The following is a 72089-nucleotide window of genomic DNA, read 5'->3' as shown; positions in this document are numbered from 1 at the left end:
GGGTGGAGACAGCACAAGCAGAGAGCGAGACCATTGAAATGCTAATAACCTCCACCTGGGGGCTCTGTCTTCTCTAGGAGGAAAGGGGTGAGACCCTTTCCATTCAGAACCAGACCCCAGAGCCTGGGGGAACACGGCCATACCTCCTCACACCAGTCAAGAATTATAGGCTAACAGGCGTCACCTGCTGGGCAGAAAAGCACAGTGACCCAAGGCATCAAAGGGTGGAGCAATTTTCTAAGACACACCCTCAGGGAAACCAGATACTGAATATTTCTTCCCTCTGGGACCTGAGCCTGTTCTGGTCTGGGAAAACCTGATTTGGATAACCAAGGAAACCATGCCTAGACAACAGAAAATTACAACCTACACTAAGAAAAACAAAGTTATGGCCCAGTCAAAGGAACAAACGTACACTTCAACTGAGATACAGGAATTTAAACAACTAATGCTAAATCAATTCAAAAAGTTTAGAGGAGATATTGCAAAAGAGATAGAGGCTGTAAAGGAAGCACTGGACATGTATACAGCAGAAATCAAAAGTTCAAAAAAACAACTAGTAGAATCTATGGAAATGAAAGGCACAACACAAGAGATGAAAGACACAATGGAAACATACAACAGCAGATCTCAAGGGGCAGAAGAAAACACTCAGGAACTGGAGAACAAAACACCTGAAAGCCTACACGCAAAGGAAATGATGGCCCAGCCAAAGAAAGAGAATAAAAATCCAGAAAACATCAACAAAGGAGACCAGACTGTGGAAATACCAGGCAAAGACTTTAAAAATTGATCTTCAGTATGCTTAAGGAAATAAAGGAAAATACAGAGGAAGAATTAAAGGATATCAGAAAAACATGCAATAACAATATGAAAATCTCAATAAAGACATAGAAATTTTAATAAGGGACCAAAGAGAACTACTGGAGTTAAAGACCACAATAACTGAAATGAAAAATTCCCAGAAGGCTTTCAAGAACAGATTGGAGCTGGCAGAAGAAGGAATCAGTGAACTTGAAGACTAAACAATTGAAATGAGTTAGGCTGGGGAGCAGAAAAGAGAAAAAAGAATATGAAAAGCAAAAATAGCCTAGGAGACCTCTGGGGCACAATCAAGCATAACAATATATGCATTAAGGGAGTCCCAGAAGGAGAAGAAAGAGAGAAAGGGGCAGAAGGAATACTCGAAAATTTAATATCAAAAAACTTCCCAAACAGCAAAAGATATGAATATATACATCCAAGAAACCCAGAGAACTTCAAACAGGATAAACATGAAGAAAAATATACACTGTCACCTACTGATCAAGCTGTTCAATATAAAAAACAAGGAGAGAGTTATGAAAGCTGCAAGAGAAAAGCAACAAGTTACATACAAGGGAGTCACAATTAGATTAAGTGAAGATTTATCATCAGAAACCACTGAGGCAAGAAGGCACTATGCAGAAATACTTAAACCACTGAAAGAAAACAATTTCCAACAAAGTGCTAGATATCTGGTGAGACAATCTTTCAAAAATGAAAGAGAGATTACAACTTACCCAGATGAACAAAAGCTGAGGGAGTTCATCACCACTAGACCTGCCCTACAAGCAATGCTAAAGGGCGTTTTTCAGATTGAATGGAAAGTACACTAGGCAGTGATTCAAAGCAGCATAAAGAAATAAAAATCTCCAGTAAATGTAATCATTTGGGTTAATTGTAAATTCCAGTACTATTGCATTATATTTTTTGGTATGTAACTCCAAATTCTTTTGTCCTACAAGTGCATGCTAAAACGCAAATGCATAAAAAATTATGATAAATTGATGGTTTTAGACATACAGTGTTTGAAGAAATAATTTGTAACAAGTACAAAAAAAGATGGAGGGGGACAAGAGGGTATAGGAACAATGTATGTGTATATTATTGAAATTGAGTTGCTATCAAATAAAATATGATTATTATATATTTAGTGTGTTAAATTAACCCCATGGTAACAAGGACAATATATGAAAAATATATCCAGATAGAAATGAGAAGGCACTCAATTAAGCAATCAAATAAATATGAAAGTAGGAATTAAGGGAAGAATTCAGGGACAAAAAAAAGTATATGATTTACAAAGACTAAATAGCAAAATGGCAGAAGAAAATCCTGCATTATCAGCAGTGACTTTAAATGTAAGTGGATTAAACCCTCCAGTCAAAGGCAGAGACTAGAAAAATAGATTAAAAAATCATGACCCAACTATATGCTGTTTACAAGAGAGCACTTAAATTCAAAGACATAAGTAGGTTGAAGGTGAAGGGATGGCAAAAAAACATACCATGCAAGAAGTAGCCAAATGATAGCTGGATAACTATACTAATATCAGATAAAATAGACTTTAAGTCAAAAACTGATATGAAGGCAATGGTGGTCATAATTTACTGATAGAGGGGTCAATTCAACAAGATGTAACACTTATAAATATATGGACACTTAACAGTAGAGCCCCAAAATATATGAAGAAAATACAGATTTGAAAGGAGAAATAAACAGTTCTACATTAATAGTAGGAGACTTTACTATACCACTTTCAATTATGGATACAACAGAAGATTAATAAGGGAATCAAAGACTTGAACAATACTCTAAAGCAACTAGACCTAACAGGCATAGATAGAACACTTCACCCAACAACGAAAGAATATACATTCTTCTCCAGTGTACATGAATCATTATCCAAGATACACCACAAGTTAGGACACAAAACAAGTCTCAATAAATTAAGAACTACTGAAATCATACAATGTATCTTCTCCAACCACAACGGAATAAAGCTAGAAATCAGTAACAGAGGGAGAAATTGAAAATTCACAAATACATGGAAATTAAACAACATAATATTAAACAACATACTATTAAACAACTAATGGGTTAAAGAGGAAACTACAAGCGAAATTAGAAAATATCTTGAGGCAAATGAAAATGAAAACACAACATATCAAAACTCATGGGATGCAGCAAAGGCAGTGCTGAGGGGGAAATTTATAGCTCTAAACACTTACATTAAAAAAGAAGAAAGATTTCAAATTAGAAACCTAACCTCAAAACTGGAAGAACTAGGAAAAAAAAAAAAAAAAAAAAAACTAAACCCAAAGCCAGGAGAAGGAAGGAAATAACAAAGATTAGAGTGGAGATAAATGAACTAGGGAATAAAAATCAGTAAGGGAGAATCAACAAAATCAAAAATTGTTTCTTTAAAAAGATCAATAAATTGATAAACTTTTAGCTAGACTGATGAAGTAAAAGAGAGAGAGGACACAGATAAAGATGATCATAAATGAAAACAGGGACATTACTTGACCACACTGAAATAGAAGGACTATAAGAGGATACTGTGAACTACTGTACACCAATTAATTAGATAACCTAGATGAAAAAGACAAATTCCTAGAAACACACAAACTACCTACACTGATTCAAGAAGAAACAGAAGGTCTCAACAAATGAATAATGAGTAAAGAGATTGACCCAGAAATCAAAAACCTCCCAACAAAGAAAATGTAGGACCAGATGACTTCACAGAGGAATTTTACCAAATATTCCAAGAAGACTCAACAACAATCCTGCTCAAACCCTTCCAAAAACATAGAACACTCCCTAATTCATTCTACAAGCCCAACATCATCCTTATATAAAAGTCAGATTAAGATAACACAAGAAAAGGAAATCATAGGCCAACATTCCTTATGAATATAGATGCAAAAATCCTCAGCAAAATACTAGCAAAAACTGAATCAAACAGCACATTAAACTATTATACACCATGATCAAGTAGGATTTATCCAAGGTGTGCAAGGGTGGTTGAACATAAGAAAATTAATTAATGAAATATACCACATTAACAGAATGAAAGAAAAAAGCCATATGTTTACGTCAATTGATGCAGAAAAGGCATTAGACAAAATCTAGCACCCTTCTTGATAAAAACACATATAACACTAGGAATAGAAGGAAACGTCCTCAACATGCTTAGGGGCATAAATGGAAAGTTCACAGCTAACATCCTCCTTAATGGTGAAACACTGAAAGTTTCTAAGATCAGGAACAAGACAAGGATGGCCACTGTCACCACTGTTATTCAACATTATACTGGAAGGTTTAGCCAGAGCAATCAAGAAAGAAAAAGAAATAAAAGGCATCCAAATTAGAAAGTAAGAAGTGAAACATTCCCTATTTCTGGATGGCATGATCCTATATGCAGAAAATCCTGAAAAATCAACAACAAAGCTCCTAGAGCTAATAAATGAATTCAACAGAGTGACAGGGTACAAGATCAACACCCCAAAATCAGTAGTGTTTCTATACAGTAGTAATGAACAATCAGAAGAAGAAATCGAGAAAAAATTTCCAGTTACAATAGCAACTAAACGAATCAAACATCTAAGAATAAATCCAACCAAGGATGTAAAGAACATGTACATGGAAAACCATAAAATATCACTAAAAGAAATCAAAGAACACGTAAATAAATGGAAGGACAATCCCTGTTCATGAATTAGAATACTAAATATTGTTAAGATGTCAATTCTATCCAAAGCAATTTATAGATTCAATGCAATCCCAATCAAAATTCCAACAATCTTGAAAAAGCCAATCACCAAATTCATATGGAATGTTAAGCAGCACTATATAGCCATAGCCATCTTGAAAAAGAAGAATGAAGTTTTAGAACTCACACTTTCTAATCTTAAAACTTATTACAAAGCCACAATAAGCAACATAACAGGGTACCTGCGTAAGTGCAGACATACAGACCAATGGGATCAAATTAAGAGCTCAGAAATCAACTCTCATATTTATGGTGAAATGATTTTTGACAAGGGGTAAAGACCACTCAACTGGGAGAGGACAGTCTCTTCACAAATCGTGCCAGGAAAACAGCATCTGAATTTGCAAAAGAATGAAGATGGATTCCTACCCACACCATATACAAAAAACAACTAAAAATGAATCAAAAACCTAAATATAAGAGCCAGATCTATAAAACTCCTAGAAGAAAACATAAGGAAGCATCTTGAGGACTTTATGTTAGGCAGTAGTTTCTTAGACTCTCTATCCAATGCACAAGCAACAAAAGAAAAAACAGATAAATGGGACTTCACCAAAATTTAACACTTTTGTGCATCAAAGGACTTTATCATGAAAGTAAAATGACAACCTACACAATGGAGAAAATATTTGGAAATCACATATCTGATCAGGTTTAATACCCAGAATATATAAAGAAACCCTTCACCTCAACAACAAAAAGACAAACAATCCAATTTAAAAATGGGCAAAAGACTTGAATGGCCAGAAAGCACATGAAAAGATGCTCAACATCATCAGCCATCATGGAAATGCAAGTCAAAACCACAATGAGATTCCATTTCACACCCTCTACAATGGCTGCTATTAAAAAAAAACAGATAGTAACAATGTTGGTGAGGAGGTAGACAAACAGAAACACTTGTTCATTGCTGGTGGGAATGTAAATTGGTGCAATCGCTGTTAAAGACAGTGTGTCAGTACCTCATAAAGTTAAATACAGAATTACTATGAGGCCCAGATATGTCACTTCAAGGTTATATACCCAAAAGAATTGAAAGCAAGGACTCAAACAGATATTTTCACATCAATGTTCAAAACAGTATTCACAATTGCTAAAAGATGAATGGATAAACAAAAATGTGGTATATACACACATTATTCTGCTGTAAAAATGAATGGATTTCTGATACATGTGACAACATGGATGAACTGTGAAGACATTATGTTGAGTGAAATAAGCCAGACACAAAAGGACAAATATTGTATTATCTCACTGGTATGAAATGATTAGAGTAGGCAAACTCATAGAGTCAGAATCTAGAATATAGGTTACAGGGGACAAGGTGAGGGTAAGGAATAGGGAGTTAAGGCTTAAAATGTACAGTGTTTTTATTTGAGATTATGAAAAAGTTTGGGTAATAGAAGGTGGTGATGGTAGGACAAGTTTGTGAACCTAACTCACAACACTGAAATATATATTTGAATGTGATTAAAAGGGGGAAATTTTAGGTTATATATATGTTACTAGAATAAATTTTTTAAAAATCCATGGAACTGCACTATACAAACAGAGAATCCTAAGATAAACTATGGACTATAGTTAATAGTATAATTATAAAAATGTGCTTTCATCAATTTTAACAAATGTACCACACCAATGTAAGTTGTTAATAATAGGGTGGTTTATGGGAACCCTGTATTTTATGCACAATTTTTCTGTAAACCCACCTTTTTAATTAAAAGCAAAAGTAAAGAGCTAGGAACAGGGGTCAAAGCCACATCACCCTTACAATCAACTGGGTAGATTGTGGCACTATCAATCAAGATAATGCATATAGAAAAAATAGACTTTGGGGGAGAAGCAGCATTGGCCATCATGAATTTCAGTTTGGGCAACGAGATTGAAGGCCTCTTTTATATTAAGATGGGTATGTTCAATAGGAAGTTGGTTAAATGGGTTGATAGCTCAGAACAGAGTTATGAGGTAAAGATTTTGGAGACATCTAAGAATTGATGGTAGCTGAAGCCACAAATTGGACCTGAAGTACACTTGCTATTTCTTAGTTGTATACAAGATTTAATCAAAGTCAAATTCTTCAAACAATATTCATCTAATCAATCAACAAAGAGTAACTGAACATCATCCAGTGCAAGGACCTGAGTGAGGAGTTTGCAATAGAACTGTGAATAAGACCATGTTAAATCCCAAGACATCTCTACCTGGAGAGTCAGATGTTAAACAACTGGATACACAATACATTATTTAATTATAGCTGAGATTAGGACCACCAAGAAGAGATGTAGAACTTTAATTGGAGAAACTAAGACTTAGTTCTGGGGCAGAACAGAGGTTTCATGGAAGATTCTCTGACAAACTACTCTGAGGTAAGTTTTGAAGGTGAATTAACTAGGCAAAGAGCAATTCAGGCAGAAGGAATACCATGTGCAAAGACCCTGAGGCAGAAAGGATGATGAAATACCCAAGAATTGAAAGAAAGTCAGTGGAAGTAGCAGAAATGTGTGCAAACATGCCAAGTTATTAAGCTGAAATAGAGCATAATTTCTTCAGACAAATAGTAAGTAAATATGATCACAGTAGAGATTTAGGACCCTTATCTAGAGATCCAAATCCAGTTTGGAGGCAGGAGTGGGCAATGGAAAAAGCACAAATATGGTTTGGAGACAGAGTAGATTTAAACAAGAATAACTATTGACAGACATTGAATTCCCCAAAGCTATGCAATGGCACATTCCTGACAGAATCAGAAATCAGCCTCTGAAATAGACTTCAAGGGTCATGGCAAGATGGTAAGATGAACACACTACAGAAGAATACATTTTTATTTTTATTTTCATAAGAATTTAACTGCAAAATTTCCTCAGAGCTCACAAGTTTCATAATTTAAAAAGATCAACAGTAGTTTCCTAGTCAAACCCAGAAAGAGGTTATGCATTTATTCTGGGCCCTAAATTTAGCCCCCTGGTTATACCCTCTGGTATTTTCAATACCTAATTTCTAATGGGAACTGGCTATGCAATCTTCAAGCCATTACCTATAGCAATCCTAAGAATTGCACCATGCCTACCAGAGTAATTGTAATAACAGAAACAAAAATTCCCACTTCTCTCAAGTCCAAGAGTATTTGGGGCTTTCTGAATAACTGCTCAAGTTTCAACTTGCCTATACACATTTAACCCATTAAGCGAAAGGTGAAAGCAGTTATATATCAGGAGTGTGCACATGGTTGAGGATGTTCAAAATTGTTTTATTGATAAGGTGATTTGGCTGGGATATTGTGTCATACCCTACAGTTTTTGGCAAGTTCCACAGCACCTTTTGTTGCCACTAGTGGTTGACAAAGGCTATCACTTTCGCAACTGCACCTCCTTACAAATTCACACTTAATGGCTACAGTTGATTCCTTTCTAATCAAAATCCAAATCTACAGCTTCTCCACAAGATCATAAAAGCAAAACCATCACATTTGTGGGAACAACAACAACAACAAAAAAGCGTGTTGTAATGGGATCATTAAGATCAACCCTAAAGTATATTCACAAATATCATGACAGCCTTATGGATACTAATTGCTATCTAAAAATACCACTTCAGTCTAAGTGCTAGTATTAGACAAGGGTGCATTCTGTCAAATGCTATTTGGCCCATAATTGAAAGAGTCATTAAAAATTTACTGAAAGGGATACTGGAAACACCATAGAGGACAAAAGGTATGTTTGAAGCTCCAGTCATTGTCAATGACATCAATCATAAACAGGGGTCCAGATGGGGGAGAAAAGACTTGAAGGCAAAGATGCAGAGGGCCTTTTTTACATGAATCCCAAACCCAGGGCCACCTGACTGAGATCTGTCAGCCACACTTGATGAAGCAATGGTGGTCCTACACACCGCCCACCTATGAAATGTACATACGGATCCACATCTTATGAATATTTGATCTGGCTACAAATTTGAAGGAAAAAAATCACCAGTCTCTGAATTATTTAATTGTTTTTTCCAAAGCCCTGAATTATTTTTCCTGTAATAAAATAAAATGTATTGGGTGGGAAACAAGAGTCCAAAGAGCGAATACCAACTTGAGCCCTAACAGCTGAGATTCCAGCCGAGCTGATTTTCTTTACGACATAAGTGGTCTACCTGGCTGACAGCAGCAGAGACTTGGGTCAATACTGTCATTCCCGCCTCCCAGCACTGCAGACTTCATGCATTCCTCCTTGAATTAACTTGACCACAGGCTATTTCTTATAGGGTATAATGAAGAAATTGGCCAAAGTTCCTGAAAGAGATATGATGCTGACATGAATTCTTTAAAACATATAAACAAGCCTTGAAGACTGGAAAGGTCATGGTGAAAGAAGCAAATTTCCTTCCTTTAATAATTACTGGAAGAAAAGAATTCAAATCTGGGAAGTGACTTATGAGGAGTAGTTAATAGGTCAGGGGCAAAATGTTGTATGTGACCATGGGGATCAGACAAGAGATGATTCTTTAAGAAAGACTGTGGGGACATGCTATAAGGTGCTATAGTGTGTATGTGTGTTTGTCTATGTGTATTAAAATAGTGATACTAAAGAATTATAACTAAGGAGTTATAACTAAGAGAATTTGTTATATGAAGCAAGTTGACTGAAGGATAGCAGATTAAATGGTAGAGAAAGATGGGAAAAAATAGGTTTTTTTTTTAAAGAACGGCAGATATTCCCATGGTATTTTAAAAGGACATTGACAAGGAAAATCCTCAGAGAACTGTAAAATTCATCTTTATATCCAAAAGAATGGTAGACTCTAAAGTGGCCCTCATTATCCCAACCTCCCGGTATTCAGGCCCGTGTGTAATGCCCTCCTATTGAGTGTAGATGGGATCTGTGACTTGCTTCTAATCACTAGAACATAGCAAAAGTGATGGCATGTATGTGATGACGTATATGCGGTTATGTTATACAAGACTGCAATGCCTGTGTTGCACAGAGTCTCTCCCTGGCTCTCTTTGAGGAAGGAAGTACTCACGTTGGGAAGGCCTGTGGACAGAGAACTGAGGGCAGCTTCCAGCCGACAGGCAGCAAGAAACTAAGGCCCTCAGTGGGGCAGTGTGCAAGGAAATGAATGCTTGATGTGAATTCGCCCCAGTCAAGCCTCAAATGAGTCTACAGCCCTGCCTGACATCTTGAGTGCAGCCATATGAGAGCCTAAGCAGAGGACCCAGCTAGGCTGCACTTAGACTCCTGACCTATAGAAACTGTGAGATGATAAATCTGTGTTGTTTTAAACAGTCAAGTTTGTGGCAATTTTGTTATGTTACAATAAATATCTTATATAGATGCCAAAAGCTTGACTAGGTTCTTTCATTCCTAAGAGCTTCTCCTTTTTATCAAAGGCTTCACATCAAGTGTACATTTATTAAGAGTAGCACAATCACACGTGCTACAAAAATGTAAAGAAGAAAAGATAAAGAAGGCACACAAACAAATCATATGGCATCGTGAGTAGAAAAATTTGATACACAGAAGAAACTATAGCACTGATGTTCATGGAACTCCATTTACCCTCCCTGGAGGATAAGTTCTGACTTTCTGAAGAACTGGTAACCATCCATATTGCATGGAACATCAAAGAGAATACATGGGTGCCAGCAAATGGGAGTAATTGGCCTATGGTACATTAGAAGGAGCTTTGAAGTCACACAGACTTGGGCTCAAATCCCAACTTCATTATTTACTGGCTATAGATCTTGGACAATATATTGATTCTTGATTTTATCATCCTGAACAATTGAAGTAATCAAACCAACCCCAAACTCTGTTGAGAGAATACATAACATTGGGCATGAAAGATAACAGGTATCCAATAAATACTAATACTCTTCCCCCTTTCTTTATGCCCCACCTAGATTTTAGACAAGAAGTTTTTCCAAAAAATCAGGGCAAGTACAACATTAAAAGGTAATGTGACTAAAGAAGTATTAGATGCACTGAAAATGTAAGTCTGATTATATATAATTATGAATAACAAAGGGGAAACATCTTAAGAAGTCAAGATCGATGCTTAGAGTGCCTGCCCAACAAAATCCAGATTTTTTAAAAAAACACATAAATGAAAAAGAAAGTTACATAACCAAGGGAAAGATGATGCAATATTACCAAGTGACTTAAAACAAACTGCTTTTATTTTGCAATTGTCTTCACCAAGGAGTGACCATCAAACAGAAAAAGGAAGATAAGCATAATGAAGACACAACCAAAGAGTAAGACTGCAAAAATGAGAGGAAAATTATCCCTTGGCTAAGATAATTACTCCCAGGAGAAAAAGTTTACATATTCAATTGGAGAACAACTGTCAATAATTTTTGAAAAATCTTGTAGAACAAGAGAGGCCAAAATCTACAAGTAGGAAAACATTTTTATTTTCAAATAGTAAACAGCTCACAATAAATCTTGATAATGATACTCAACTAAACAGATAATTAAATAATGATTTGTAAGCACTTTAAAAGGAGCCAAAAAGGTTTCACTAAGAAAACATCAGGCCAAGCAAATCTCCCTTATCTTTTCAACAAGTTACTGAATTGATAAACTAGATGATGCTGTAAGCATGTTTATGAGATCTGGAAATGAGAATTGAAAGAACTGTTTTATATCTAGCCTAGAGAAAATGAGGAAAATGAGATAAGGTAAATGTCTTCAAGTGATGAAAAGACTCCATAAGGGGTTCTACTCATTGTGCATTGCTGCATCTTTCAAATCTCAGCTTAGGTAACTCTTGAGGAAGCGTTCTGATTCTTTAGGTTCTGATTTGATACCCTCCTGTGTGTTGCTATGACATATCTATATTTCCACTAGCATAATGCTTTTCAGAGTGTACTATGGTTGCTTGTTCAATGGGCCTCTTCTCCAGTGGAAGGTAAGATTCACAAGGGGAAGGACCCAGTCTGCCTTACTCACTGCTCTATCCACATGGTCTAGCACAGCATCTGATACATGGAGAGTGTTCTATAAATACTCGCCAGTTGAATGAATGAGTAAATGGATGAATGAAAAAATACTTGTTATGTCACAGGGATATAGTTTCCATCTCAATATAAGGAATAACTTTCTTATAAGTAGCAATCTCCAACAGAGTGGACTGCTTTCAAAAGCCAAAAATTCCTCATTCTGGAAGTGTTCAAGAATAATCTGAAAAACCAACCACCCATGAGGTACTTTGTAGAGTACAGTGGAATTCAATTGAATGGCTCTAGACTAACTTTAGAGTCAAAGCATATTACATTTTATTACAAAATTGAGTCTGTCCTTAAGAAAAATCAAAACCCATAGCCCAAAACTTCCTGAGGCAAAACGACTGGGCTAAACAGTGAGCTCCTGAAGTCTGATTTTATTATTTCAGCATCTCCTTCTTGCCTAGAACAGGACTGTGTGCAAGCTGACAGTTAATAAATGTCTGATAAAAAGATGGCTACAATTAGTGTAAATTGTTTTTGTGTGAAAAGACCAAGATACTCACTCCAACCACCTCATTTCACAGAAAGGAAGCTCAGTCCTGAAGGGTTAAATGATTTCTCAAAAGTCACAAAGCCATTTGGGGGCAGAGCCAAGATTTGAACCAGTTACTACTATTTCCATCACTCTAGGATGACTTGAGAACTCTTTTTCAGAAACTATTAAAAGCAGGAACCTGGAGATCTCAGGACAACCAAGTCATTTGGAGACATAAAGGGATCATCACTGAAATCCCCCAAGAGGGCTACCGGACAAGACTAGAAGAGAAAAGACATAGCATCAGAGAACAACCCGAAATAAACTATGGGAAGACAAAATAATATAATGATGTCACATTTAAAGACTCTGTACCTGTATGTAAACTGAGAACATAGCCCCATGTGTACTTAAAGTTCTGAGCTAACTCATTAAACTTTAAATTTGTGATTTCACAACAAAAAAGAAAGGTGATGAGTACCCATTATATGGTTACTTTGGTCAAATAGGAACACAAATGTAGATGATAATAAAGGGGATTTTTTGGTCTGATTCTCTGCACTTATACACTCACACACACATACACACACACAGATATAAACATGGAAAATATGTTTTATCTCTCCCCATTGCCATCCAACACAACAATTAATTTGAGGGGCCTTTGTTATTTCTATTGGCAGTCTACATTGATCTAAATCACCACAAAATTATCAACTCATCATGCTACTTTGTACTTTATAGCTACAGTCCGCAGGTCCAGAATCAATAGAAAATGTTTACCCAGCAATCTCTCCTAAGATGACAGACATTCTGTTTTCTTTTGTTGAGCTACTTGATGAAGTGACAAACTGCTGCATTTGTTCATTCAAAGGATATTACAAAGTCCCTATTATGTTGATTATATTTGGGACAAGCCGTAGCCTTCAGCCTCAAGGAGACCATAAGCAAGTCTAGATACTGCAGTAACTCTGCATTAGAGCTATGCCAAGTTCTATGGGAGTCCAGACAAGGGGTGCCTCACTCAGCCTGGGGGAAACAGGGCTTGCCACGGGAGGTGTGCTGGTTTGAAGTTGTTATATATCCCAGAAAAGGCCGTGTTCTTTTAATCCACTCTTGTGTTCTTTTAATCCACTCTTGTGGGTGCAGACCTCTTCTGTGAGGGTCGTTTTGTTTAGGTTGTTTCAACTGAGATGTGACCCATCCTATTCGAGGTGGGTCTTTCTATATAACTTCCCCACCAGGGGGAGTAACCATATCTCAGTCATCTTTGATTGCCCATCACCCTTCAGAATTAGCCAGTACCTGGGAAACAGCAGGTATTCAATGTTTATTGAACAAATAAATGAGCCACTATTTCCTCACATTAAAATTAAAACCCTCATTAGTTTGATCTTTTATTTAGACTTATCATCACTGTCTGTTTGAACACAGAAAATAGATTTCATCTGTCCCCTTCAATTTGAACCTGGTGCTCACACAGCCTCACCTGTTGACTACACTTTTATTCCAAACCACTGTCTCCAAAAGGAACAGACAGGCCCCCAAACTCTCTGAGGACTCATAAACAGTCTTAAATGTGCCCTTCTAGTAAACTGTTACAGATATCTTCAGTAGATATAAAATTTGATGAAGTTTGAGTGCAAAAATGAAGGTTACTTAATTTAAAGCACACTACACAAAGTTACCAAAAACATAAAAAAAGAGAAAGGCCTAAAAGTAAGGTTTCTCCATCCTAGGATAAAATAATGTGTATAAACAAGAAAATCATAAGGAGTCTTTACACTGCTGTTCTGCAGAAGAAGAAGAAAGGGACACATATATTTTGTGGGGAGCAGCAGGCAGATCTTGCTGGAGCCTACTGTTCAGTCCTGTTCCTTCATATGAACTGGCCCATAATCCTTCTATTATCAAAAAGGAACATGTCAGGGAGGGAGAAACACTTCCATGCCATTCCTGTCATAAAATTTAATTCCAAAATTCAAATCTCAATCTCATGGCCCTTTCTCAGAATGTGGGGGAAAGCACTTGGAGCCATTGATGGTCCAAAAGACTGAACTGCTTCTGTAAAAGGGGAGTCAATATTGTATAAATTATACATATATAATTATATATATAAATTGGAAATTAATGTACTGTATGAAGGTAATGAACCTTTCACAATTATTTCCTGGTCACAGATTTAGTGTAGATGCTGGCTAATTAACCAAATATGAATTATATATGTAGATTTTAAATAAGTACATATGCATATAAAAGGTTTACTTTCCTTATTTCATTGTGAAGCAAGTCATTTGATGTGGCTCTGCAAAAAGCTCTAATACACATCAAAAAGCAATCAACAAACTCTGAGTACTTGAAGCAGGATAATTTAGATAGTTTTTAATCATGATTATGAAAATATAATTAGGTGGTTTCATGTTTGTTGAGTATATGTAGGGGAAAGTGATTCTTCAAATAGAAAATGTGGGCAATATTACACAGAAACCACAAGGGAACTGTATGCATGAGGCACATGCAGCGAAAGAGACAGAAAGAGACCACTAGCCCCTTTCTTCAACACATCAGCAGCTCTCGTATTTAAACAGAATATCATTCCTTTCAAGATGTCAAAAGAAATCTTATTTAATAAACTGATTACACAAAAGCAGGTCTGAAAAATACCTCTCTTTAATGTCATCATAAACTTTAGCTGTTGCCTGCAATTTAAAACAAATCCTCCCTGCCACAGCACTATAGAGAAAGATGGAGGAAGCTCATTCGTGCTCAAGCAGCTCATGTGTCATTAGTGATGGCTGGAAGTCCGTACAGTCAAGATCCACACGGGAAAATAATTGTGCACTTGTGGTCTTTTCTAATCCATTTGAAATAAACCTGATATTTCTCTAACTCCAATCGCCCAAGTTATAAGTTGAAAGGATCTTTAAGTTCTCATGCAGGAAGATGAATCACACACATGCAAACTGCTGTCTCATGCCAGGCTATCTAAGCATCCCCCACCATGGCCAGGAGAGATTACAAAAGTGACTCCACTCCCCCTGTCGTAGGCATGTCTCCCTTTCCCTGGAATTTCCTGATGGACCACCCCCACCCCCCATCCTCCAAGCCACAGTTTCCTTTTTCCCCTGTGCAGATAGAGTTGATTTCCAGCCTCATTAAAAAATATCCATTCTCCCTAATCCATCTCAGAAAACATGTGCAAGAGTACCAGGTTGCACTTGGAAGTATTTTGGTCCCCTTTTGTTGTGAAATTCAAAGAGTTCTAGCACCATGACTTTAACGAAGCCACAATTAGAGTGGCTTTCTTCCAGCTCCATGTGTAATCTGTTTTACCACGAAAATGCAAAGTTGCTGTCCTGCACACAATTTTAGCATTTCTGGTTTTTACGCCATCTTACTTACAAGAAACTCCCAGCTGTTATAATTTGTCTCACCCATTGCTCTCTTGTAGAACCAGCCTTTGTTCCTTTTTTACAGTGCCAGGGACTTGCTGGGTTTCACCTGATGTGATTTGTCCAGGCATTAATAATGCATCTTCAAGATGCAAGATGCATGAATTCCTTTAGTAACAGATCTGTTGGCAGAGAGCTGTATTGAATTGCATAGCTTTGCTGCAAAAAGGGAAGGCAAGGGGACAAAAGGAAGGTCATCAGCCTCAGGAGGGAAGGGTATTGGTTATTTCAGAAGGACAGTACAACCAGCACATGCTGAGGATAGTGATTATTAGACCAAGAATTCCAGAAGGAAGGAAGATAAGAAGGAAGAGAAGGGAAGGGGAGGGGAGTGGAGGGAAGGGAAGGGAAAGGAAGAGGAGGGGAGGGAAGGGAAGGGGAGGGAAGGGGAAGGAAGGGGATGAGAGAGGGAGGGAAAGAGGAAGGAAGGGAGGGAGGGAGGGAGGAAAGGAGGGACAGTCTTGCTAAATCTGCAACTTGTCCCTGCAGATGATAGTGAGCTGCATACACATAATGACCATGAGCTCAGGCAGTTCAGGGTTTATCTCTTCTCATATCTTACTGGGTACACATCAAGAGATATTTCCTATTCATGGGTCCTGGTTCTCTCTTTGGATATCAGGGACACACTCCAGCTACTCTCTCAGTGGCCATCACATGATTGTTGTTATTGTTCCGCATATGAATTTTTATCATCTTGCATTTGTGAAGAGCTTGTATTTTCAAGCTGCTTTATTATCCTTAATAAGTTATTTCTCACAATTATCCTGAAATGTAGGGCAGAGCTCTTCTCTCAATGTTAACAGTTAAGGTGAAAGTAGTATAGATAGATAACAAAGTGAGCAATTCACAGGTAATGTATATTCCAAAGCTGGAGTAAGGACACATTTAGAGAACCACCCTATCTCCTAGACTGAATAAGCTACCTTTTGAAAGGGTAATGTGAACAACTTAAGGCAGAATGTAGGACCCAATTAGAAATAATCAGGTTGCTTAGAGGATGCAGTCATAACTCTGCAGGAAAATAATCCTGCTTCAGATGATCAGGTTTTTTGTTTTGTTTTGTTTTTTTTCTTTTTAGTGGTTGGTTTGATTGGAATTTTTTTGTTGTTGTTGTTTTATCTTCATTTTATTGAGATATATTCACATACCACGCAGTCATACAAAACAACTCATACTTTCGATTGTTCACAGTACCATTACATAGTTGTACATTCATCACCTAAATCAATCCCTGACACCTTCATTAGCACACACACAAAAATAACAAGAATAATAATTAGAGTGAAAAAGAGCAATTGAAGTAAAAAAGAACACTGGGTACCTTTGTCTGTTTGTTTCCTTCCCCTATTTTTCTACTCATCCATCCATATACTAGACAAAGTGGAGTGTGGTCCTTATGGCTTTCCCAATCCCATTGTCACCCCTCATAAGCTACATTTTTATACAACTGTCTTCGAGATTCATGGGTTCTGGGTTGTAGTTTGATAGTTTCAGGTATCCACCACCAGCTACCCCAATTCTTTGGAACCTAAAAAGGGTTGTCTAAAGTGTGCGTAAGAGTGCCCACCAGAGTGACCTCTCGGCTCCTTTTGGAATCTCTCAGCCACTGAAGCTTATTTCATTTCCTTTCACATCCCCCTTTTGTCAAGAAGATGTTCTCCGTCCCACGATGCCGGGTCTACATTCCTCCCCGGGAGTCATATTCCACGTTGCCGGGGAGATTCACTCCCCTGGGTGTCTGCAGATGATCAGGTTTTGAACCCAAGGCTAGCAATACACCTGGCTCCAACATCTTGGATTTTCTTAAAGAACAATGAATTTGCTATATAACGTGGAAATCTTCAAAAAGTTCAGCCATGAGAAACAGTTGTTTGTACAGGTGATTGTTTAACTTCCAGTTTCTAAGAGGACCCCCACAAGATTTGTCAATTTAAAACCAAACCACACTCTTCATAGGGTCATTAGAGTAGGTTCACCTGCCTCCTATCTGCCCCCCCCACCCCATCACTGCCAAACCCCCTCCCCACAAAAAAAAATCTCATTTAATCAATAACATTTGCTTTCAGGGCAGCTCTCCCTTACTGCTGTTCCATCTCTATCTGGGTTACCATAGCAACTATTCTCAGAGCAGTGTGATACCCAGTTTATACATTTCAGCCCTGTCACATGACTGACTACCTGCTTCTACTTTAATCATTGCTGGAGGGAACACTCAAAAAAGTGGCTGCTTCTTGCTTCCTGTTGCAGTCCACCAAACTGCCGTCATGTTTTACATTTCCTCCCTCAATCTAGAAAACATGTGCTAATTATGCCAACTTCCAAAGAGGAGAAAAGGGAAGGCCACAGGAGTGAGCGAGAGTACCCACACTTCCAGGCCCTCAAAACCAAATTCTTCTTATTCCCTATAGAGAAGCTCTCAGATTTAGCAGTCCCCTTTCTTCAACATCTTAATTGTAGAGAAAAAGATGTTTCCAATCTTGTGATGGCCTGAGATCCATCTTCCAGTGTCCCATGACTATGGGACACTCTTGTCTCCATTTATGGAGCTGTTCCCCAGACCCCCTGCAAGGCAAGGCTGGAACTTGGGACTCTCAGGAGCCTCCCTTGTTGCAGCTTTGAGGAGTCCGTTTAAATCACATTATAAACCTAATGAAACACAGCTAATGAAGTACAGATGTCCTATCAGATTTGGAGCTCTGGCTCCCTGTAAAAGCCCAGTAAAAATAAATGAAAGGAGCCCTGTATCCATGGAAATGGGCAGCTCACATGTTAATCCTTCCCCCTCACCCTTGTATGAGTTCATTACCATTCCTAATTCCAGGGCTTCTAAGCATTTGTGGCTTCTGGGTCAGTCATTTCCTGGAAAAACTCCTGACAGGTTGGGCTGAATGTGCTTGGCTTTGCCTCTTTGTTTAGATACAAGGGAAAATGAATAGGTGTATATTGCTTGTCAGTAGCAGAAGCTCCTGGGTACTTTTTTTTCTGTTGCTGAGGTGCTGGGATGAATCTCAAGTCCTACATCATCCTGGGACCTGGAAGCAGGTTTTTCATGACTGGGCTCCCATTTCTTTTGAAAACACCACCAAGGAACTGGGACATGGGTAATCAGATACCAAAAACTCTTCTGTCTCAGCATCAATTACGCCCACCAATCCACTCCTCCTTTAGATTAGGACATTAACACTCCCTGATGAAATGGAGATGTATTCAGCTATTAATTCAGCAGCTACTATCACTTGGCAAGATCCTGAAGGGAAGTGACAAAAGAGGGGTAAATATTGTTGGGAAATAGGGTTAGGCTGAGTCCAGAGTTTGAAGTACTCCCTGGAATACAGGACACTTAGGGAGAGCTGGGAAGCACCATCAGGGCATTAGCTGCCCAGAAGTGGGGGGTCCATGAGAAGAATGGGTGTGCTACAAACAGAAGAGGAAAGGGAAAGAAGAGGATTTTCAGAAACAAAACTTGCCTCCCTCACAGGTTCAGCTTGGGGTCCCCTTGATGAGAATACGGAGTTGCTTCTCCAGAGTCCAGAATGAGTGATAACGGGTCCTCTCAGTCCACCAGACGCCTTGTTTTTTCTTCCTTTTTTGGCGAATGAGTAAGTGCCATACTGTTTCTTAGCTATTTGCTTTTAGGAAGAAGCAGTCTGTGTTGGAACTAAAGTGGCACTCTTGGGAAGTTCCTTTGGGAAAAACTCTCTAAATGTGTTATTTTTTAGATGATAATTTTGAATTTTTAAATTCTCAAGGATGCCTGTTAGAGAAAAGAGCACATGTTCTCAATTTAAAAGTAACTATGTGACTATCAACAATACCTTGCATTAAAGTTCCCTTTAAGAGACTGACTGCAACTCTTTGTCACTTAGCCCCAGACTCTGTAAGATAAGAGATGTTATAGATGAGGAAACTGAGGCATGACAAAATAGAAAGACTTCCCTGGGTTCACGCATTCGTGTGAGTAATAGAACCAAGGCTAAGAACAATAAACTTCAGACCCCAAGTAAGAAAGCATTACAAGAAATAGAAATTTTTTTCAAAACAATCAATTTTGTCTATCTAATGGCTGAGAAATGAATGCTTTGTAAAAATGGGCCAAGAAATTAAAGCTTAGGGCTGTGATTATTACAGTGATTTGTCAGCGGTAGTATATGATTTTTGGAAGAATACCAGCTGTATTAACAAGAGGATAAGAGTGCTGTTCATTTTTCACTTGCCTAATATAGATATCCTTGCCTCACCAAAGAAAAAACCAAGAAGTGATAAAGCATCAATGATAGAGCAACATAAGTGACTTCATGGAAAATGATTTAAGCCTTTCACTGCCTGCTAAAATAAGAGATTTTTATTACTGATTTATGTGGAGAACTGTCTGAGCTGTCAGAAATAGAAACAAGCCTGAGCACAAAAATAAAAGAAAGAAAAAGAAAGAAAGAAAAAGAAAGAGAGAGAGTAAGTTATGTGGGCAGCAGAGACCATTTACTTATTACTCTCTACCATCTGACTCATGACACAGAAGGGGGAAAATATGTCAGGAAAACTAAACACAGCCACCTGTAGTTGACAGGGAAGGTGCTGAAAGTCAACTGCTTACAATAAAAAAAAATGTGAGATGCACTTTATGAACCTGTTACTTCAGTACTTTCTTCCCCCAGTTAGGACAAAGCAGCTAAATTTTAGCAGTAAGCCTAATTTACTAGGCAGAGCTGGCTAAACAGCTGTCCCTGGCCTTCCTTGGCTAGTACTAATTGTTCTTCCTTTCTAGTCAGATCTCTTCTTTCTTCCTTGGCCCCTTATTTAACCCACCCCCTTTCCCTCTTACACTTAGTAACATGTTTCAGAGAGTGTGGAGTAGCCAAATTCATAGACCGTCTTGAATATTTAAATGTTTAAAATAGGTCAATTGTCTCTCAACAATTTCAAAAGTAAAATAAGACAAAAGTGTTGGAATTTGGGGAAAGCAAATTTAAATAAGTGTTGACATCATAAATTGAAGGACTTTCAATATTTGACAGAGTGTCTGCTTGGAGTGAGGGAGTTGGGTGTTTTAACTTAAAGAGCTTCTAAAAATTAACTTTTATCACCTGACCACCCCAGTCAGTGGGCAGGTGTATGGCTTGGAGAGACATAGGCTGAGTAGAAACCCACAAACTTGTGTTCCTACCTTTCTGTCATCAATGCTCTTCCCAAAGTTAGCAACAACTGGGAAGCCTTGACCTCTCAGGGAAAGTCTACAAACAAGGTCATATTTGGCACTTTGGAATAAAGTTCTTAGGAATACATCTTAGGCCAACTGTTCTGCATTTTCAACATAAACAGGAATGTAATTCCTTTCTATAGAGAAAGCCTGTTTCAAAGCACTTTCACATCTCTTTTCTCATTTGTATTTTCATGGTCCTACAGTGTAGAGAAAGTATTATACAGATGAACTTCCAGAGGTGAGAGGCGATGGATGGTCCCACAGAAAACAGGAGATGGGCTCTGCCAAGGCCCAATCTCCATGCTGCTCCTGTTTCCTAAAATTGCTTACTCTTGGGGATTGAATCATGTACCCCACAAAAGACAAGTTCTTAATCTAAATCCACATCCTTACGGGTGTGAACCCATTTGTAAATAAGGTCTATTATTAGCTAAGTTGTGGCCAAGTTGAATCAGAGAGGGTCTCAATCCATATGACTGGAGGCCTTATAAAGAGAGGGAATCCAGATGCAGTCAGTCAAAGAAAGCCACAGGAGGACACTACCATGTGCAGGGAAGCAGAAATGTAAGCCAAGTAACCCCCCAGATTGCAGCAAGCCAGCCCCAGGACACTATAGACTCCAAGAGAAAGGCTAGCCTTGCTGATGACTTGATTTGGGACTTCTGTCTTCTAAAATGTGAGACAACAAATCCCTGTTGTTTAAGCCAACCAATCGTGTGGTATCTGTCACAGCAGCATGGCAAAGTAAGACATGCACTCAAATAGTAAATCAACTGTGTACTTTGACTCTGTGTCACTACTTCTGGGAAAGTAAAAATAATATATAATTCAAATAACTAAATATCAAGTTCCATGAACCATATCTTGAAAAATGCAATGCTTTATTCTTGGATTAGAAGTACAATTGAATCTTGCTTTATTCAAAATATGTAAATAAACTTTTACAATTAAATAATTTTAATAATTCCACTGAACCATGTAATTCAAGTTACTGCATGACTAAATGAGTCTTGGACTATGGACTCCAAGTTTTAGTCTTGATTCTACATCTGGGTGATCTCTAAGTATCCATTTTCACCTTTGTAAAGTAAGGGAAGGTACCTTTCTTTAACTCTAGATTTTATGAATCTAAAAATCATCTTTTTGAATATTAAAGCTTTCTTCACAATTGCTATATCAGTATTAATCCTGCCTCATTTTCTCCAAGAAGGAACGAGCAGTGTTTCTCTGCTCCCACCCACACCCTCACCCACACCCCGACACATACACATCAAGTGTTCTCTGTAGAATCAGGAGGCACATTCGAGTTTAAGCAGAGGCTTTCAGACCTGCAGTACTTATCTTCTGAGATGACCCAGAGGCCCAAAAGGAAACAAGCCAGAGCAGGACTGGAGGAACGGGTGCTGGAAAAAGTGGAAATTCGCCAGGCCTGCTCCCTTCCCTGGGAGTGTTCCTGAGCCATTTCCAAGGAGTCCAAGAAAGAGTCACTGTCAGCAGCCAGTGACCTTGGGCCTCAGTGCAAGGATTCAGCTCTTCAGTTGGTCTGATGCCTACACACAAAGGGACTATTAATGGAAAGATCTGCTCAGCTCTGCACAGGTGACTTAGCTTGCCAGCAGTGCTATGACAAATAACACACAATAGGTTGGCTTAAACAATAGGAATTTATTGTCTCATGGTTTTAGGATCTAGAAGTCCAAAATCAAGGTTTCAACAGGCCATGCTTTCTCCCAGCATCTATAGCAGTCTGGGGCTGGCTTGTCACAATCCTTGGTGTTCCTTGCCTTGCATCTTGGCCTCCATTGCATGGCTTCTCTTCCTGGCTTCTACTTCTCCTGAAAAACTGTCTGTCCCTGTCTAGATTTCTTCTCCTTATAAAAGGGCTGTAGTAATATGGATTAGAGCCCACTCTGATTCAATTTGGCCTCATCTTTGAAGATCTTAACACAAAGAAGTTAACTAATAATAACATTTTCAAAGGTCCTATTTACAAATGGGTTCAGTCCCACAGGAATGTAGTTTAAGATTTGAACATGTCTTCATGAGGAACATGATTCAATCCCCAACAAGTAGGAAGAAAACTTTTCCAGACACACAACCCAGAAACAAATGATGACCCACCACCTACCACCTCAAAGAAATAATGAGGGGAATAATGAGCTAGGCAATACAAGATTACTTGGGGTCCTATGCCTGCAAAAGTGCTATTTAATTATTAGTCTGGTGATGATGGTGATGATGATGATGATAGTATACACCATAGGAATATCAATAGGTGTTTTAATTTCCCAGCTGCTAAAACAAATACTACACAATGGGTTGGTTTAAACAACAGGAATTTATTGGCTCATGGTTTTGAGGCTAGGAGAAGTCAAAAATCAAGGTGTCAGCTAGACAAAGCTTTCTCTTCAAAGACTGTGGCATTTAGGGACTGGCTGCTGACGATCTTTGGCCTTTGGCTTTGTCATCACATGGCAATGTTAGGGGTGGCATCTTCTCTTTTCTCATGCATGTTCCTTTGACTTCCAGCTTCTAGCTGCTCTCCATGGCTTCTCTTCTGTGTCCAATTTCCTTTGCTCATGAGGATTTCAGCATATTGGATTAAGGCCCACCCTCATTCAGTTTGGGCAAACCTGAACCAATAATATCTTCAAATGTCCTATTTATAAATGGGTTCACACTGACAGGACCAGGGGTGGAACGTGAACATGCCTTTTGTGGGGGGCATGTTTCATTCTCAACAGTAGGTATTAACCACCATTCAAATGACTAATCAACTCAGTGTTCTATTAAGCAAAACAATTAAAATATATATGCCAGAAATTTTGTCTCCATCCTCATGTTTGCCTTCATAAATCTACTCCCACCATTAACCCAAGACTATTCCTAAGAAAACACATTAAAATATGCTATCTTGCTCATTTCTTTCACATATTAATTTATTCAAATTTATTGATCACTCTCTATATGCCAGGCACTGGGTTAAGGATGAGGGAAGGAAAGATAAAAAGACACAGTGACCACCCTCTGAGACCAAACCATTTAGAAGGACAACTGACCCTGATAGCAATATAAGTGCTAGGATGAAGTACCTTGAAGTTACAAGGTCAGTGACAGCCTAGGAGACAGAGAACTTAGATAGAAATTCATCTGAGAGAGGCATAGAAAGAAAGATCAGTTTGCCATTTAAAAAAAAAATTTAACTGCATACCCAGTAAAAATTTTAAAAGAAAGAAGAAACTGGTGATTATGATGAAGAGACCCTTAAAAAGTAATACAGACATGGAAATATTCAGGTGTGATAACATGGCATCTTCAGAGAGGGGCAGGTATGCATAAAACATGCTGTAATATGGCACTGAGATACTGATGGAAACCAGTTACAACCATTTTTTTAATACAGAGAAATCCTTATTTTTCTGCAAGGTACTTACTTGCTAGGTGAAAGCTGACAACTAACTAAACATTGCAAAGCATTCCATAATGTGTCCCATTGTCTCTGAGGAGTTTGCTTCTGTGGTAGAAAGGCAAATGTGCCACTAACTCCAAGGCTATGTCTAGAGACAATGCTGCATATCCAGGCTGAAGCATGTAGCAGCTATTGCCACAACAGTATTTGTGCCACATCAACATTTGTTGTACTGCTAATGGTATTTGAGTAGGGTGCTTTCATTGCTTGGACTGCGAAGGGTTTCCAGCAATGTGTGTTGGGAAAGCTTCACTGATCAGACTTCACCTATCATCCCATCTCAGGCCTTATTCAATGAAGATGCCACCACACTCTTCCCAAGTACCTGTCATCAGCATTTCCCTTCTCCCTGTCAAACACGCACTTTCTTCCACCCAAAGGATAAGTAGTCCAGTCTCCATTTCTATCGAGGTCTTCTGCTTTTTTTTGTTTTATTTTGTCTTGTTTTGTTTTAATAGTCTCCTTCTCCTATCCTCTTCTTTTTTTGGATCCCGTTTTCCTTACTTTCTCACATTCTGCCTCCCTCTTTCTCTCCACATCACTGTTCTAAGGAATACTGTCTTTGCCAATCTAGTCTCCATTCTTTTCATCAATACATCACCTCCTTTCTTCCTCCTATTCCTTTTTATGAGTAAGGAAGAGGATCTCTTTAAATAAAGGGCAATCTAAAAAACTATTTATAGATGCCCAAAATGAACTGAGTAAGGGGGAAAGCCCTCTTCCATTTAAATCAATACAAGAGAAGAAATCCTGACATCAATTATGATCATCATACTGGTGATCCTGGTGAATTCAATAAGTCACAGAAAAGAAATGAGATAGAAAAATTGAAAGAAAGAGACAAAACTGTCTTTGTTTAAGATATCATTTGTATAAGATGTCTTTGCATAAGATTTAATTACCCAGAAATCTAAAAGTATCAACTAGAAAAATGTTACAACTAACGTAAGAGATAAATAAGATTGCCAGGTACAAGATCAATATGAAAAAACCATTAGTTTATTTATTTATCAGCAATGTCCATTTATCATGAAATAGCAAAATACTAAGATAAACTTAATAATAAAAGTGCTAAAAAAACAATATTTTATATGCAACAATTTTCCCCAAATTAATCTATATACTAAAAGTAATTCCAATTAACATGACAAGATGATTGTAAAGTTCATATAAAGAAGAAAAGATTAAAATATGCAAGAAAATTTAGGAAAAAAAATAATATGAACTTGCATTACCAAATATTAACATATACTATGTAGTTATGTAAATTAAAATGTTGTCATACTGTTGAAGGAATATGCTTCCACAACAACAGAGAAGAACAGAGAGGAATAAATAGGAAACACCCACTCACCCATATATGTGAATTTAACACATAAAGCTAATCAAGCATTTTTTAAATCAGTGGAGAAAGGACAGAATATATGCAATAAATGGCATGGAAAATCATGTCTGTACAGTGGAAGAAAACTCAGATCTCTATATCACTCCATATACAAAAATAAATTCCAAGGCAGTTCAACAGCTAACATACTCAAAAATTTTAAATATAGTCAAAGAAAATATGGGAGAATGCTGTTACAATCATGTGACTAGGAACGTATTTTTAAGAAAGAATTTAATGCTATATACATTCTATATAAAACTACATAAAGGAAAAGGTGGATAAAATGGAAAGAATTTTAAATTCTTTAAGATGAAATACACCAAAAGCAAAGCTAAAAGACAAACAACAAAAAAGAAATTGTTTGCAATAAATATATTTTTGACAATAGATGAATTTCTATAATATATAAAGTGCTTTCGCAAATCAATAATAAAACAACTAAAGAGGGGAAAAAATGGACAAGCATATAGCTAACATTGATTCAGAAGATACTATTTTCCAGGCAATATACTAAGCATTTAGCATGTATTAACTCAATTAACTTGCATAATAACCCTTTGGATCAGATACTGTTATCTCCATTGTGCAGACAAGAAAATTGAGGCACAGAGAAATTCAGGAAACTGCCCACAGTTACACAGTAAGTACTGTAAGTAAGAATCTAAATTCTGACACAAGAGCCCAATTTACAAAAAAAGAAATACAAATAGCTAATAAGAAAAGCTACTAAGAAAAAGCTTAAGAAAAGCTGTTCAACCTTACTAACAATCAGGGAAATGCAAATATTAGAACACAGTAAGATAGTTTTACCTACTAGTCAATAAAAACAAACAAAAAATAGATTAATAAGATCAATATTGGCAAGAGTGTGGGGTAAAAGATACTCTCACATTCAGTCATTTGGAATGTCCTTTGGTATAGCTTTTTTAGAGAGCAATTTAGTAATGTCCATCAAACTTTAAATGAAAATACTCTTTGACCCAATAATTCCATTTATACCCCATAGAAATACTTGGACCTGTGCAGACATGAAAAACTGAAAATGGCCTATATGCCATCAGTAAACAAAGAGTTAAAAAAATATATATATACATCCAACTATGGATTCTGTGTAGTGTCATGACTAAAAAGAATGAGTTATATTGTATGAACTGATATGGAAAGATCCCTAAAACATATCATTAAGTGAAAAAAGCAAGTCATCAAATAATGTAGATAACCTAATGCTATATACAAATATATATACATTTATGCATTCATCTATTCACTCGACAACAACAAAAAAATTAGCACCTACCACATACCAGGAGCTGTTCTGTCCAGTAGGGATAAAGTGGTAGACCAAATAGACAAAGTCTTTCTCTTATGAAATTCACATTCTGGTAGGGAGGCAGATGATAAACAAGCCAACAAATAAAAGACCAAAATAATTACAGATAAAGTTGTGAAAGGAATTCCAAATTAACTTTCAGGCCTCTGGGTTTCAAAATGTTTCCCAGCAAAGGGGGCACACAAGCTGGACACCCTACACTGACACAATCAGACTTCAGGCATGCACAGCTTGCAGAATGAAATTTAAAGCTTACAAGAAATAGGATGAGAAAAGGAAACCTAAACTCTGACCAATCAGCTTCGAACAAGTTTCCTACTGCCTTCATGCTCCAATAAGCCACTAGAACAGAATTCACCTGACTACCACAATTTCCCTTTTATTTTTGGACTATAAATTCCCAAGGCAAAACCCCCCAACTCTACCCCACCACAGTCCAGAACACCTGCTTTTACTTGGTGTTGCCCAATTCGTGAACCATTACACTGTTAATAAAGCTCTCTTCTTTCTATCTGTGTTAACAGTTTTGACAGTGTATTCGTTTTCTATTGCTGCCATCACAAATTACCACATAGAGCCTTAAACAACACAAATTTATTATCTCACAGTTCTATAGGTCAGAAGCCTGACACAACACCAGCTCACTCAGAAACAGCTGCATGGCTTTCTGGCTCTAGGAGAGAATCTGTTTCCTTGCTCATGCCACTTGTTGGCAGAATTCAGTTCCTACTGGTTTTAGGACCGAGGTCCCCATTTCCTTGCTGGCTGTCAGCTGAAGGTCATTCCCAGTTTCTAGAGGCTGCCCCTATTCCTTGGTTAATGCCCCCTCCCTTCATCTTCAAATCCAGCAATGGGGGGTCAAGTCTCCCTCATGCTTTGAATCTCTCCTTTCTTCTCTCTGAAACAGCCAGGAAAGGTTCTCCACTTTTAAGAACTGATGTGATTAGATTAGATAGTCCAGGATAATCTCCCAACTCAAGGTCCTTATCTTTAATCACACCTGCAAAGCCTCTTTTGCCATGTAAGGTAACCTATTCACAGCTGCCACAGGGCAGGAACATCTTTTGGGGCTCATTATGCTACTTATGACAGATGATAATAAATGCTATGAAGCAAATAAAAAGGATTATATACAAAAGAGCAGTAGAGTCCGAAGGGGCTGTTAGTGTGTCATTGGAGAAGGCCTTCCTGAGGAAATGGCATGAGAAATGGATGAGACAGGCACATGACCATCCAGGCACCTATTTAAATATATGGAAAAAGACCTGGAATTCTACAAATCAAACTATTCACAGGTTCCTGCTACAGAGGAACAGATTCCAAGGGTGGGAGATGACAGCTTTTATTCATTACTCTGTATCCTTGTTTCTCTGAACATTTTACTTGTGTGATTAAAAAGTTATTTGTATTTGTAAAGATTTAAAAACAAAAAAAGAAAAATATCTTTTTCTTGGACCTTGTTGGAGCCAAGAGAGTTTTAAGATTTAGGTATTGGTGAAAGTACATTCTAAATTCTGAGACACACACATAGAAAATAAAAATAAAACCTTGTCTGGGATTCCATAAAAAAATTGGTTCTAGAGGTAACTGATAAATCATTATCCTTTTGCTTCTGAGTCTTTAAGGAGGACACATTTGCCAATTAGACATTTCTACACATCAGTGACCTTGGAAACTTCTCATAGCTATAACCTCTTTATTTGGCTTCTAAGTCCTAACTTGGTGCTTATTTGCTGAGTCCTCACCCTAGATATCTCACATCATTTCATAAGGTTTTCCAAGGAGAACACTAAAAGTTTCTCAGAGAATGAAGGCAGACAGAAGAAAAGTTACTTGAATGGGCTCTATAGCGTAGCAATCTGTCACGGCAAAAGGGTGAGACTTGCTGGAAAGCATTTCTGCTACTCAAGACACAAGCAAGGTACTGATCACAGGAGGATACACAGAAGTTCCTGTTGGCAAACTGAAGAGGAGTGACCACAAGGAGTGAAGGCAAAAGACAAAAGGGGCTCACAAAAGTGTGGGAAAGCAAAACTTCAAGCAGTATGGTATAGCTGCAAGACCCTGGGATGCAACTGCAGAAAACATCTCGTGTGTGTGTGTGTGTGTGTGTGTGTGTGTGTGTGTGTGTGTGTGTGTGTGTTTACACATGATAATCAACCATGTGACTCATTTAGAGCAAAGATACTATAAGCCATGAAAAGCAAACAATGACTACAGCTACAAATTAAACAGTTCATAATTATGTGCTAATCACATAGATTTGTTTTTTCAGACACACCGCCTATCAAAGATAGGAATTCTCTGAATAATGTTTTTAAAAGCCTAGTAGACTCTTCTTTTTGAATGTCCCTTTATCACCTCAAATGTGACAAATCCAAAAGTGAAAACACCATTGTCTACTCAAAAATATTCTCTCCTCCCAACCCTTCCTGCCTTAGATAGAGACACCCTCTTTTTCCTCATCACTCAGGCTTGAGATCCTAGGGCCATTCTTAACTCATCCCTTACCTTCAATTATTCAGTCCAGTTAAATCCTTTTCAGAAGTGGGTGAAGTATAAATTACACATAAATTTAAAATAGCATTTAATCAGCCACCAAATATATCATCAACTCTCTCTTGGCCAATCCCTCTCTCTCCATTCCCATGTTGCCTCCCTAGTCAAATTTTTATCCTAGACTGTTTGTCTGAAGCCTTTCCGAAGTAACCACCACCCAATGCCTATCATTCTGGTCCAATCTTCCTGTACTTCACTAGCCTGTGGGCACAAACACAGCCCATTATCATTAAGTGACCAGATTATGTTTCCAAGTCCCTTTCAGGTTTGACTGAGGGTTCAAAGGTAGGAAGTTGGGGCCTTCACAAAGTACTACTTCTAGTTATTTCTAATGTCTCATGGCTGATTAAATATGCCCACACACTGGTCTTAGTCTTTGTTTCTGGGCTTATGGAGCCCCAGGGCCTGAAAGTCCCTTCTTCTCAAGATGTAGAGGCAGTGGAACCTCCTTCCCTGAACGCTGGCGTGGGGGCCCTGAACTTCCAGCACCAGAGGCTCTGTGAACCCTTAGGACTTCACGCAAAGTCTCGCTTGAAGGTCATCTAGTTCTCTTTCCTCCCAGGAGGGTAGCAGAGCAGGACTGGGAACTAACCATCTGTCTTCCACCACTCAGAGACAAACTGAAGTTCAAAACCAAACAAAACTATATTCACCTTCAGCAGGGCAAGAACATTCCAGGCCCAAAAATGTCTGTATTTGCACACCGAGTCAAAATATTTTCTCCTAGCCCTAAGAGAAAGAAAGGAAAGAAGAAAGGGAGAAAGGGAAGGAAGAGAGGAGGGAGAGAAAAGGAGTAGGGAGAGAGGAAGAAACAAAGAAATCAGCAGTTTCCAGAAGCATAGCTCAATACATAAAAATCTACATTCCCTTGTAGAATGGCACAGCCAATTTGGAAGGCAGTTTGGCAGTTCCTCAGGAAGCTAAGTATCGAACTGCCATATGATCCAGCAATCCCAGTACTAGAGGAACTGAAAGTAGGGAAGCAAACAGATACTTGCACTCCAATGTTCATAGCAGCACTATTGACAATTATCAAAAGATGGAAACAACCTAAGTGTCTACCAACTGATAAATGGATAAAGAAAATGTTGTATATACAATATGATGGAATATTATTCAGCAGTAAGAAGGAGTGAAGTCTGGAAGCATACAACAACATGGATGAACCTTGAGGACGTTATGTTTGAGTGAAATAAGTCAAATGCAAAAGGACAAATATTGGATGATCTAATATGAACTAATTATAATATATAAAGTAAACTCATAGAGTTAAAATCTAGACTATAGGTTACCAGGAAATAGAATGCAGGCAGAGAACAGAGAGCAGATACTTAATGTGTGCAAAATTTTTAACTAGGTTGAATTTAAATGTTTGGAAATGGATAGAGGTGATAGTAGCACAGTATGTTGAGTGTAATTAACAGTACTGAATTATGTGGGTGCTTGTGGTTGAAAGCGGAGGTTTAAGTAGAGTATATCACTAGAAGGAAAGCTAGAGGATAAAACAAGGAACTGTATAACTGAATCATGAGGTGGATGATGACTGTGATTAATAGAACAAATAAGAAAACGTTCTTTCATGAACTACAAGTGTATGTCACTGTTACAAGGAGTTAATAAAAGAGTGGTATATGGGGGAAAAATATACCTACTGCAAACTATGGACTATATTAACAGTAATGTTTTAATATGCTTTCATCAACAGTACAAATGTACCAAACCAATACTAAAAGTCAATAATGGGGGTGGGGGGGTGGGGATAAGGGGTATGAAATGTGTTGGTTTTTTGTTTGTTTCTTTTTTTTCTTTTTTGAGTAATGAAAATGTTTTAAAATTGATTGTGGTGAGGAATGCACAACTACGTGATGATACTGTGAACTATTGATTATACACTTTGGATCAATTGTATGATATGTGACTATACCTCAATAAAACTGCTGAAAACATTACATTCCAAAATTAAACTTCTCATTTATTTATTCTTGCAACAAATATTTTTCAAGCACCTACTATGCACTTAGCACTGAACAGAACAGCCAAGAGCACTGCCCTCCTGGGGTTTAAATTCTGGAGTGGGAGATAGATAACAACAACAAAAAAATCAACAAAACTAAGCAAAGTCATGTCAGGCAGTAACAAGTCTATAAAGAAATAAAACAGTAATAGAGTACAGGGTGCATGGGACTCTTTGAGTTGATGAACTTTGAACTGAATGTCAGAGGAATGAAGAGAAGTCTGTCAAGATGCTACAATCAAGTTAATGGTGAATTTTCCATTTTTCCCAAATAAAAATGGGTGGACAGAGGCATCACATTTCTATAACAAAGGGGGGCCAATCAGGTCAAATCTTGTCCCCAATACGGGGACAAGATTTATTCACAATGATATAACCAACTCTTTCAGAGTAAGGCAGAGCTTTATTCTCTATCTTTCCCACATCACCCAGCACAGTGCATAATAAAGAAAGAATACTTGTTGATGGTTGATTAATGCTACACTTTATACTAAAATTTTTAAATGTGCATTGAGGTGGTTTGGGAATTGTTGTGTGCCAGCAACATAGCTCATGTTTAGCAAATACGAAAGGCTGAAATCATTTTAGGTTCTGATATGATTAGCAAATGTTCCTGCAGACCATGTGGAAAAAGTCGTTGGCATATAATTCTGAGCTAGTCCCCTTAGTCCCTCGGTCTGGGTCCCAGAGGCAGCAGGGCTGACAAGCTCAGGCAAAGTTGGCAGAGGTCACGTTTGTTGAGGATCTGAGAATAGTTAAAGGTGAAAGTGCAAGAACAAGAATGCATCCATCCAGACCCAAAGGCAGCTCATCCCCCTTGCCCAGCCTGGGGATACACAGCTGCCCCGTCCAACCTCAGAGGGGCAAGTTCCTCAACATCAGAGAAGCAGCCCTGGGCCCCTAAACGGAAACCTGGCAAGGGAGGAAGCAGCTGGTCTTGGCAAACAAAAAATAATGCCCCGGGCAAAAACAAAGCAAGAGGGAGCCTGGAAAAGCTTCATTTTGAAGAGCCACTCCTTCCCTAAACGAATTTTTTAATCCCATATAAAATTCTAAGCTTGTTCAGGAAACACTATGGCAAATTCTTTCAGTCTAAATTCTCTGTTATTAGAAATTCCTAGAAAGCTTTTTCCTTTCCTGCCAAAAAAGTCCATAATTTGCTCCAATAGTTCCCACACTGTGGCTGCCTATTTTGTTATCCAATATTCTTTTTGAATGAACCTCAGATGACCACAAGATCTTGTGGAACTTCATGAGGATTTGGGTTACAAAGAATTGCATTTTTAGGTATGGCTTACTATTTTTTTTTATCCTTTTATCTCATGAAATGAACGATTAATGACAAGACACTTTTTGTTGTTTGAAACTAAATTAATGCATACACATATAAATATAGGAATCTCTTATGAAATATATGTTAAATTCATTTATTAGTTTTCCACTCTGCACAAGAACCGAGAACCTGAAATTAGCTGTGCATTATGGTTCTTCTGATAACAGTAACTCTACAGATACAAATGAAACAAAATTGGGTGAAATTTTCAATGAAAAGATCTGATTATCATTAGGTTAGAGGGTCTACACTAGCGATTTAGACCCATCATTCTTACTGATGATAATAATAATAGCTAGAATTGATTATTGAGTACTCACTATAAGATAGGCAGTGTGATAAGTATTCTTTACCTATCCTCTCAAATTCTTTCAACACCATAAAAAAATGATTGCTTAGAAGCATTATGTGACTTACCCATGGTCACAGCTAGTATTGGTGAGAGTTGGTTTTCAGAACCTAGTTTGCTTAACTCCAAACCCTATGCTTAGTCCAATATATCACATAGATAAAAATAGAAATAAAAGCAGTAAACATTAATCAAAAACTGAAAGCTTTAGGAAAAATACCACTGGCATATTCTTTTAGAGAGTTGATTTATGAAAAGAACTTTAGTGAAAATCAGGAGGCAGTGTTCCAAAGGGTAAACTGAGGCATGGGGTGTGTAGCAATGGCTTTTTAGAACTCACTTGGAAACACAATTGTGTGTGTATATAATATCATCCTGAGCTATTTTGAAGGTAAGTTCTAGAAGCACTGGAGACTTATAATGATAAAAATTATATGAAAGCATTTTATGCAATAGGCTTACTGAACATAACATATTCGTGATTATTCTTCTATTCTAAGAAGAACTATTCATGCTGAGTTAAATTTTCCAAGAATGAAATTTAAGCCCACGTAAGGTGTATTATAAACTGAATGGAATACTGTGGTTCAAAATAGAGCCCTCCAATGGTCCATCTGTGGACCTTATCTCATGGATTCTCATTAAACAGTGATTTCATTTCTCTGAATCATCCTAAGTTCCACGCCTGGGCAGTCATTCAGCTGCCTGGCTAGTCTCACGACACATGCAAATATGAATTAAAGGCAGTCGCACCACAAGACTGTGGAGAGTTCACTGATACCCTTCGCAGTGTGATGCTCAGGGCCCCAGCCATCGCAGATGGGAAAAGGAAATTGGTTGTCCCAGCAGGTCTTCTGTTTATTACCCTCTGAAGCCTCATCTGGAGAGGTGTAGGCAGGCACACACACATGCACACACACGCACACACACACATGCAGATATAAAGCACTTCATGTGCCCTCTACATCCCACATGTTTGTGAGGTTAAAATGTGTTTTGACCCTACAAAAATAAAATCCCAAAGTCTCTACAGATACTTTGTCACTGATTCTCATTGCCCTCCAGTAAGATATGTAGAAGAAGTTACGTTTTCCTGAATATACATACGGGGAACTGGAGTATAAAGTGTAATAATTTGTTCAGCTCTAGAAGAAGAGTAAAACACAGACATGGGAGTAGAATTTTTCTGTCCTTGAAACTCCCATAATATGCAGTTTTCACCTTTCTTACAGCCCACTTTGGTTTCTACAATAGGGTCTAGTTATTTATAAATCTGTCTTTTCTCCCTATGTGACAGTAAGCTCTTAGGATGAGGGACAATTTCTGGCTTATTTTTGTGTTTTTGTAGCACCTAGCATAGTGCCCTCCAGGATACCTGTGTGAACTCTGCATGTGTTTATAAATTATAATAGGAGGGTAAACAGGATACAAATAGAGATACCGGGTGGGTCTGGGAGGCAGAGCTCAGGCAACAGTGGCTGTCAATAGGGGCAATGGTTGGGCATTAGAGAGTTTCCTCTATCGTACACATATCTTCCACCAGATTCATTTATAACTAGTTATGATGTATAGAGGCCAGAGAGCATGTGTTAGAAAGAAAGAAAATAAACCCATCCAATACTGGTTACTAAATAAGCTAGTAAGAGTTGAAGTAATGGGTATACCAGGAACCTGAGATGAGAAACATTGGTCTCCCTCTGTCTACTCATGTGAGGTGTGGGATGGCTGCCAGAAGTACTACCCTTTCAGTTCCTCAGTGTCCTCCTTACAGAAATGATGTCAGCCCTGAAGGAAACCTCATAGGACATATCCATTAAGATAAGCCTGCCACTGGTCCACACAGAGGTCTGAACCAGTCCCGAGCTGCCATCAGTAGCCAAGGTCTACAGGTGTTTATCATTCTGTGCTAAGTCAACTGCTGGCCCTGAGAGTGAGCCATTGTGGACCTTCCAACCCAGGAAACCCCTAGATGACTGCAGCCCCAACGAACAACACAAGGGAGCAGAAGAACCACCCAGAGGAGCCCAAGCAACCCACAGAATAATAGCAATAAAATGGTAGCCATTTTAAGTCACTAAGTTTGGGGGTGCTTTGTTACATGACAATAGATAACCAGAACACTTAGCCTGATGTCAAAATGAAACAAGATTTCAGAGGTCTTTCAGAGGAGGGGTGAATGTATTTTGCATGTGGGAAAGACAAATTATTGGAGGAAGAGTGCAGACTAAAGGTGGCCCCCCCAATGAATCATATATTCTGGTATTCTGACCTTGTATAGTTCTCTTCCACAGTTAAGATGTGACCAACAAAATGTAGCAGAAATCACTCAGTGTGACTTCCGATGTGATGTCATAAGAAATCTTGCCATTTTTGCACAGGGAGAAGCCATCCTCTATGTAGCAAGTCCAACTACCCTGAGACTGCCATTCTAAGGAGAGGACCCATGGAGAGAGAAAGAAAGATGCCTGGCCAGCTGTCTATGCCAGTCATCCCAGTTGAGGTGCTAAACTCAAAGCTGAGTGAAGAAGACACTTGGGTATCTGTCCCAGTTAAGCCTTCAAGCCACTCTAGCCTCAACTGCATCTGACTGTAATCATGAGACGTCCCAAGTGAAAGAACCCTTCAGCTGAGCCCAGTCAACTCACAAAACTTGGAGAGATAATATTAAATTGAATGCAAGCAAATAACTCTGAGGTTATTTTGTTATGCAGTTTTTTAAAAAATGTAAAAATCTCAAATATTCTGGTTCATTTGCATGCTGACAAACTTTTCTGCTTGTGACAAGTGCAAAGTCTGATATATCCTCTGTATGATCAAAATGTCAAAACAGGTCATTCCTATACAGGATCACAGGAAGAAAAAAAATGGAAGAGAATAACATTCTAACATATATCAAAAGAACACACAATATCAGTGAGCTATTTCTAGTATGACAATGAAAATGGATCAACCAGATATTTGGGTTAAAGACCTAAGTAGTACAAAACAACTTGGGTCTAAGTGAATGTATGTTGTTGGCCAGTGGGGCCAGCCATGGGGAAGATGAAATCATTAGGCATTGAGCTCCAAGTACTCACCAAGGTCTACTTATGAGAAACTCTCCCTAGATATCCTTTGGATTACAAACCCAGCAAATCGTGCAACATCAAAGAAATTCCTGAAGTATATAGAAGACTATGTTATATTGGAGAGTTGAGCTAAAGGAGCAGCTGCGGGAAAATAGTGGCTAGATGGTATAAGAAAAGGAAGTACACTTAGGAAGCATGGCCAAGGCCCCAGAAAATGTGGTCATGGGCCTTGGTTCTATAACATATTGTCGTAACACACAGATCTCTCACTCAGCTGCATATCTTTTCTCAGCAGTACCTACCCCAATTTTCTCAGACATTTCTGGTATCAGATGTGTACATCCATCACAGTAAAGGCACTTTATTAAATATATTACCATATGGAATTTAATTCCATATCTTTTTATAGAGGCATGGTGCAATAGTTAAGAAAGTAGGCTCTGAAGTCAGATTGAGCCATGTTTGAAACCCTGCTCTGTCACTCATTATCTTTGAGAACTTGGGTAAGTTATTTCACCTCTCTGAGCGTCAGTTTCCCCAATGGCAAAATGAGGATTATACCTAATACGATTACTGTGAATAGTAATATTTAATGCATGAAAATTGCCTAGAACACAGAACGTAGTCAAACATTAGAGATTATATTATTCTTGAAAATGCATTTTTTTCCTTCCCCCTTCCTCCTCCTATGGTTTGCACAAACTAAACTAAGATGGCTAAAGGAGACTTATTTCCCACATGATTATTAACATAGGCCCTGGAAAGATTTAATCATTTTGCAGATACTTCATCCTAAGGGTAGAACTCTTTCCTCCCGCACTCCACCTTCAGCCTCCTGAAAGGAAGAGCAAGAGAATGCAGGAAGACTGACCACCAGCACAAGAAGTGAGCCCCAGGAGGTGAACTAAGGAGGAGGAGGGGTGGGGCACCGGAAAGTTCCATGGAAGAGATGCGGGCAAGAAAGAAGAGGTCAAAGAAGAAAAGTTCCTCTGCCTATTGTGAGGGTGCCAGAAAAGGGTACCACTCAGAGAAACAAACAGTTGGAGGCAAAGCCAGAAGAACAGAGCAGAAAAGATACCCAATCTCCAGCTCCCCTTGAGAGCTCAGAAATGGGCTAGAACATATGATTTAGACCCAAAATAAAAAGTACTTTGGGGTCTTAGAGTGGTTGCTTGTCTGGATAATGGCAAGACCATTGGAGACAAGGGCTATCTGGCCATGCCTTCTACAGTGGGGACACAGTACTAGGGCACATTTCTGTTTTCTCTACTGTGTAAAGCACAAAACAGGAAAAGTCACTTCCAGACCACTAGTCCTGCTTTGGAAGGGAGAGGACAAATATATTCATTGACCTTATTTGCCCCAGTGAACTTGAACATTCCTGATCAGCCTTCTCTGCAGCCCCATGGTGCCTAGATAAAGCAGGTGGCACTGTCAGGAGCTACCTTCTTGCTCCCACCCCAGCCCACTGTGCTCTGGCATTTCCACCTCCCAGTCCCAGGACCACACTTCAGAATAACCCCTGCCCTCACAGGAACCACACAGAACTTGCTAGGCAGAGGCTACTTTCCTCCTCAGCTATCAGACTTTACTCACCACTGTTGCCTTGAGCATGTTCTGTGGCTTCACTCTGCTCCCCAAGGACCTGCAGATTTCTGGTTCATGCCCAGGTCTGCCTTTCTCAGCATCTTTTTCCTGACTGTCCTCAGGACTCACACTGCATTTGGAGACTACATACCTTCCATGATGTCCTGCCCTGAAATGTTTCTTTGGTCATGACTGACTACTGCCTGGCCCCCATCACTAAGAACAGAGGCAGGACTATAGCCCATTTTCTGGCATCCAGCAGTGCTTTCCCATCTTTGTTCCTCAAGCTCAAGAACAAATGAGACTGAGCTGATTCTTTGCAGTGATACTTTGACAATCAAGATAATGTCTTTAAGGATTAAATCAAAATGTTTTCTCATAGAGTTTTTTATTTCAGAGATCCCATGTTCCTTTGCCTCCGTAAGACTCTATGCCCTTTACTACCTAGAAGGGGGGGGTGCGGATAAAGAGAAAAGCTAGAGTATTTATCAATACACTTGAATTCCTTATATTAGGACAATGGTTTGGAATCACCAAGGACTTTCACATTTTGTTGTATTTGATTCCCTCCACAGGTATTGCTAACCCATTTTTCTAGATGAGGAAATGAAGACAAAGAAAGGTTAAGTGACTTGGACAAAGTCACATAGTCAGCAAGCGGCAGAAATTTGTCAGGCTATGTCTGTTCACCTAGATAATCCACAAAATCCCTCAACTCCCCTCCATCATCACCACCACTGCCAAGATTCAGAGCCTCCCCATTTCTTGCCAAGATACTTGCTGTGGTGTCCTCACCTGTCTGCCTGTCTTCCATGTAGCTCCCTGTCAGTTGCCTGCTGGGTACTTTCTAATCATAGTTATGTGATTTCACTACTTAAAAACCTAGAATCGGAGACACCCCAGTAGCAGCAAGCACACCCTGCACCCAGACCATGGTTTCTAAATAACATTCAATAAAAACCACCAGGATACCCTAGAGGAATGGCTGATTCTAGGGCTGGGGAAGAAAAAGTATAACATGAGCCAGGAGTATCTTATAGTGCCAGAGAGGAAGGAGGTCCTCAAAAGCAAACAAACAAACAAAAAACACAATGATGGAGGCATGTCAAAATGACATAGAAGCCAGCCTGAAAAAATTCCCAACAGCCAAAGCTGGAACAATTTAAGCAACAAGATAAATAATAATCGTATTGGATTATAACCCCCAAAATAAAATTAATATCCATGATTCTACATTAATATAAATAAATATTGGATAAATAAATGAGGGAGATGGGTCAAATATTCCTTACAGAAGAATTCCATAGGAATGAGGGAAATTGAAAGTCGCCATTAGAATGCCACAGTAATAACTGCTGCAGGCAAGAGCCATGTTGAATACTAAAATTAGAAAGTGAAATTTTAAGGAAAAATAGGATATTTGCATAGTGGAAAAGTATCTCCCCTATAATATTTATTAATTACCATGATGGTCTCCACATATGGCCGCAAATTCTTTGATACTCCTCTCTCGAGGAAGTGGAACTTAATTTCCCTCCCCTTGAGTGTGAACTGGACTTGGTGATGCATTTTAAACAAAGTATGAAAAGGGAAAAACAGTAATTTAATAGTGTAGAAACCTGGCAGATACCCCTTAACCAACAGAGCAGGTTAGCATCATCTGTATTAAGTCAGGTTGATGGCATGTACCCCCAATAAGATGAGCTGAGAAGGCACTGCACCCCTGTCGTGGTCTTCCCCCAAATATATACCCCAGTCTAAGAATGAGAAAACATCAGCCAAGCCCAAATTAAGGGACATTTTACCAAATACCTGATCTGCACTCTTCAAAAGTGTCAAGGTCATGGAGGACAAAGAAAGACTGAGGAACTGTCACAGGTTGGAAAAGACTAAGGAGATATGATGAATAAATACAATGTGATATCATGAATTGGATCCTGGAATAGAAAAAGGACATAAGTTGAGAAACTGGTGAAATCTGAATAAAACCTATAGTTTAGTTTAAAGAAAAAAAGAAAAACAAACAAATATAACCTTTACAATGTTTATACAACTAAATACAAACTTTGGAGTAAAGCACATAAGACCCTTACGAATACAGACCCAGCCACCTACTCCTGCTTTGTCCTCTGTTCTCCAGCCTTACCTAATGGAGTAAGGGCCCCTGAATAAGCTATGCCACTCACATCTTCTTGCCTTTTTTCCCTGTTATTTCTCCCTCTGCCTGGAATGACTTCTGTCTACTGCACATGCCTACTCATCTGTTTGTCTGACAATTTTCTGGCAATTACCAAGAATGTCCTCCTCATGAATTTTTTTTCTCACAATCCCCACATCCCAGGGCCAGTCTTTCCCCTCTCTCTTGCATTGATTCCAAGTATCCCATACTTTCTTTTATCAGCATTTATCACATCTTAGTGCATGATTTCTTTAAATGACTGTGCCATCTTCTTCTGGGTAATAAAATCCTTGATGAGAATCTGATCTTATTCATCTTTTACAGCCTCAGAGTTTAGCACATGCTTAATACATATTGAATGAATTAATGAATGAACAAATAAATGAATTAATGAGCAATAAACAAACCCCACTTGAAATCTATTAGCTGGAAATAATAGTTTTGTAAATTTGTCTCAACTCTGCAGACATATTTGAAGAAAACTTGCACTTAAAGGATTTCAAAATGCTTTGGAGGAATACATATATCAATTACAAATAAACATCTTGAGAACAGCAGCCATCCTGATGGAAGACCAAAGCCAGCCACAAATGAGTCACCTCACAGAGGGCCCAGGCCCAGGAGCTCACCCCTGGACACTTCCCATTCCCGTTTACTCAGCTGGCTCAATTAAAATGGCCCCACACAGAGCCACACTGGGCTTCTTTTAAATGCACAGTCTTTATTTCAGGCAAATCTATACCTGGAAGACATATACATTTCAAGAGTGTTCCCAAGTCAACAGAGTTGCTTCCTAACACGCTCACAGATCAAAACTTCTTTTCTACAAACTTCTCATACAAATTTGAGTTCGCACTGCCATTTACCTGGACATTTTTAGGAATTCTGCAGTCCTGCTTACAGGCATGAACATTTCAGTAAGTACAGCCATTCTTTTTCATTTATTACAGGAATTTGCACCCTCGTTTGAATGTTGATGCAGGTGGCTTTCTACATTCTTGTTCACACACTGCCTCAAAAAATAATGGCAGCTCTGTTTCTCAACAGAGCTTAAGGACACAAGTATAGTGTCTAAAGCTCAGCAAGGGCTCACCAAGCACGAAGATCATTAAATATGGGCTGGACTGGAGAATGGTAAGATTCACCAATATAATAATAACCAACAAATTTACCTATCAAGCACCTATTGTGTGCATATATACAAAGCACTGTGCAAAACTGTAGTAGATCACAAGGGTTTAAAGTATTGCCTCTATCACAAGAGGAAAAGGGACCTTGGGAAGGAAACTACAAATATCCCTTTTAAAAGATGACTAACACTACAAAAAAATATAACCAAGGTTCAGCTTCAAAGAGTCTCATCTTTACTTTCCAAAAGATGCTAGACAATAAAGATAGATGTCAGGGCATCATCTTGACAGAGTTGAGGTAACACGACTACAGAAGTCTCCACCTGTGACCATGGCTCAGAACTAGTAACATGTCTCCCAGGTCCAGTCTGCCCATCAAGGAAGAACTGGCTTCCCACTCTCAGTCCTTTCCCCTTACTTCAAAAATAGGGAATTTTTCTCTTATTGGATAATTTCTTCCTAAATTATAGACAGAGAAGAGGGCCTCTAAATACCACTTGCTTAACTATCATATCTAACTTAGGAGGAAAAAAAGTTTAATAAATCAGAATATTCTTCCAGTTGAGCCCATCCAGCTGGGTCAATCTTCTTCACCATTACAAAGTTATCTTTTGATGCACGACATCTTTTGAATCAATACATGATCAGGGTCTGACCCTTTAATATTATTATGACTTTGAGTTCTGTCTTTTCCACATAGAGAAAAAAGAATACATCTGAAAAGTAGAGTTTTCCAAAACAAGTTTCAGTCCCCAAGTTTCAATTTTTAAAAATAGAAATTTAAGAAAATTACTCTTCAAGAAAATGAATACTGCTGAAGTTGGTAGAAAGGAAATTTTAAGGAGAAGATGAGCCTTGAAGAACACAAAGGACTTAAAATGGCAAAGAGAAGGAGAGCAGATATTTCAGGCAAGCGGAGCAAAGGCATCAGCAAAAATGTACGTGGTGGGTTCTATGCATGCTAGGACTTGCTGAAGTAGAGGGAACATGCAGGGGCAATGGGAGATATGGTTAGAAACTCAGGTCAATGGGATATGGTGGAGGTCTGCAATGTCAGGATAGGAACTGTTCTAGTTTACTAAAGTTGCCAGAATACAAAACACCAGAAATGGATTGGCTTTTATAAAGGGGGTTTATTTGGTTACAAAGTTATAGTCTTAAGGCCATAAAGTGTCCAAGGTAAGTCATCAACAATCAGGTACCTTCACTGGAGGATGGCCAATGGTGTCCGGAAAACCTCTGTTAGCTGGGAAGGCACGTGGCTGGTGTTTGCTCCAGAGTTCTGGTTTCAAAATGGCTTTCTCCCAGGACATTCCTCTCTAGGCCACAGCTCCTCTTCAAAACGTCACTCTCAGTTCCTCTTGGGGCATTTGTCCTCTCTTAGCTTCTCCGGAGAAAGAGTCTGCTTTCAACGGCCGTCTTCAAACTGTCTCTCATCTGCAGCTACTCTCTTAGCTTCTGGGCATTCTTCAAAGTGTCCCTCTTGGCTGTAGCAAGCTTGCTCCTTCTGTCTGAGCTTTTATAGGGCCCCGGTGAACTAATCAAGGCCCATGCTGAATGGGCAGGGCCACACCTCCATGGAAATTATCCAATGAAAGATCTTGCCCAGTTGAGTGATCACATCTCCACGGAAACATCCAATCAAAAGTCTGCAACCCAATCAACACCGATATGTTTCTTGCCCACACAAGATTGCATCAAAGATAATGTCATTTTGGGGGACATAATACATCCAAACCAGCACAGGAACTTTCCTCTATGATTAGGGGAAGGGGAACTATTGTGGGGAGAAGAGAGATGTCAGGAGCAGTATCTCAGAAAGCAAAAATATGCTGCCTGATTAGAGGAGGAGATTCTGGAGGCCAGGGGAAATAGTGGCTGGTCACCCTTCACAGTAGTCGGAATAGAAAGGAAGGAATGTGTGAGAGAATGCTGTGAAGGAAAACATCAACCAGACATTCTCATAGATGGTGTGGAGAAGGAGGAGACAAGGTGACTCCCACGCTTACCAAGAGAATAGTCTACACAATCTAGAGAAGATTGAGGACCCTGGAGCCAACCATCTGGGTTTGAATTCTGGCTCTCACACTTATTAGCTGTGCAGGGAAATTACTTAACCTTTCTAAATTGATTTCATCATCTGTAAAATGAGAATGGTAACATCCACTTCATAGGATTTTTGTGATATTAAATGAGTTAAAACATGTAAAGCACTTAGAATAGTGCCTGGCACCCAGTAAACACCAATAAGTTTAGATGCATGATGGTGGTGGTGGTGGGGGGGTAGTGGTGGTGCCATGTCATGGAAAAATCAAGTCTGTTAGCAATAGGGGTAGAAACTGAATCCCTTCAGAAATTGCTCTGGTGAGAACAGAAAAATTAACTTGGAATAGGAATGTGTTACAATAAGTCATTTTATATTCACCATTAGGGTATGAAGATCATGAAACTAGATCCCCAGGCATCTCCCCTGCTCCCCTAATACATATTTGCCCAGCTATTCTCATGTGTCCAGGCCTCCTAACACACCCACCCTGAAATGTTCAATCCTAGTTTATTTAAATGCAAATGAAATTTCATTCATCTGGGATGCTTACTGGTTGAAAGGGGATTTTAAAATCATTTCTTAAGCTACAGCAGCATTGCTCTAAATGCACTGAGTCAGAAGCCTCCAAGAGAGACACTTTCCCGAGGACATTGCTCTGAATACTATATAACCTGGACATCTAAGTATGAAAATAAATCCCAGGAACATTTGTCCCTTACTCTGCCTCAGACAACAGTATTGCCAAAACTCTCCACCACCATTTCTCCATCTGCAAAGTAAAGCTAAAAATATAAATATTACTCCCATGCGAATTTTACTTGATTGAGGGAAAAGAACAAGGGAAAAGGAGTAAATAAGGAAAAAAGAGAGCACATATTTAGAAACCATCAGACATTAGATTGTGAGAGGGGAAATTGTGGCATCTATACTTAACGTAAGGGAGGAGTTGGGAATGAGGAACACTGGCCTTAGTCTCTTCTCCACAACTGAGTCACAATCGGACTTTGAACAAATTGCTTAATCTTACGTGTCTTAGGTTACCTTGGGATACTGTGGAACTTTCTAGTATCTGGTCCCTGTGTTCCTTAGGTGATAGGCGGCTTCAGTAAAGCATCATTTAATTCACCTAGTTTCATTTATTTTAATTTTTATTTTGAAATAAATTCGAACTTACAGTAACAGTTGCAAAAATAATACAAACCCCATACACAGAACTCCAGCATACCCCAACCCCCCTCCACCCATATCCTGATCTACCAACTTAATATTTTGTCACTTTACCATTTCTTTCTTTCCCTCCCTCCCTCCCTCCATCCCTTTCTATCATCCATCATCTATTGCTCTGTCTTCTGAACATATGAGAGCAAGCTGCACACTTTCTTGAACAAATAATATAATTCAGATATACATTTTCTATGAACAAGAATATTCATTTATGAAATCACATTAAGTATAGTTAAGAAGTCCAAGAAATTTAACATCAATATAAAGCTTATATTCTATATTTCCTTTTTTCTTATGTCCCAATTGTGTCATTTTGCGCCTTTTCTCCTCTATCCTTAGATCTCATCCAGGATCATCTATGGCATTTAATTCTCATTATCTATTTAGACTGTCTTTTTTTTCAATTGTGGAAACATATCTACAGCATAAATCTTCCCATTCCAACCCCTCCCAAGTATTACATTTAGTGAGATTAATCACATTCACAATGTTGCAATGCCATCACCTTCCCACCAACCATTACTAGAAATTTCCTTCACCCCAAACAGAAACCCTACACTCATTTCTTATTAACTCCCCATTGCCCCTTCCCCCACTTCCCTTTGTCTAGTTTATGGATGGATGAGTAGAAACATGGGGGAAGGAAACAAACAAACAAACAAACAAAGGCACCCAGTGTTATTTTTTACTTTAATTGCTCTTTTTCACTTTAATTATTATTCTTGTTATTTTTGTGTGTGTGGTAATAAAGGTGTCAGGGATTGATTTTGATGATGAATACACAACTATGTAATGGTACTGTGAACAATCGAATGTACGATTTGTTTTCTATGACTGCATGGTATGTGAATATATCTCAATAAAATGAATATTAAAAAATTACATATTTTACATTGAGTCCAAAACCACTGATTTATCATTACACTTTATGTATTTTAGATCCTGTAGGAAGTAAATAGTGGAGTTACAAAAAATACAGTAGTATTGGTATTTATATTTACCATGTGATCTTTACTGGAAATTTTTATTTCTTCATGTGGTTTCAGTCAATTGTTTAGTGTCCCTTCCTTTCAGCCAACACAATTCCCTTTAGCATTTCTTATAGGACTGATCTACTGTTGATGAAATCCCTCAGCTATTGATCATCCAGGAATGTTTTCATCTCCCCCTTATTTTTAACCTCCAGGTATTTGTGAATTTTCTGAGTCTCTGATGGTTATTGACTTCTATTTGTATTCCACTGTGGTCAGAGAATGTGCTTTGAATAATTTCATTTTTTTTTTAAATTTATTGAGGCTTGTTGTATGTCCCAGCCTATGGTCTATTCTGGAGAAAGTTCCATGATCACTAGAGAAGAATGTGTATCCTGGTGATATGGGATGTAATGTTCTATATATGTCTGTTAAATTTCTCTATATCTCTCTCTCCTTTCTCTGTTTCTCTGTTGGTAGGGCTCCCTTTAGTATCTGAAGTAGGGCAAGTCTTTTATTAGAAAAATCTCTCAGCATTTGTTTGTGAAAAATTTAAGCTCTCCCTCAAATTTGAAGGAGAGTTTTGCTGGATAAAGTATTCCTGGTTGGAAATTTTTCTCTCTCAGAATTTTAAATATGTCATGCCACAGCCTTCTCGCCTCCATGGTGGCCGCTGAGTAGTCACTACCTAGTCTTATGTTGTTTCCTTTGTATGTGGTGAATTGCTTTTCTTTTGCTGCTTTCAGAACTTCCTCCTTCTCTTCAGTATTTGACAGTCTGATCAGAACATGTCTTGGAGTAGGTTTATTTGGATTTCTTCTATTTGGAGTTCACTGGGCATTTATGCTTTGTCTATTTATATTGTGCACAAGGTTTGGGAAGTTTTCCCCAACAATTTCTTTGAATACTCTTTCTAGACCTTTACCCTTCTCTTTCCTTTCTGGGACACCAATGAGTCTTATATTTGGATGTTTTATTTTATCTATCATATCCCTGAGATCCATTTTAATTTTTTCAATTTTTTCCCCATTCTTTCTTTTGTTCTTCCATTTTCTGTTCTGTGGTTCTCGAGGTCGCTGAGTCTTTGTTCAGCTTCCTCTAGTCTTGTACTATGAGTATCCAGAATCTTTTTAATTTGGTCAACAGTTTCTTTTATTTCCATAAGATAATCTTTTTTTTAATTTACTCTTGCAATTTCTTCTTTATGCTCTTCTAGGGTCTTCTTCACGTCCTTTATATCTTGTGCCATGCTCTTCTTCATATCCTTTATATCCTGTGCCATGCTCTCATTGTTTATCTTTAGTTCTTTGATTAATTGCTCCAAGTACTGTGTCTCCTCTGATCTTTGATTTGGGTGTTTGGATTTGTGTTACCCATATCATCTGGTTTTTTCATATGCTTTAAAATTTTCTGTTGTTTTGGGGCTCTTGGTATTTGCTTTACTTGATAGGGTTCTTTTAGGATATGAAGGATTATTCAGACACCAATCTCTAATTTGTCAGATCTACAACTTGGTGGTGTACTCTTTCTCTAACTAACCAGCAGATGGCCTCTGCGAGTCACCTATTCCCCTCAAGTCAGTTCTCCCCAACTTTGTCATTGTGGTGTGTGGAGGTCTGGTTCTTGTGGGGTCCAATTTGTGCACCAAGTTTGGGTGTGCTGTTGGTGCTGTCCGCCCAGAATGTGGGGCATGTCTGAGTGGTTACGGAGGCAGGGCAGCTTTAATAATCAAACCTTCCAGGTGTTCCTGGAGATTTAAGGCTGTTGCAAGAGTCTAAACCATCATTTCAGTCTTGCCACAGATTGTCTCTGCCACTGACCCACAAGTCCTTGGTATTGGCATAGGGTCCCTGGGATTTCTGGGTGGGTTCCTCTTCCCAGCCTTGCCCTTCTAGGGTCTCTGCTGAGGGAAGGGTGTGCTATGTCACAAGTGTGCACCATCTCTCAAGGGAAGCCCTGGGCTGCCGGGCCATGCAGGGGCATTCCCAGCCTGCTGTAAAGATGGCTGAATGGGGGGTGTTAATTTTCCCCTTTAAGCACAGCTCTGCCTTCCCAGCAGGACAATCAGCTGTGGGTGTGCGAATGGCTACTATCCATGCCCGATATTGTGGCATGTGCACGGTGTTGCCAGAAATACTTCCCATCACACTGGGTCCCTTGGTGCAGCTCTGGGCTATGGCTCCGGTGCTGGGCAGGAGCGTTCCCAGCCTACCGGGAAGATGGCTACAAGGAGTGTGGTTTTTGCCCCTTTTGGCTTGCCTCTGCCCTCCTCGCTCCGAGACAACTAGCAGAGGCGTTCACACAGCCCTTTCCTGCCATGCTTTACTGTGTGGTTCTTGCTGCTGCATCTGCAGCTGCTTTTGTTTTTTTTTTAAAAAAAGAACTAGTCCACCTCCAAACGCCAACCCACAGTTTTCCCACACTGCAGTGTGGCTGCCAGACATTCAGCAGCTTACTCACTCATTTCAGAATGCAGACTCCCGGTTTCACCAAGTGCACGGTCCCTGTGGATTTAGCAGACCTTGTCCAGCTGGTGCATCGCTGGAACTGACGTTCTGGGTCACTTTCTGGCCTCTATCTAGTATCTTTCATGGAGGTGTTTTTTTCCCTGTCTCTCCTAGCTGCCATCTTAGATTCTCTAGTTTCATTTTTTTAATGATGATGAAGGTGGCAATAATCATTGCTAAAGTCACCATTTGTGACTTCCAAGGAGCTCAAGATGGTCTATAGACACTGTCATTACTCTTAGTGTCTTGCTATTTTTGCTCTACATTTTGCTGTAGTTGGTGGTGGTGTCTGGCCCACTGTATTTACTAACAAAAAGCCTCCATACTTTGGACAGAAACTTTACAGTTGCTATTTTAAAAGGGTACAGAGTGAAATATTTCTACTTCAGTAGTTGGAGGAAAAGAGAACTGAACTGATATTATGAGGCAGTTGACAAATGACTTTTTTCTTAAATAGAAGCATCACAGATGCAGGTAAATCTATGTTCATTATTCAATGGACGACAAAACTTGCCATCCCTGTACAGCTCTGCTAACATGTGTGGACATGCCTCTTGCCTTGGCCTTCCTCAGACTTCACAGGAAGTGAATAATGTCCCTCATTTCAGGAATCAGTTTCATCCCAATTCCTGAGCCAAGTCTTCCTTAAGCCAAAAGTGTATCAGTTGCCTCAGCACACCCTGCTGCTCCAGTTTCACCTTGGAATAGCCCTAGGCCTGGTCATGACTGCTGGGTTCACAAATTCTCCTCAAATTTCTTTGCTGTTCATTAATCATACCCAGTCCCTAAATTTCCCACAACTCTTTGGTTTCATCATTGTCTGAGTAACAGCTCTCCCATCTATCCCCCAAACCCACCTCATGTGGGTCCAATCCTAAGCACCATAATTCTAACTGGTTACCTTGTCTAGTTGCCCAGACACAGACTGGACAATAGACAGCTCAACAATAACTAATGAAGACATATGACCAGCATACATAGGGCCCCTCCAGGCCCTGAAATTGCATCGGACCTCTAGAACCTTGCCATGGCTCTAGAGAGAATGATCTCAAATAATGGGTACTGTTTCCTACCACCTCATTCGGGTGAGGGTTCTAGTAAAATTATATTATTTAGAAAATAAAATAATTTTACTCATACCTCTGAGTTCCCATCCTTTTGATAGCACCCATCTTTCTGTAGCTGGCTTCTACTTTTACTGACTGGTTGACATTCTGCTGCCAATGGACAGAACTCCTAGATGATAAGTGACTACCCATCTCACACCCATGTTTGAAGAGCCAAATTCAGTAGCTGTTCCTATTCCACAAATTGTACCAAAGACCTTTCCCAGCCATTCATTCCTTCCATCTTCGTAAGGACAACTCAACTCTCTTGCCACTTGAGTTTCTCTTAAAATCTCAGGATAGGAGAACCTAAAATGGCAGCTAGGTGAGACAGGGCAAAAAAACACCTCCATGAAAAATACTAGATAAAAACCAGAAAGTGACCCAGAACATCAGTTTCAGTGATGCACCAGCTGGACAAGGTCTGCTAAAACCACAGGGACCATGCACATGGTGAAATCAGGAGTCTGCATTCTGAAATGAGTAAGTAAGCTGGCTGAAAGCCCATGGCTGCGCTGTGGTGTGGGGAAACCAGGGGTTGGCATTTGGAGATGGACTAGTTATTTTTTAAAAACAAAAAAACCCAGGAGCAGCTGCAGTTATGACAGTGAGAACCACGCAGTGAAGCACGGCAGGAGGGAGCTGTGCCAACCTCTCGGTGTCTAGCGTGGAGGATAGACTGCTGCTGATTCCATCAGGGCCACGGGGCAGAGAGGAGAGCCAAAAGGAGAAAGAAACCACATTGCTTGCAGCCGGCTCCCTGGCGGGCTGGAGATACTCCTGCCTGTGGCCGTACCCACTGCCCAGAGCTGCGCCAGGAAACCCAGTGTGACTGTGAGTGTATCCCATGGCACCGCGCACACGCCACAATATCGGCCGTGGGCAGTGGCCTTGGTTACATACACAGCTAGTTGTCCCAGAGCTGAGAAGGTGGAGCTGTGTGAAAGGGGGGGGGGGGTTGAGACACCACATTCAGCCATCTTTGCATCAGGCTAGGAGTGCCCCTGCAAAGCCCGGAGGCCTGGGGCTTCCCTTGAGGGATGGCACACACTTGTGATGTAGCACAGCCTTTCCTCAGCAGAGGTCCTGGAAGATCACAGCTGAGAAGGGGGCCCCACTTGGAAAACCCAGGCACACTACGTCAATGCCGGGGAATTGTGGGTCAGCAGCAGAGAAAATCGGGGGCAAAACTGAAATGAAGGCTTAGAATCTTACAAAAGCCTTGAATCTCCGGGAACACCTGGGAGGTTCGATTATTAAAGCTGCCCTGCCTCCCTAACCACCCAGACACACGCCCCACATTCAGGGCAGACAGCACCAACAACACACCCAAAATGAGTTCACCAATTGAACCCCACAAGAATCATTTCCCCACACACCACAAAGACAGAGTTGAGAAGAACTGACTAGAGGGGAACAGGTGACTCGCAGAGGCCATTGCTGGTTAGTTAGAGAAAGTGTATGCCACCAAGTTGTAGATCTGAAAAATTATATTGGTATTTTTTACAACTTGAAAGAACCCTATCAAGCAAAGCAAATGCCAAGAGGCCAAAAACAACAGAAAATCTTAAAGATTATGATAAAACCAGACAATATGGAGAACCCAATCCCAAACACCCAAATCAAAATATCAGAAGAGACATAGTACTTGGCGCAATTAATCAAAGGACTACAATCAAAGAACAAGAGCATGGCACAGGATATAAAGGACATGAAGAAGAACATGGCACAGGATATAAAGGACATAAAGAAGACCCTAGAAGAGCATAAAGAAGAAAAAGCAAGAGTAAATAAAAAAATAGAAGATCTTATGGAAATAAAAGAAACTTGGCCAAATTAAAAAGACTCTGGATACTCATAATACAAGATTAGAGGAAGCTGAACAACGACTCAGTGTCCTAGAGGACCACAGAACAGAAAATGAAAGAACAAAAGAAAGAATGGGGAAAAAAATTGAAGAAATCAAAATGGATCTAGGGATATGATAGATAAAATAAAACGTCCAAATATAAGACTCATTGGTGTCCCAGAAGAGGAAGAGAAGGGTAAAGGTCTAGAAAGAGTATTCAAAGAAATTGTTGGGGAAAACTTCCCAAACCTTCTACACAATATAAATACACAAAGCTTAAATGCCCAGAGAACTCCAAATAGAATAAATCCAAATAAACCCACTCCAAGACATATTCTGATCAGACTGTCAAATACTGAAAAGAAGGAGCAAGTTCTGAAAGCACAAGAGAAAAGCAATTCACCACATACAAAGGAAACAACATAAGACTAAGTAGTGACTACTCAGCAGCCACCATGGAGGCGAGAAGGCAGTGGTATGACATATTTAAAATTCTGAGAGAGAAAAATTGCCAACCAAGAATATTTTATCCAGCAAAACTCTCCTTCAAGTTTCAGGGAGAGCTTAAATTTTTCACAAACAAATGCTGAGAGATTTTGCCAATAAAAGACCTGCCGTACTTCAGATACCAAAGGGAGCCCTACCAACAGAGAAACAAAGAAAGAAGAGAGAGATAGAGAAAATTTTAACAGACACATATAGAACCTTACATCCCATATCACCAGGACACACATTTATCTCTAGTGATCATGGAACTTTCTCCAGAATAGACCATATGCTGAGACATAAAACAAGCCTCAATAAATTAAAAAAAAAATTGAATTTGAATATATTCAAAGCACATTCTCTGACCACAATCAAATAGAAGTCAATAATTTTTTATTTGTAACTCCACTATTTACTTCCTACATGATATAAAATACACAAACTCTAATGACAAATCAGTGATTTTGGACTCAATGTGAAATACGTAATTTTTGACAAGAACTATATAAAAGTGGGGGAATGGAGGAGTATAGGAACATAGTTTATGTGTCCTATTGAAGTTAAGTTGGTATCAAAGAAAAACAAGATTGTTATGGATTTAAGAGGTTAATTTTAAGCCCCACAGTAAACACAAAGAAATTATCAGAGAATATGACCATAGAGATGAAAAGTAGAGTATGGGTTAAGAGAAGTGGGAGAAGGGGCAATGAGGAGTTAAGAAATGAATGTAGGGTTGCTGTTTGAGGTGAAGGGAAATTTCTAGTAATGGACGGTGGGAAGGTGATAGCATTAAAGCATTCTAAATGTGATTAATCCCACTAATGCAATGCTAGGGAAGGGGTGGAATGGGAAGATTTAGGCTGTGTATATGTTTCCACAATTGAAAAAAAAAAAAAAAGACAATCTAAATAGATGACAATTGAATGCCAAGGATGATGCTGGATGGGATCTGAGGATGGAGGACAGAAGGCTCAAAGGGACACAGTTGAGACATAAGAGAAAAAAAAAAAGGAAATACAGAATGTAAGCTTTGTATCAATGTTGAATTTCCTGAACTTCTTAGCTAAGCTTAATGGGATTGCATAAAAGAATGTTCTTGTTCATGGGAATTATATATGTGAATTATAGTGTTTGTTCAAGGATGTGTGCAGCTTGCTCTCATATGTTCAGAAGACAGAGCAATAGATGATGGATGATAGGAGGGAAGGAAAGAGAAATGGCAGTGTGACAGCATGTTAAAGTTGGTGAATTGGGGTATCGGGGGAGGGGGATCAGGGTATGCTGGAGTTCTGTGTATGGGGTTTGTATTGTTTTTGCAACTGTTCCTATAACTTTGAATTTATTTCAAAATAAAATTTAAAAAAAAATCTCAGGATAGTCTTTCTTAACCAATGGACCCTCCCCATATATACAAGGAAATGTATGTTAGTCACAGGGTGATCCCTGACTCACGAGGGGCCAATGCATGGACCCCAGATTAAGAATTCATGTCTTTGGTACAAATGGTTCACTACATGTGTAGTTATCTTCCTTTCCCAGCAACTAAGAAGGTAAGTGGACAACCCAGCTCCAAGTCACAGATGGCACCAGCAAAAGCTGCAATGTAGACATCTAGGTTGACTGCTCCAAAGAATGAACCATCCTGGGCATACTTCTAGAACACTCATGTGTAAAATGCATGACACTACTCAAAACCTAAATAATGCATGTCATTTAAATAATATAGATCTTAACTCTGCAATAACCCATGAAAAAGTAGACATCAGTGGAGAAAAATTAGTCTAGAATTCCAGCTGGGAATATCAGGAACAAATATCCCAGGTATGGAAGCAGAGACCTTCCTAGCCCATCCTGCCCCTTCTTACAAGTCTTTGGGCAGACTTAGAGAATGTCTCAGCTTTGAGCCATGACTGTGGATTTCATGGTCCAGATCAAAGATTCTAGGGGAAAAGGGGGGTAGCAATGAGCAGCCGAGAAATGGAAAATGGGTTTGGTTGCAGCAGGTACTATGAAGAACAGTGCCTCCTCCCCTTTTCTTTATTCTTCATGAGGGTTTTTTGGCTAGGTAAAAAGTGAAGATGGGCCCAGGATCAGGCCCACTAAAGGGATCTTGAATGAAATTTTGCTTCCTTTCCTCTCTGGCCACTAGCCCTATCCATTGGGCCCCACCAACAGTTAAAGAACCAAATCTATAACTGAGGTGAGAATATAACATAAATATTTTCATTATATATCTATATATAGAATCATGGAATAAACATTGGAAAGATCTTTTTGTCTCCCAGAATAAATCATTCTATTTTTTTTAAGATCTTTGAAAATTATGGCTCCCCCAAGTTTTGTGCCAATATGTTATGCCCCTGACCTTCACTCACTCAACAAGTATTTACTATTCATGTGTTAATATGTCAAGTCCTGTTCTAAGAACTAGAGATACAACAGGGAACTGCAAAGACCCTATTCTTAAGGGAATACTGTCAAAATAGAAAGGTCAATGTTGAACAAGTGCAACATCTGCCAGGAAAGAGAAGTGTGGATGCCCATCATCAGGGGAACCAACCTAGATAAGAAGTTCTTCCTTATACCTAACTGAAATCTATCATATTATGCAAGCCCATTTTTCTTTGCTCAAATAGAATAGAGAACAGAAAATCATCTTTTTGTTAAAACTTTCATAAAATGGTTGCACTCATGAAATCATCCCTTTTTCTTCTCTTCTGCAGACTAAACAGCTCCATTTCCTTTAACATTTCCTCACAGGACATATTTCCTTGCCTTTAATAATAACTTTCCTTACACTGGAGTGGACTTTAACCATTTATAAAGCACTTTGCGGTGTACAGAGAACTTCCACCTCATTATCACACTTTGGTCCTCACAACAGCACAAGGAAGGTACTGCAGATATTTGCTGAACGCCGTGTATGCCCAAGGGTCTGTTCTAGGGTTGCAGGGGTGCTTGTGCCACTTTACACCTCACCCCATTGAAATTCATCTCCGTTTTTGTAGAATCATTTTCTCAATGAGCCAAGGCCATTTTAAATTTTATTTCTGTGTTGCAGAGCAATAACAACCCCACCTAATTTAGTGCCAGCTATAAATTTAATAAGCACAGTCTTAATTCCTTCATCTAGGCCATCAATACAGTTATTGAGTAGGATAGATCCTGGCACCAATACCTCTGGGACACCACTCAATATGTCCCCCCAGACTGATGCTGGACCACTGATAACTCCCCTTGGGGTGAAGCCTTCTAGCCTCTAACAGAATTGTAAATAGGAACATAATTTTCTAACATGCCAAAAACAACGCCTAGTTTGAAAAATCAAAATCTTTGCTAAAATTGAGATAGATCCCATCTATTGATTCTCCTGGTCTAGGTAGACTCGCACAATCATGGGAGGAAATTAAATTGGCCTAGCACTATTTGCCCTTTACAAAGTTTTCCTGATTGCTACTTAGTATTTTATGTTTTTTCAGGTGCTCTGCACTTGATTCTTCAATGATTTATTCCAGGATCTTCCCAGGTACTGATATTAAGCTTATGGGACTGAAATTTCCAGGGTCATCCTGTTTTTCTCTCAAAAATGGGCACCTCATTTATCCTTTTTCTATCCTTAGGGGCTTTTACAATCCACTGTGATTTGCGGAAAACACTAGCTAATAGTCCTATGATGAAAGCTGAAAATTCATTCAGTATCCTACAGGGCAAGCCATCAGGTCCCGCTGACTTGAACATATTAGGATTTTCTAAATTTTCTAACTATGTCATCCCTTTGGCCTTCTGTCCTTGTAATAACAACTGGGACTTACTGCAGGCAGCAGTTTAGAGCTGATACTATCTTTCCCTCTGTGGGAGGGGAGTGAAGAGGACATTGTAAAAAATAAAGTAAATGAAATAAAAAGCTCTACCTTTTCACTCTTACTCTCTTCGGCAAAAACAACGCTCTGTTCACCAAATTCATTTCATTTTCCTCTTCTTGGCCATACCGGAAGATTGCATTTCCAAGCCTCCCTTGTAGTTAAATTGGAGTCGTGGGATTGGGTTTGGGCCAATCTAATGATGGAAGGATGTATGCCCCTTTCCAGCCTGCCCACAAAACTCTCTGCATGACCCTCCATGCTTTTTCTTCCTCTTTGGTAACAACTATCAGCATGACATGTTGATGAGGTGACAACACAAGATGAAAGAAGATTGGATATGAGAATAACTCCTCAGAGGAGAACTGCCCAACCTGCATTGGACTGTGACATAAATAAGAAAAGAAATCTGGTGCTATTAAACCACTAGCTGTTAGGAAGTTTTATGCTGATCCAAAATATATCTCTCTACAGTCTTCTCACACTGACCTGAGTTATACCCTTTGAGTTCATACAAGGAATATTTCTTTGTCAATTTACAAAGTAAAATTTTCTCCCATTGTCCTTTGTGGACTAATGAAATATTTTAAAGTCTATCTTTCCTTATTTTCTATTATCTTTCCTAAGTGTGTGTGTGTTTGTGTGTGTATTTAATTTTAACCTTGCTAATCAGTCATATTATTTTATATATTTATGTAAATTGTAATTTTTTTTTGAGGAGACCTTTCCAAAGGAACTTAATTCATCATGTGCTACACAAAGAGAAACTGACAAGATTAATTTTTTTAAGTTATAAAGAATTACAATGGATTGTATATACATGTATATATGTTTTCATTTGAAGAGTTTCTTAAAGTTATTTAATATAAAGAACAATATAACAAATACCTGCGTATCCATCTCCGAATATTTTTAAATGCTCATGTGTCATATATACAAGAAACAAAACTTTACGGTTCACATCCCACTTGTAGGCTCATTTCCTTTATTCCTGCCTCAGAGAAAACTAGTCTGCCTTTTTATACTTTTACTACTTCTTTATCTGATCATAAATAACGTATTATATTGTGTTGTATGTTTTTTTTTTTGTTTTTTGTTTTTTGTTTTTTTTTTAATTCAGTTTTATTGAAATATATTCACAAACCATACAGTCATCCATGGTATACAATCAACTGTTCACAGTATGATCATATAGTTATGCGTTCATCACCACAATCTATTTCTGAACATTTTCCTTACATCAGAAAGAATCAGAATAAGAATAAAAAATAAAAGTGAAAAGAGAATACCCAAACCATCCCCCCATCCCACCCTATTTGTCATTTAGTTTTTACTCCCATTTTTCTACTGATTTTTTTTTCAATTTTTTAACTTTCTTTATCAAAAAATTAAAAACAAACAGGCAAACAACAACCAAAAAAACCCCACAACATTTCAAACAAAGCAATGGATTAAGGAAAACAAATAACCTAAAATAACTACTTTGCTTCCAATATGTTCCTACCATACCCCAAGAAAATTAATAAACCATGTCCAAACAGAGGAGTAAGAAAAACAAATAATCTAAAATAACTACATTGCTTCCAACATGTTCCTACCATACCCCAAGAAAATTAACAACCCCTAAGAAAACAAAGGAATAAGAGAAAAAAAAACCTAAAATAACTCTATTGCTTCCAACATGATCTTCCTATATCCAAGAAAGTTTACAAACCATAATCATTCCTGAGCATTCCCCTAACATTGAGATTACCCTCCATAGTTTATCTGTTCTTATTAGATTATCATTCCCCCTCCACTAATTGGTATCTCTAGGTCCCCTACATTCTACAGTATAAAACATTGTACATTTTTCACAGAATTCACATTAGTGGTAACATACAATATCTCTCTTTTTGTGCCTGGCTTATTTTGCTCAGCATTATGTCTTTTTTTTTTTTTTAAATCTTCATTTTATTGAGATATATTCATATACCACGCAGTCTTACAAAACAAATTGTACTTTCGATTGTTCACAGTACCATTACATAGTTGTACATTCATCACCCAAATCAATCCCTGACACCTTCATTAGCACACACAAAAGAGTAACAAGAATAATAATTAGAGTGAAAAAGAGCAATTGAAGTAAAAAAGAACACTGGGTACCTTTGTCTGTTTGTTTCCTTCCCCTATTTTTCTACTCATCCATCCATAAACTAGACAAAGTGGAGTGTGGTCCTTATGGCTTTCCCAATCAACCTTGTCACCCCTCATAAGCTACATTTTTATACAACTGTCTTCGAGATTCATGGGTTCTGGGTTGTAGTTTGATAGTTTCAGGTATCCACCACCAGCTACCCCAATTCTTTAGAACCTAAAAAGGGTTGTCTAAAGTGTGCGTAAGAGTGCCCACCACAGTGAACTCTCGGCTCCTTTTGGATTCTCTCTGCCACTGAAGCTTATTTCATTTCCTTTCACATCCCCCTTTTGGTCAAGAAGATGTTCTCCGTCCCACGATGCCAGGTCTACATTCCTCCCCGGGAGTCATATTCCACGTTGCCAGGGAGATTCACTACCCTGGGTGTCTGATCCCACGTAGGGGGGAGGGCAGTGATTTCACCTTTCAAGTTGGCTTAGCTAGAGAGACAGGGCCACATGTGAGCAACAAAGAGGCATTCGGGAGGAGGCTCTTAGGCACAACCATAGGGAGGCCTAGCCTCTCCTTTGCAGCAACCATCTTCCCAAGGGTAAAACCTGTGGTAGAGGGCCCAACCCATCAAACCACCAGTCCCCTATGTCTGTGGTCATGTTAGCAACCATGGAGGTGGGGTAGGCGAATACCCCTGCATTCTCCACAGGCTCCTCAAGGGGGCACTGCATCTTTTTTTTTTCCTTGATTTTTTTTTTTTTTTTAACTTTCCCTTCTTTTTTAAATCAACTGTATGAAAAAAAAGTTAAAAAGAAAACAAACATACAATAAAAGAACATTTTAAAGAGACCATAACAAGGGAGTAAGAAAAAGACAACTAACCTAAGATAACTGCTTAACTTCCAACATGTTCCTACTTTACCCCAAGAAAGTTACCTAATATAGCAACATTTCTGTGAACTTGCTCCTACTATATCCATCAGAAATTAACAGACCATAGTCATTCCTGGGCGTCCCCAGAACATTAAATAGCTTATCTGTTCTTCTTGGATTATTGTTCCCCCTTCCTTAATTGCTCTCTACTGCTAGTTCCCCTACATTCTACATTATAAGCCATTTGTTTTATATTTCTCAAAGTTCACATTAGTGGTAGCATATAATATTTCTCTTTTTGTGCCTGGCTTATTTCGCTTAGCATTATGTCTTCAAAGTTCATCCATGGTGTCATATGTTTCACAAGATCGTTCCTTCTTACTGCCGTGTAGTATTCCATCGTGTGTATATACCACATTTTATTTATCCACTCATCTGTTGAAGGACATTTGGGTTGTTTCCATCTCTTGGCAATTGAGAATAATGCTGCTATGAACACTGGCGTGCAGATATCTGTTCGTGTCACTGCTTTCCGATCTTCCGGGTATATACCGAGAAGTGCAATCGCTGGATCGAATGGTAACTCTATATCTAGTTTTCTAAGGAACTGCCAGACTGACTTCCAGAGTGGCTGAACCATTATACAGTCCCACCAACAGTGAATAAGAGTTCCAATTTCTCCACATCCCCTCCAGCATTTGTAGTTTCCTGTTTGTTTAATGGCAGCCATTCTAACCGGTGTTAGATGGTATCTCATTGTGGTCTTAATTTGCATCTCTCTAATAGCTAGTGAAGCTGAACATTTTTTCATGTGTTTCTTGGTCATTTGTATTTCCTCTTCAGAGAACTGTCTTTTCATATCTTTTGCCCATTTTATAATTGGGCCGACTGTACTACTGTCATTGAGTTGTAGGATTTCTTTATATATGCAAGATATCACTCTTTTGTGAGATACATGGTTTCCAAAAATTTTTTCCCATTGAGTTGGCTGCCTCTTTACCTTTTTGAGAAATTCCTTTGAGGTGCAGAAACTTCTAAGCTTGAGGAGTTCCCAATTATCTATTTTCTCTTTTGTTGCTTGTGCTTTGGGTGTAAAGTCTAGGAAGTGTCCGCCTAATACAAGGTCTTGAAGATGTTTTCCTACATTATCTTCTAGGAGTTTTATGGTACTTTCTTTTATATTGAAATCTTTGGTCCATTTTGAGTTAATTTTTGTGTAGGGGGTGAGGTAGGGGTCCTCTTTCATTCTTTTGGATATGGATATCCAACTCTCCCAGCCCCATTTGTTGAAAAGACCATTATGACTCAGTTCAGTGACTTTGGGGGCCTTATCAAAGATCAGTCGGCCATAGATCTGAGGGTCTATCTCCGAATTCTCAATTCGATTCCATTGATCTTTATGTCTATCTTTGTGCCGATACCATGCTGTTTTGGCAATTGTGGCTTTATAATAAGCTTCAAAGTCAGGGAGTGTAAGTCCTCCCACTTGGTTTTTCTTTTTTAGAGTGTCTTTAGCAATTCGAGGCATCTTCCCTTTCCAAATAAATTTGATAACTAGCTTTTCCAAGTCTGCAAAGTAGGTTGTTGGAATTTTTTTTTTTTTTTTTTTTTTTTTTTTGCTTTTCTTGAACTCTGCTTTGCTTTATTTTTTTTTTTTAATCATCATTTTATTGAGATATATTCACATACCACGCAGTCATACAAAACAAATTGTACTTTCGATTGTTTACAGTACCATTACATAGTTGTACATTCATCACCTAAATCAATCCCTGACACCTTCATTACCACACACACAAAAATAACAATAATAATAATTAGAGTGAAAAAGAGCAATTGAAGTAAAAAAGAACACTGGGTACCTTTGTCTGTTTTTTGCTTCCCCTACTTTTCTACACATCCATCCATAAACTAGACAAAGTGGAGTTTGGTCCTTATGGCATTCCCAATCCCACTGTCACCCCTCATAAGCTACATTTTTATACAACTGTCTTCGAGATTCATGGGTTCTGGGTTGTAGTTTAATAGTTTCAGGTATCCACCACCAGCTACCCCAATTCTTTAGAACCTAAAAAAGGTTGTCTAAAGTGTGCGTAAGAGTGCCCACCAGAGTGATCTCTCGGCTCGTTTTGGAATCTCTCTGCCACTGAAGCTTATTTCATTTCCTTTCACATCCCCCTTTTGGTCAAGAAGATGTTCTCCATCCCACGATGCCGGGTCTACATTCCTCCCCGGGAGTCATATTCCACGTTGCCAGGGAGATTCACTTCCCTGGTTGTCTGATCCCACGTAGCGGGGAGGGCAGTGATTTCACCTTTCAAGTTGGCTTAGCCAGAGAGAGAGGGCCACATCTGAGCAACAAAGAGGCATTCAGGAGGAGACTCTTAGGCACAAATACAGGGAGGCCTAGCCTCTCCTTTGCAGCAACCGTCTTCCCAAGGGTAAAACTTATGGTAGAGGGCTCAACCCATCAAACCACCAGTCCCCTATGTCTGTGGTCATGTTAGCAACCATGGAGATGGGGTAGGCGAATACCCCTGCATTCTCCACAGGCTCCTCAAGGGGGCACTACATCTTTTTTTCCTTGTTTTTCTTTTTTTTTTTTTTTTAACTTTCCCTTCTTTTTTAAATCAACTGTATGAAAAAAAAGTTAAAAAGAAAACAAACATACAATAAAAGAACATTTCAAAGAGACTATAACAACGGAGTAAGAAAAAGACAACTAACCTAAGATAACTGCTTAACTTCCAACATGTTCCTACTTTACCCCAAGAAAGTTACCTATTATATCAACATTTCTGTGAACTTGTTCCTGCTATGTCCATCAGAAATTAACACACCATAGTCATTCCTGGGCATCCCCAGAACGTTAAATAGATTATCTGTTCTTCTTGGATTATTGTTCCCCCTTCCTTAATTGCTCTCTATTGCTAGTTCCCCTACATTCTACATAATTCTACATTATAAACCATTTGTTTTACATTTTTCAAAGTTCACATTAGTGGTAGCATATAATATTTCTCTTTTTGTGCCTGCCTTATTTCGCTCAGCATTATGTCTTCAAGGTTCATCCATGTTGTCATATGTTTCAAGACATCGTTGCTTCTTACTGCCGCGTAGTATTCCATCGTGTGTATATACAACATTTTATTTATCCACTCATCTGTTGAAGGGCATTTGGGTTGTTTCCATCTCTTGGCAATTGTGAATAATGCTGCTGTGAACACTGGCGTGCAGATATCTGTTCGTGTCACTGCTTTCCGATCTTCCGGGTATATACCGAGAAGTGCAATCGCTGGATCGAATGGTAACTCTATATCTAGTTTTCTAAGGAACTGCCAGACTGACTTCCAGAGTGGCTGAATCATTATACAGTCCCACCAACAATGAATAAGAGTTCCAATTTCTCCACATCCCCTCCAGCATTTGTAGCTTCCTGTTTGTTTAATGGCAGCCATTCTAACTGGTGTTAGATGGTATCTCATTGTGGTCTTAATTTGCATCTCTCTAATAGCTAGTGAAGCTGAACATTTTTTCATGTGTTTCTTGGCCATTTGTATTTCCTCTTCAGAGAACTGTCTTTTCATATCTTTTGCCCATTTTATAACTGGGCCGTCTGTACTATTGTCATTGAGTTGTAGGATTTCTTTGTATATGCAAGATATCAGTCTTTTGTCAGATACATGGTTTCCAAAAATTTTTTCCCATTGAGTTGGCTGCCTCTTTACCTTTTTGAGAAATTCCTTTGAGGTGCAGAAACTTCTAAGCTTGAGGAGTTCCCATTTATCTATTTTCTCTTTTGTTGCTTGTGCTTTGGGTGTAAAGTCTAGGAAGTGGCCTCCTAATACAAGGTCTTGAAGAAGTTTTCCTACATTATCTTCTAGGAGTTTTATGGTACTTTCTTTTATATTGAGATCTTTGGTCCATTTTGAGTTAATTTTTGTGTAGGGGGTGAGGTAGGGGTCCTCTTTCATTCTTTTGGATATGGATATCCAACTCTCCCAGCCCCATTTGTTGAAAAGACCATTATGGCTCAGTTCGGTGACTTTGGGGGCCTTATCAAAGATCAGTCGGCCATAGATCTGAGGGTCTATCTCTGAATTCTCAATTCGATTCCATTGATCTATATGTCTATCTTTGTGCCAGTACCATGCTGTTTTGGCAACTGTGGCTTTATAATAAGCTTCAAAGTCAGGGAGTGTAAGTCCTCCCACTTGGTTTTTCTTTTTAGAGTGTCTTTAGCAATTCGAGGCATCTTCCCTTTCCAAATAAATTTGATAACTAGCTTTTCCAAGTCTGCAAAGTAGGTTGTTGGAATTTTGATTGGGATTGCATTGAATCTGTAGATGAGTTTGGGTAGAATTGACATCTTAATAACATTTAGCCTTCCTATCCATGAACATGGAATATTATTCCATCTTTTAAGGTCCCCTTCTATTTCTTTTAGTAGAGTTATGTAGTTTTCTTTGTATAGGTCTTTTACATCTTTGGTTAAGTTTATTCCTAGGTACTTGATTTTTTTAGTTGCTATTGAAAATGGTATCTTTTTCTTGAGTGTCTCTTCCGTTTGTTCATTTCTAGCATATAGAAACATTACTGACTTATGTGCATTAACCTTGTATCCCGCTACTTTGCTAAATTTGTTTATTAGCTCTAGTAGCTGTATCGCCAATTTCTCAGGGTTTTCTAGATATAAGATCATATCATCTGCAAACAATGACAGTTTTACTTCTTCTTTTCCAATTTGGATGCCTTTTATTTCTTTGTCTTGCCGGATTGCCCAGGCTAGCACTTCCAGCACAATGTTGAATAACAGTGGTGATAGCGGGCATCCTTGTCTTGTTCCTGATCTTAGAGGGAAGGCTTTCAGTCTCTCTCCATGGAGTACTATGCTGGCTGTGGGTTTTTCATATATGCTCTTTATCATGTTGAGGACGTTTCCTTCAATTCCTACCTTTTGAAGAGTTTTTATCAAAAACGGATGTTGGATTTTGTCAAATGCTTTTTCAGCATCTATTGAGATGATCAATTCATTTTTCCCTTTTGACTTGTTAATGTGTTGTAATACATTGATTGATTTTCTTATGTTGAACCATCCTTGCATGTCTGGAATGAACCCCACTTGGTCATGGTGTATGATTTTTTTAATGTGTCTTTGGATTCGATTTGCAAGTATTTTGTTGAGGATTTTTGCATCTATATTCATTAGGGAGATTGGCCGGTAGTTTTCCTTTTTTGTAGCATCATTGCCTGGTTTTGGTATTAGATTGATGTTAGCTTCATAAAATGAGTTAGGTAGTGTTCCATTTTCTTCAATGTTTTGAAAGAGTTTGAGTAAGATTGGTGTCAGTTCTTTCTGGAAAGTTTGGTAGAATTCCCCTGTGAAGCCATCTGGCCCTGGGCATTTATTTGTGGGAAGATTTTTGATGACTGATTGGATCTCTTTGCTTGTGATGGGTGGGTTGAGGTCTTCTATTTCTTCTCTGGTCAGTCTAGGTTGTTCATATGTTTCCAGGAAATTGTCCATTTCCTCTACATTATCCAGTTTGTTGCCATACAGTTGTTCATAGTATCCTCTTCTAATTTTTTTAATTTCTTAAGGATCTGCAGTTATGTCACCTTTTTCATTCATTACTTTGTTTATATGGGTCTTCTCTCTTTTTGATTTTGTCAGTCTAGCTAGGGGCTTGTCAATCTTGTTGATCTTCTCAAAGAACCAACTTTTGGTGATATTTATCCTCTATTGTTTTTTTGTTCTCTATGTCATTTATTTCTGCTTTAATCCTTGTGATTTCTTTTCTTCTACTTGGTTTAGGATTGGTTTGCTGTTCATTTTCTAGCTTCTTCAGTTGATCCATTAGTTCTTTGATTTTGGCTCTTTCTTCCTTTTTAATATATGCGTTTAGTGCTATAAATTTCCCCCTTAGCACTGCTTTTGCTGCATCCCATAGGTTTTGGTATGTTGTGTTCTCATTTTCATTCGTCTCTATATATTTAGCAATTTCTCTTGCTATTTCTTCTTTAACCCACTGATTGTTTAGGAGTGTGTTGTTTAACCTCCAGGTATTTGTGAATTTTCTAAGTCTCTGATGGTTATTGACTTCTAATTGTATTCCATTGTAGTCAGAGAATGTGCTTTGAATAATTTCAATCTTTTTAAATTTATTGAGGCTTGTTTTATGTCCCAGCATATGATCTATTCTGGAGAAAGTTCCATGAGCACTAGAAAAGTATGTGTATCCTGGTGATTTGGGATGTAATGTCCTGTATATGTCTGTTAAATCTAATTCATTTATCAGATTGTTTAGGTTTTCAATTTCCTTATTGGTCTTCTGTCTGGTTGATCTATCTATAGGAGAGAGTGATGTGCTGAAGTCTCCCACAATTATTGTGGAAACATCAATTGCTTCCTTTAGTTTTTCCAGTGTTTCTCTCATGTATTTTGTGGCACCTTGGTTGGGTGCATAGACATTTACGATTGTTATTCCTTCTTGCTGAATTGCCCCTTTTATTAGTACGTAGTGGCCTTCTTTGTCTCTCAAAACATCCCTGCATTTGAAGTCTATTTTATCTGAGATTAATATTGCTACACCTGCTTTCTTTTGGCTATAGCTTGCATGAAATATTTTTTCCATCCTTTCACTTTCAGTTTCTTTGTGTCCCTGTGTCTAAGATGAGTCTCTTGTATGCAACATATTGATGGTTCATTTTTTTTGATCCATTCTGCAAATCTATATCTTTTAATTGGGGAGTTTAATCCATTTACATTCAACGTTATAACCGTGAAGGCATTTCTTGAATCAGCCATCTTATCCTTTGGTTTATGTTTGTCATATTTTTCCCCTCTGTCTATTAATATCCTTTATTGTACCCATACCGAATCTCTTTAGTACTGAACCTTTTTCCAAGTCTCTCTGTCCTTTCTTTGTTTCTCTGTCTGTAGGGCTCCCTTGAGTATCTCCAGTAGGGCAGGTATCTTGTTAGCAAATTCCCTCAGCATTTGTTTGTCTGTGAAAAATTTAAGCTCTTCCTCGAATTTGAAGGAGAGCTTTGCTGGATAAAGTATTCTTGGCTGGAAATTTTTCTCACTCAGAATTTTAAATATATCATGCCACTGCCTTCTCACCTCCATGGTGGCTGCTGAGTAGTCACTACTTAGTCTTATGCTGTTTCCTTTGTATGTGGTGAATTGCTTTTCTCTTGCTGCTTTCAGAACTTGCTCCTTCTCTTCTGTGTTTGATAGTGTGATCAGTATATGTCTCGGAGTGGGTTTATTTGGATTTATTCTATTTGGAGTTCGCTGAGCATTTATGATTTGTGTATTTATGTTGTTTAGAAGATTTGGGAAGTTTTCCCCAACAATTTCTTTGAATACTCTTCCTAGACCTTTACCCTTTTCTTCCCCTTCTGGGACACCAATGAGTCTTATATTTGGACGTTTCATATTATCTATCATATCCCTGAGGTCCATTTCAATTTTTTCAATTTTTTTCCCCATTCTTTCTTTTATGCTTTCATTTTCCATTCTGTCATCTTCCAGGTCACTGATTCGTTGTTCAACTTCCTCTAGTCTTGTACTATGAGTGTCCAGAATCTTTTTAATTTGGTCAACAGTTTCTTTAATTTCCATGAGATCATCCATTTTTTTATTTAGTCTTGCAATGTCTTCTTTATGCTCTTCTAGGGTCTTCTTGATTTCCTTTATCTCCCGTACTATGGTCTCATTGTTCATCTTTAGTTCTTTGAGTAGCTGCTCTAGGTGCTGTGTCTCTTCTGGTCTTTTGATTTGGGTGCTTGGGCTTGGGTTATCCATATCATCTGGTTTTTTCATATGCTTTATAATTTTCTGTTGTTTTTGGCCTCGTGGCATTTGCTGAACTTGATAGGGTTCTTTTAGGGTTTGTAGACCTATTGAAGTCCTTATCTCTAATTTATCAGATCTACAGCTTCATGGAGTACACTTTCTCTAACTAACCAGCAGGTGGCGTCCACGAGCCACCTGTTCTCCACAAGCCAGTTCTCCTTTGCTTAGCCTTTTTGGTGAGTGGGGGAGTGAGTCTTGTGGGGTCCAATTGGTGTATCAAGCTTGCGTGTGTAGTTGGTGTTGCCTGCCCTGTATATGGGGCGTGTTTCTGGGCAGTCAGGGGGGGGGTGGCTCTAACAATCAAATCTCCCTGGTGATCCTAGAGTTTTAAAGCTGCTGCAATAGTCTAATCCTTCAGTTCAGTCCTGCCACAGTTTGTCTCTGCCACTGACCCACAAGTCCTTGGTATTGGCGTATGGCTCCTGAGACTTGCAAGTGGGCCCCTCTTCCAGGCCGTGCACCCCGGGTCCTCTGTTGAGGGATGACTGTGCTATGTCACAGGTGAGTGCCGTCCCCTCAGGGCAGTTCTGGGCTGCTGGGCTGTGTAGGGAGGCTCCCAGTCTGCTGAAATAATGGCTGAGTGGGGCTTTGTTAATTCACACTGCTCTACCTTCCCAACTCTGGGACAATCAGCTGAGGTTGCAGGGAAGGCTAATGTCCATGCCCAGTTTTGTGGTGTGTGCCTGTTATTTGAAGCACTTCCGTCACACTGGGTTGTCTGGGGCAGTTCTGGGCTATGGGGCTGGCGATGGGCAGGAGTGTTTCCTGTCCACCAGGATGGTGGCTGTGAGCGGCCACCCCCCTTTTCTTGGGAAGTTGTGGTGTTTAGTGAATTTTCTCAGCCACTGGATTATTGAGTTTTGTCTCAGAGCTCTCCTAGTTCTGCTCTTGACTTCACCTGCCCAAATAGCAAGTCTTTGAAGCTTTCTGTATTGGGCTTCTTAGAGTAATTGTTTTAGAAAAAGAAAAAAGGATTAAAAAAAAAAAACAAAAAAACAAACAAAAAAATGGCCCTCCTCAGAGATCTAATGGGTTATTGAAATGCTAAGAGACAAAGCAACCAGGGCCATTAAGGAAAGGTCTACAGGGCAGAGAGATCAGCTTTTCTTCAGGATTTGCATATGCGCCTCAGGGCCCTTCCCCTTTCTATGTTCACCAGAACTCCAAAAATCCTCCGCTTTTATTTTGGAGTTTTTCGTGTTGTTTTTTTTCTATGCCTGTCTCCTCTCTGCTGGGCTGGTTTCTCTCAGATTCTCTGGTGTCTGGTCTCAGTCTATCTATGGTTGGAGTTTGAATCAGTAGAATGAGTTTCCGATAAGGGCTGCCACTGCAGTTCTCCCTTCTCCTTCCCGGAGCTGACAGCCCCTCCTCCCCCGGGACTGAGCCTGGCAGGGAGGGGTGCGGGTCCCCTGGCCGCAAAAACTTACAGATTTCGCTGATCTCAGCAGTTCCACGTTTTCATGAGTGTTGTATGAAGTATGCCCAAAGTCAGATTGCTCTGTGGTGTCCAGTCCACGCAGTTCCTGGCTTTCTACCTAGTTTCCTGGAGGAGTAACTAAAACATACAGCTCACCAGTCTGCCATCTTGCCCCGCCTCCCTCTGTTGTATGTTTTTAATTTACATAAATGGCATGGTATTGTTTGTATTGTTAAAAGAAATTTTAAAAAGTAGAGTTTCTATGGCTAAGAGATTTAAAACAGAGTCAGGTCATTCTAGAGGCTACTCTTAGGTCTCAGTCAGATATTACAAACTGTCAACATATGCAAAGCCTCAAGCTAGGATGTTCCTCAGAACCCCAAGGACATCCGGACCATAAAACAAACCACAAGAAAAAGAATTCAGTTAACTATCTAAACTGAAGGACAATCAGAGTACCCCAAATATCCACCAACCACAATCAACTTGTGTAATCTTCTTTTCCTTTAAAATTTCCTTACCTCTGCCTAAATTGTAAGTTCTAATAGCAGTTACATTTATTTCTGAGTTGTAAAGGCTATTTCTAAATTCTGAGATGCTAAGCTGTGTATAACCTGGTCAGTCCCTGGAACTTTGGGTATCTGAGTGACATGTGAGACTCAGAGCCAGAGTCTAGCAGCTATGAATGTCAGCACTACCTCATACAGCAAATGTTAAAGAGGCTGAAAAAGAGATCACATTTCAATTAGAGATATGAATGAAACGGCCTTTGTTAAGACTAAGGTAAATCAGACTAAAGGGTAAAGGACAATATTGACGGTGTTTTAAAACTTCATCTTCTGTGTGAGACCAAAGGAAGAGATATTTATTTGGTGCAAAAATCTATATTTCTGTAGCACACTATATAATTTCACTTGTATGGACAATTTATTCAAACACCATAATTACATGGAACATTGAAGAGGGAGTGAAATCTGGTTGGTTTGGTCAGGTTAATGTGAAGCCCCAATACATCCCAGAGTAATTTAGGCAGGGAATAAAAATGTATTTGCAAAGCACCCTTGAGGGACTGGGGAAAAATGTGGAAATATTAAACTTCCCCACCTAGGGAATTATTGATATTCTCACAGGCATTGGGGACTACTAATTTAGAAGGCTGAGCCCTCAATCTTGGAGCTTGCCCTTATGAAGCTTGTTACTGCAAAGGAGAGGTTAAGCCTACTTATAATTGTGCCTAAGAGTCACCCTCAGAGAACCTCTTTTGTTGCTCAGATGTGGTCTCTCTCTCTAAGCCAACTCTGCAGGTAAACTCATTGCCTACCCCCTATGTGGGACATGACTCCCAGGGGTGTAAATCTCCCTGCAATGTGAAATGTGACTCCTGGGATGAACCTGGACCCAGCATCGCGGGATTGAGGAAGCCTTCCTTACCAAAAGGGGGAAGATAAATGAAACAAAAGTAAGTTTCGGTGGCATAGAGATTTCAAATGGAGTTGAGAGGACATTCTGGAAGTTATTCTTATGCCTAATATAGATATCCCTTTTTAGTTTTTAGTGTATTGGAATAGCTAGAAAGAAATACCTGAAACTGTTGAACTGCAACCCAGTAGCCTTGATTCTTGAAGGTGATTGCATAACTGTATAGCTTACACTGTGTTACTATGTGATTGGGAAAACCTTGTGGCTCACACTCCCTCTATCCAGTATATGGACAGATGAGTAGAAAAATGAGGACAAAAAGTAAATGAATAATACGGAGGGTTGGGAGGATGGGATGCTTTGGTTGCTCTTTTTTACTTTAATTTTTATTCCTATTCTTATTTTATTTATTTATTTATTTTTTGCAGTAATGAAAATGTTCAAAAATTAATTGTGGTGATAGACACACAACTATATGGTGGTACTATAAACAACTGATTGTACACTTTGTATGACTGTATGGTATGTGAACATATCTCAATAAAATTGAATTATTAAAAATAAATTTAAAAATAATAATAATATTAGCTAGCCACCTACTGAGAAAGTACTATGTGTCAGGCACTGAGTTAATCCTTACAACCAACATACCAGGTTGTTTTTATCTCTATTTAACACATGAGTGAGGAAGCAGAAGCTCATGGGGTTTAAATACTTGCCTAAAATTCTCACAAACAAAAAATAAATTTCAACCCAGGCCTCTCCAACTCCAAAGTCTACTTTCTATCCATTATATCCATAAGCATGTCTTTCCGTATTTCCTGTAAGCTCCTTGAGGGCAGGGATCTTTGGTAACTCCATAATCCATAACCCAGCACCTGATGCAAACGAGACATTCAATAAATAGTGAATGTGTGGGTGAGTGAATAAATGGATAGATGAAAGACTGTATGGTTGGCAAATAGTTCATTGACATTTCATCCCAATCTGTTGAAGGAAAAAAGTAGCACCAACCCATTTTTTCTTAAACTTCTTGGTTTAAATAACTTCAAACTTGCAGGACAGTTAGAAAAATAATACAAAAACCAATACAGAGAATTCCAATCAACCCCCAACCCAATACCCCCAACCCATTTTTTGTGCATGACTTTCTGACACACACTCTCAGGACCAAACCTGAACTTATTTTCAATACTTAGTCAAATGTCTTAGGTCTGGTTCCCCACAGGCAGAGCCTGAAACAGGGGTTTGGCACATGTGATTAATGGAGGGTGTGCTTTTCAGGAAACACCTGAAAGGGAGTGCAGGAAGCAGGGTGAGGACGGGGAATGAGCAGAGCAAGGACGTGGTATCAGATCAAGTCTATGGAATCTGGAGCACAAACTACACAGAGTCTTCCTGCCTTGAGGCCCATAGCCTGGCAGACGGCTTTGCACCCTTATCAGTCACTGGCTGGCAACAGGCCTCTTCCAGGGGGAGGGTCACTTCCCAGGCCTCCTCAGTGGAGGACAATTCTTCTGAGAAAGGACCTGTTGTGAGTTAGCAGCCAACACTCACAGCACCTGAGGGCCTGCTGGCACCAACACAACCTGGTACAGCAAGATTTTAATTGAAAAGGGTAAATAAGAAATGCCATTCTGCAGAAGAGAGCTTATCTTGACTGTGCCTATGTGAAGTCATCCCAAATCTTTACTTCTCCAAGTGAAATGGCACAAAGACCACCCCAAATATGTTTTCAGTCACTTCAATTTTATCATTAGTTTTCCTATTTGAGATCTTTTGGAAAATTTTCAGACAACAATTTTTTAACTTTCATAGCATATAGCCAAAATCTTTAGCAAATGTGTTGGTTTTATACACACACACACCCACAAACCTGAAAAATCAAAACATGTAAATAAAGCAAAGCTGCATTATTCCTTTTAACAATAGATAAGGAAAGTCATTTCTTTACATAATATTTCATTTAGACTTTGAGTATTCAAACAAGTGAAGTAATATTGTTGTAGCCTAGTATACTATTTATTGTCTAACTATAGGTATTGAAGAAAATTCAGAAAAAAATATATATGGTGCCACTTTGTAACTGACAGAATGGAGGCACTGATATTGTCTGGGGACATCATTTGGTCAATGGCAGAATTATGGGCCTTCAAGAATGTTTCCTCCTTTACTGAGCTTCTTCACTGACCCCATGTGACTGGTTTTGTTGAATGCATGTGCTGAAGAGTGAAGGTGGTAGCATGCAACTGCATCTCACCCTCAAAAGCCACCCGTGGACGCCCACTGCCCCCAATTAGTCATGAGAAGAATCAAAACATTGATACTTGATCACCACATAAAGGGGAACATGGTTTAAACTTTTTTCTGAGTGATACCAATTAAATGGCATTTCCTTTTTATGGTTTGTTCCCACATGCACGTGCATGCTCTGTCTCTTTTTCTCTCTTTCTCTCAACTTATTGTTTGGATTTTCTTCCCCAGGAAAACTGTCCTAAATAAGCTCACAAAAATGTTCCAAACCTCAGCATAGGTTTACACCCTGAGAATTTGTTATTCATGAAACAGGCCTTTTGAAGTCTGATTTCTCGGGATTGATGCTTTGTCTTTAAACAGTGAACATGAACACTGGCTCAAAGGGCCTCTGACAATCACTTAGGAATAGCTCAGACATTTATGTCTGGGCAAGTCTCCCCTACACAGGGAACCTTTTGTAAATATTAGTTACCAGAACCGTAACACTAATAGATGTAGTTAATAATTATCACAATGTGCCAAAACGGCACAGTTTGCTCCCTGATTACAATATTAAATTGCTATTGAGCTGTGGTATTCGCTTCAGGCAATACTACTAAGAACCCCCCAAAGACACTGGCTGGCCTCGCCATACAGAAATGGAAAATGTTCGGCTGTTCACAATGCTCAGGCAGCAATGGGGTTTGCCAGAAAACAAACACAGAACTCAGACAATAGAAGGAAAGTTTTATCAGAGCTGAAGTGTCCTTTCACTTGGGAACTGTCATCTCTCAAAAAGAAAAACATGCACACACTTGATAGCAGCTTACAAGGCAAGCCATTACTATGGGCACAGTGACTCATGGTGCAGATAGAGAATACTGCACAGCCAGAGCTGAAAGGCTTTGTTTTATTTGCATTTGATTATGTCTAGAGATAGGCCAAGCCAGCTATGAAAAGTTGAGGGCCCCTCAGAATGCAAGCAGGCTTCTCTC

The sequence above is a fragment of the Choloepus didactylus genome, chromosome 16 (assembly GCF_015220235.1).
Source record: "Choloepus didactylus isolate mChoDid1 chromosome 16, mChoDid1.pri, whole genome shotgun sequence".
NCBI lineage: Eukaryota > Metazoa > Chordata > Mammalia > Pilosa > Megalonychidae > Choloepus > Choloepus didactylus.
The sequence above is the reverse complement of the archived record's forward strand: the minus strand, read 5'-3'. Positions refer to the sequence as shown.